At 43.5% G+C, this 72,089-nt stretch overlaps 1 protein-coding gene, 1 long non-coding RNA gene and 1 pseudogene across 2 annotated transcripts; 1 reads left to right on the forward strand and 2 right to left on the reverse strand.

Moving 5' to 3' along the window:
- Window positions 1–9,910: 9,910 nt before the first annotated feature.
- Window positions 9,911–57,729, reverse strand: MYOZ1 (myozenin 1). The gene is made up of 6 exons (XM_040437544.1): window positions 57,541–57,729; window positions 39,065–39,162; window positions 33,293–33,483; window positions 15,112–15,376; window positions 11,737–11,914; window positions 9,911–10,596 (listed from the first exon to the last, which is right to left on the reverse strand). Exons 2-6 carry the CDS (start codon window positions 39,132–39,134, stop codon window positions 10,365–10,367), a joined length of 936 nt encoding a protein of 311 aa, XP_040293478.1. The 5' UTR covers window positions 39,135–39,162; window positions 57,541–57,729; the 3' UTR covers window positions 9,911–10,364.
- Window positions 27,500–27,609, forward strand: LOC121006595 (annotated as a pseudogene).
- On the reverse strand, window positions 30,496–32,072 carry LOC121005036. Its single transcript, XR_005779856.1, has 3 exons — window positions 31,909–32,072; window positions 30,609–30,614; window positions 30,496–30,506 (listed from the first exon to the last, which is right to left on the reverse strand). It is a non-coding gene; the product is annotated as an uncharacterized LOC121005036 (long non-coding RNA).
- Window positions 57,730–72,089: the final 14,360 nt, after the last annotated feature.

The following is a 72,089-nucleotide window of genomic DNA, read 5'->3' on the forward strand; positions in this document are numbered from 1 at the left end:
TTGGCTTTTATTGCCCTAACTGATGCTTGCGGTGTTGTACCCATCTTTCCAGTATCAGTACCTCCTCTTCTCAAGCTAAATCTTACAGGAATAAATATTGGATGTACCTCCAGGAGCAGCTAGCACCTCTCTGATCATTTTCCTCACTGACTGACCAGTCTGCAGAGCACTGCTATTTATGCTCTATGTCATGTGTTTGTGTGTTCTCCATCAGCTTTTAACAGCAAAAAAAAGTTTGCATTATGCTAATTAGCTCAGTATTATGCAACTGTGATAATATCAGTGGTCAGTAGAGGTCAGTATAACACTAGTGTGGTTCCCAACACACACATTTATAATGCATCTGTACTATATATAGAGCGTCAGTGTCCATGACTGCCCATGACATCCTCACTATAGATTCCCACCATTGTCTCAATAATTACAGGGTGTCTCACCCAAAGCAGTGCACATGCATTTACCATTCCCTTGCAGGCATCAGTAGAGGCACAGTACATGGTAAATCACATGTCCTCATTAGAGATCAGCGACTTTTCAAAAGTTCAATTCGGATGACTCGCCGAATTTTACAAAAATAATTTGCTTTGTGATAAATTACTTAGTCACAAAGCGCATTATTTTGTAAATAGTGGGTGCAATGACAGGGAGCTGCAATAGTGCCGCCCCCCGTCATTGTACCCCTCAGATGCCATGTTCATACATGATCGCGGCATCTGAGTGTAAAAAGAGTGTAAAATTAGCATAAAAAAATTAAATCACATTTACCGCCTCCATTTGCTTGTGACGGGCCAGCCGCCATCTTGCTTAAAGATCTAGCGCGAAATGTCGCACGGCGCAAGATTACATCATCACGCTGGCCGACGTGGTGACGTCATACAGGATTTCAGCTGAGATCTTCAATCAAGATAGCAGCTGGCGGCCCATCGCGAACAAATGGAGGAGGTAAGTATGAATTTTTTGTTTTTCACTATTTCAGGTTAAATCGATTTGCTTACACGAAGCACAAGGAAATTCGGCTTCGAGGTGAATCGAATTTATCCTGAAATTCGGATGAAATTCCACTTTGTGGGTTTCGATTTGCTCATCTCTAGTCATAATGGCATGGCATATATCATTATAGTTGCAAGTGTACCTCCAGTTATAAATAAGTATTCAGAAATTAATAGGGTAGGTGAATATAAGAAACATTGTAAGGTATTTTATTACAAAATCATGCTTCCTCCTGGGCTTCTGAGGGTGCTTTCCTCCTCTTCCCATCACAGACCCTCTTATCTCTATATGCACCCTATCCCTGTCTTCAACCTCACACACAAAAGTCTATGGAGAGAGTGGTAGAGCCTTGTCTTACTAGATATAGTACAAAAGTGCTAAGCGTGGCAAGGCTAAAAAACTGTAGTTTGTGTCTTTTTCATGCCGCAGCCTATTCCTCTCTCCTCCTCTCTACATAGACATCAGTGTTAAAAGCATAAAAGAGCAAAGCAGTCTGATAAAAGCAGTTATCTAGCGGTAAAAGCATTTCGGTCCTTCATTGGGTAATCCGATCATTTGTACATACACAAAAATTGTCGTTTGCTGGCAGCAGATTGTGATGTGTACACACGATCTGCTGCCAGCAAACAATGAGTCAGTGTGGGGAAGAGCGATGGCATTAGCTCCATACTCTGGAGGAGGTCTCCTCCACCAGCAAGCAGCAGATTGTTGGGAAGGAACGCTTCCTTCCGGATAATCTGCTGTTTTGTCATCCCATGTAAAGGGACCTTTAGTTTGTTGTTGCTACATCACCACCATTAATCTGAGACTTCTCTGGGGGTTCACTACCAAAGTCTACCCCTAGGGTCAAGAAGCATAATCCATTAGACTCTACGGCCTGTTTTTTTAGTTTTCTTGGAGGATTCACTGCTGGGTTCAAAGTGGGGCAGATACTGCCTTAGTTTGTCTTCAGTTAGAACTGGAATTATATTACAAAATTAAATTTCTGCGGGTGGGATATATATTTCCCTTCCTTTTGGGAACTTAGTTTGCTATATCCAGTATTTAATTAATGCTTGTGTATTCAGAATGTTGCTTCTTATTCTACTATTGCTTTCCTGTAATTCTGCTAGTCTGCACTAAAGCTGGTAATCCCAAATTGTAAAAAAACTTGTTAAAGAAGTTGTCCTGGTTCAGAGCTGAACCAGGACATACTCACATTTTCACCCCTCCGGCCCCCCCCTAATATGAGCACCAGAGCATTTCATGCTCCAATGCTCTCCTTTGCCCAGTGCTGAATTGCGCAGGGAAAAGGCTTTTTTTAGGAGATCCAGTGACGTACCGGGCTCTTAATAGGGACTGTTAGGCAAAGGCTTCCGCCCAGTAGTGAGCCTGGTGCCGTCACTGACCCTAATGGGCAGGCTTTATTGCTGCCCTAGTCTGTAAAACGGCTAGGGCAGCGCTAAAGCCCGCCCATCAGAGCCGGTGACGTCACCGAATACACTGCTGGGCAGAAGCCTCCACCTAGCAATGTAAAAACATAAACAAAAAAGCCCTTCCCCTGCACAATCCAGCGCAGGGAAAGGGAGAGCATCGGAACATGAAATGCTGCAATGCTCATATCAGATGGCCTGCCTGGATGAACAAGGAAGATATGTCCGGGTTCAGCTCTAAACCCGGACAAACCTTTCAAAGGGGCTTTCCCACAAATTTAAAAGTTGTTTACTCGCTTATCTGCAGGACCTGCTCACTTTTCTAAAGTGGGGGTGGGTTCAGGAGCTGATTAAGCCCCTGAATCCCCCCAAATGCACTGCAATTTTGCTTGTGTTAACCCCTTCCTCCCCTGCATGGAAAATTGTTCTTCAAATATAGCCCAAGATATGTAGCTATGTAGGGCCCCACCATCTAGAGAGAGAGAGAGAGAGAGCTATATATTTCTATGAATTTAGAAGCATGAATAAAAGGTGTCTGGACCACATTGCCTGCATTTCTCTGAGATCACTACACCAGCACTGAAGGGATGGGAAGGGAGCAGGGAAACTACTGAGCATGTTAGTCCACCTCTGCATGCGGGGAAGGTGGACCATAAGGATGAACAGCATGGGGTACAGAACAATGTTTAAATTGTATATATATTGCAATACTTCATTTAAAATGCTTTATTGGTTGCATAGTAATTCTTTACATTGGATCACCCCTTTAACTAAACTCATTAAAGGAAGGCACTTATTATACTAATTCCTTGAATGGTTGCACCCTCTATGGGTGGAGAAAGGCAGTGCAGAAGTTTGTAACAGAAACATGAACTATGAGTATGTGTTATTGCTCATGCACACAGTAGTAATATGAATTTGTACTTCAAAGTACATATAAAATCCATGAGACAAAGATGTGGTATGTTACATATATGCTGTATTATGGACCTATTGTAGGTGATGTAGGGATAGGGCATATATATAGTATAAAGACATATTGCGGCACAGAGAGTATCCATAGTTCTATAATACATGTCATAGAGACTCTGTGTAAGGCCCCATGCACACGACCATATTTTTGTCTCATGTCCGCTCTGCATTTTTTTTACGATCGCACACGGACCCATCCATTTCTATTGGTTTAGGGAAAAAAACGGACAGCACATGTATGTCATTCGCAAATTATAGAACCTATACTATTCTTATCCATCTTGCGGACAAGCATAGGCTTTTTTTCAGTGGTTCCTGTGAAAATTGTAGGATGCACACGGACCGCATCCATATTTTGCAGATCTGTGATTTGAGGACTGCAAAACAGATATAGTCGTGTGCAGGAAGCCTAAAGCAGTACAGAAGTCATAGATTGATAAACGTTTTATTCAGGGGATTATAACTCACTACACAGCATTGACAGCAGGCTCGGACTGGCCCACAGTGGTACAGTTGAATCCCCCAATGGGCCCCTGAGCAAGGTGGGCTCCTAGTCCCCCACCCCCTGCACAAGTGGCACATAACACAGTAGACTTACTGCACTACATACATATAGTCAATGTACAGCACCTCAACCAGCCTATGTTCATATAAAAAAAAACTTGATAGGTTAGATAGCTGAGATGAATTCTAGGTATAGAGGAAAGCTAGCCAGTGTCCTTTTTTCCCCAGGACCTACCTTTTAAAAGTTGCTGCAGGGCCCCCTTTTTAAATCATCTGGTAGCATCTTGCTGCTGTGTTAACAGGTAATATTTGAATGTATCCGTACGGTGGGCCCTAGCCACCCCAGTCCAACACTGATTGACAGCATTATTCTAGTGGCAAAATAAAAATATATTTGCCCTTCAAGGGTTTCTATCACTTCGTATCACATATTTAGGTGTCAGACACTAGCGATCCGCTAGTGTCTGCTCTAACAAACCATCCTAATATGATAGGTTTTGGGGCAGCCGTTTCGCTAAAATAAGAACTTATATCTATATGCTAATGAGCCTCTAGGTGCTATGGGGGCGTCATTAGCACCTAGAGGCTCCGTCTACCTTCATAAACTGCCGCCGCCCAGCGCGTCCCTCCAGCTCGCCCATCTCCTGCTGAATGCGATCCTCCCCGTGCGCGTCTCTGTTCGGCGCATGCGCAGTGAATGTCTGACCGCTTCCCTGCACAGACATCTCCACTGCGCCTGTTCCTCGGAGCACTATGATGTCATCGGCGCAGGCGCAGTGGAGATGTCTGAGCAGGAGAGCGGTCAGACATTCACTGCGCATGCGCCGAACAGAGACGCGCACTGGGAGGATCGCATTCAGCAGGAGATGGGCGGGCTGGAGGGATGCGCTGGGCAGCGGCAGTTTATGAAGGTAGACGGAGCCTCTAGGTGCTAATGACGCCCCCATAGCACCTAGAGGATCATTAGCATATAGATATAAGTTCTTATTTTAGCGAAACGGCTTCCCCAAAACCTATCATATTAGGATGGTTTGTTAGAGCAGACACTAGCGGATCGCTAGTGTCTGACACCTAAATATGTGATACGAAGTGATAGAAACCCTTTCAGCGTTTCACTTATCTGTTGAAAAGGCGTTGGTGTTGTGTAAAAGTTGAAAAATATTTGGGCCTAATTGCCGTGCAGACAGAGAAGTGCCAGGCCCTGCACAGGGGAATGGCAGAGGCCTTAATGTTTCTGGAGCAGGCAGAGGTCGCAGCAGAGTAAGGGGGCGTGGCACCAGGGGTCGCAGCGAGAGGCCTGAGCTCCCGATGTCATCTAGCGGTCGTGTCTTGACCAGCAACCCAGCGGTTCTTGAATGGTTGACTCGGTCATCCACTTCGTCCCAAGTGACATCAGACACCCCCAGCCAAGAGTCGGTTGGTTCCTCTGACACGACGCTTAGTTGACATGGCCCGGGTGCAGGCCCTGTGCCCCCACCTTTCCTGAACCTTCCTCTGTCATTTTCAGTTCCCTCACTGCAAGAAGTATTATATGCCGTAGGCTCGGCTCCACTTTTAAGTGAGGACGGGCTACTAGAGGGCAGTCAGCAGCTACTGCCCATCCAAGATCTGGAGGAGACATTTGCTGCTTCCTCCGCTAGGCGGGCAAGTAGTGATGAGTAGAGTGGCTTGGGAGATGGTGTTGCGAGCGGTCAGGCTCCTGACCCAGAGATGCTCCTATGTAGTCAGTTGGCCGCTACCTATCTTTGCCATTGTCCATCCTCTCGCAGGTCTGACCGGGGGGGTCCTCTACGCTCACGTTCCACTTCCATGGAGGGGTGGGGTGGCAGGAGCAGTACCTGCTCCATCAGCAGCAGCCTAAGTCGCTGATGAGCAGCTTTCTTTACCCGCATAGTGAAGAAACTACTCACCAGCAGCTAGACGTAGAGCAGAATCTGAACCGGCAGGTGGTGGCATACTTGGAGTGCACCAGGCCAGCTGTCATTGAAGATCCGCTGGAATACTGGGCAGCCAAACTGGATTTGTGGCCGCAACTGGCCGAGTTTTCCCTGGAAAAGCTGTCCTGCCCAGCCAGTAATGTGGCATCAGAGCGGGTGTTTAGTGCAGCCATAGTTACCCCACGAAGAACTTGCCTGTCCACCCAAAATGTGGTGAGACTGACCTTTGTCAAGATGAATCAGTCGTGGATCATCCAGGATTTCCACCCACCAATTCCTGATGCATCAAACTAGATCATCCATGGTGCCACACCAACACTTTGACAAAAGAGACCGGTTTCTTCTGGCTACCTGCCTCGGCTACTATTCTGATGCTGCCTGATGCCACACATCTGATGCCAAGTGCTCCTTCTTTCACCCACCATCTTCAGCAGGTACTGGTATTGCCACCCACTTCCACACTGTCACCTTGCCACTCTGTGGCCACCTGATGCTGCTGCCACCACACTATGTCACCTTGCCACTCTGTGGTCTATTCATGCTGCTTCCACCTCCACACTATGTCACCCTGCCACTCTGTGGTCTCCTGATGATGCTGCTGCCACCTTCACACTGTCACCTTGCCACTCCGTGGTCTCCTCATGCTGCTGCCACCTCCACACTATGTCACCTTGTCACTCTGTAGCCTCCTGATGCTGCTGCCACCTCCACACTATGTCACCTTGCCACTCTATGGCCTCCTGATGCTGCTGCCACCTTGCCACTCTGTGGTCTCCTTATGCTGCTACCACCTCCACACTATGTCATCTTGCCACTCTGTGGTCTCCTCATGCTGCTGCCACCTCCACACTATGTCACCTTGCCACTTTGTGGCCTCCTGTTGCTGCTGCCACCACCACACTCGGTCATTGGGCCACTCTGTGGTCTCCTCATGCTGCTTCCACCTCACCGCTATGTCATAGGGCCACTCTGTGGACTTCTCATGCTGTTCCCACCCTCCCCACTTCATGACTGGGCCACTATTTAGCCTTTTTGGCTTGGCTGACATAATCATTTATTTGACCCTTCTTCTGATCTGTCAGAAGGAAGGTGAAATGAGACTCACAACGGATCCTCTCTGTGTAGCAGCTGTAAGGCCTGTATGGTCCCATCAGAATTGGCTTATGATTTGGTAGCCAAAAGCAGGAGTGGGTACAAAACACAGAAGACTTGCAAATATTCCGTTCACGTGTCATCTCTGTTTTGGATCCACTCCTGTTTTTTTTGGCATTAGCAATACTGATGGATTACTGACGAAATGCTGACCGAGTGAAGGCGGATGCTCCACAGACAGGATCCGTTTTTTGTGGGTTATTCTGACGATCAGAGGAAGAGCAAAATAATCAGTGATGTCAGCACAAACTTACTGCTGACACCGTCTTCACTCTGCTGGGGGGGCTCTACTTGTATAAGCGTTTAATAGAATAGGTTCTGTTGACATCTATGTGGAATCAGCTGACGACTGTGTAAAAGGAGTGTGCTCCTTTTTGGCGCTAACATCGACCTCTAAGGCTGAGTTCATACTTGAGTTATTTGGTTAGTTTTGGCCCCGTAACTGCCCAAATAAGTGAAGTGTGCAGTGATTTTAAGAGCGACGCCTGTCATCTGCATGTCATACTGACTCGCAGTATTATTTCACTACCAAACCAGACTCCCTATGCGTGTTACTGCAAGGCACAGTGTTCTACACCACTAGAAAGACGATGATAATGACAATGACATTATTGCTATGATCTTTCAACATGTTACAGTAAATAAGAGTACGCACTAGGTAAACTTACACACACATATGATGTATAACTTGTTAGGTTCCCTGCTCGAGACCCTCTTTATCTGCCAGAATGGAGAACTATTCATTTGATGTTATCCTTGGATGTAGCATCCACAGTTATTACTGCTGGGGTTGAGAGCAGCTGGACTTCGCAGATCAGCTGATCGTCACACTGGCTTCTTTTTTTTAAATATTTTCTCTGTTTAGATGACCCCTTTAACAATAGCAGCCAAGATGCATAATCATTGGGTGTGCAAATAGCTGAGCCCAGGTGTCAGGTGGGTGCCCTGTTACAGATTTACATTGGGGCCCATGAGTTTCAAATGATGCCTCTGGCACCAGCAGCTGCAAGGTGTTGATATAAATTGGATGACATTTGTCCCATCTGTATATGCATGGACATCTTCTATGGGTGCTAGAATGCCAGTAATGAAATGGTACAGTTTAGGAATCCAATATACATTAGGAAGTTTTTCCAGTTTATTTTTCTCATAAGACTCGTATTATGCATCTCTCCAGCTCTATCCTATCTAACAGACTCATAATTTAAAAAACTTTCATATGGCAACAAGCTTGAGATTTGGATATATGCTAGGATCAAACATATTTGAACAACATAATATTGAAAAAAATGTAAAAGAACAGACATGTTTGGCTTTGAGTCACAGTAAGCACTGGTAAGCACAGAGAAGGCAGCGCCGCTCACAGGAGCGCAGGAGCCTTGTCAAACAGGTGATCGACTCCCACCGATCAGTGTTAAAATCTCGGAAAGTCCTTTTAATGTGTTGCCTATACAAGTAGGCGGGAAACATACTTATAATTTAATTCTACAGTTATTTTCTAATAAGACATCAATTTGTTGGAACTCTCTTTTCATTTAGTGAAAAAAGGAGTTTTCTTCTTGAAACAGACGGCTTTTCTTAAAGTGTGACACATCCTGTGTAGGCGACTAGGAAAGGAAACCTTGAATAATTCCTTTTTCTTAAGCGCTAGACAGATGAAGTGTCAACTTATAAGACATAATCAAAATACATGATTTATTAGTAAGGTGAGTCTACACCAGAGTTCTAAAACTGTGAGGTGCCTCCTAGTTGTGAGGTGCCCCCTAGTAGTTAATGGGTTGAGGCAGTTTTATAGGAAGATGAATAAGTGTGAGATGACCCTCTATATAGTTACCAAAAATAAGGTCTGTGCTTGGCGTTAGGCACTGTGAATGGCCCCATACTTAAGAACTATAGAAAACACTGGCAGTGTGGCTAGCTCTGTATATGAAGACTATGGCTGTTCTGGTTTCAAAACGTATGCTTTTACCGTTCCTCATGCAAAATTCTGTTTATAGGAATATCCTGAAAAGTTCAAAAATCATTGTTTTGTATGGCGCAGAAGACAATAACAGTGTCTGTGCATGTCTTCACAGCTTGCAACTGGGAGAAAACTCAGCCTGGAGGGTCAAGGCAGAGACCAGAAGAGTAGAAGGTGGAGCTCTGGTTGAAGAAGCAGGTGAGAAAGTCTTGTGTGATGTGCTGGCCTTTTTCTCAGCAGGGGAAGTGTCACCATGGTGCCTGTTCCAGAGCAGTAAGGAACCAGGATGCTAGATATGCCATGGATAGTCCACCATGGAGCCTAAGAATGGAGGGGTTGCAGTGCTTGTTTAGTACTGAGACTTCTTAACATTTTTTAAACCACATGCCAGCACCTTTGGATACCCACTTTGCAGGGAATTACAGCACAGATGTATTCAGGATTGGAAGGATCCTAGCAATAGGACCCACACTGAGTAGAAATTAATGGCATACTCTTGCAATATGCTATCACTATCTTTGATGGGAAGCCCCCCTAAGGTCTGTCAGTGATGTGTATATAAACTATATGACACTATAGATCAGGGATGCTCAACCTGCTGACCTCCAGCTGTTGTAAAACTTCAACTCCCACCATGCCCTGCTGTAGGTTGATAGCTGTAGGCTGTTAGGGCATGCTGGGAGTTGTAGCTTTGCAACAGCTGGAGAGCCGCAGGTTGAGTGTGCCTGCTATAGATAAACCCATAATGACCTAAATGTTTTGACAAAATGCAATCAGACATAATCCACTTTCTTTTGAAGTAGGGGACTGAATAGAACCAGTTTACTAGCACACTACACATATGAGAAAGTTCTCAAGTTTCCCATTTTTACTCAGGGCCATTTGTGATGATACATGGTATCTCCATAACCAGAGACATGCCACTGATCTTATAAGTCCCTTTTTGTACCCTTTGAATGCCCTTTAAAACAAAGACTCCATGATTCTGTAGATACTGTATGTGTTTATTCAGTTACACTGATGAAAAATTGCAAATCAAGAACATGGATTTTGGATAGATAGGTTACATTTTACAGATTGTCCTTTCTGCCACAGTGCGCAAAACATTAAGCGTTCATTGCCTTCTACTAGCTGTCTTTTTACATTTTCTTAGTCCTCCATTATTAACCCCTTTAAACTTTTCTTGTTTTCCATTAAAAACAACCTTCACAGAGTGCTATAGTTAACATCAACATACATAGGGAAGCCTGGCTGCTTTAAACAGAGCACATTGGGATGCAGCATTGATGTGACCTGTGCCCTTGGCTAATAAGTGGTCACAACTCGAGTTATTGCACATTTCCTAATGAGGTTTGGTGGCCACTGGAACAGGTCATATCTGTAAATTGTCATACACCTACAGGCTACAGATTTTTTTCATGTTGGAGATCCACGACTTTACAGTTCTTCTGTTTCACCATCAGTGGGTACATTAAGTTCAATGTTGTAGTGTGTACCCTCACCAGATCCCAACCATCCAATTGGTGTCCTGTTGAATGATGGTCTGTTAATGACATTAGGATTGAAGACTGTTACAGGCTCTGGTTCTACGGGGCCAGCATCAAAATCAGGCATCTGGAAAGTCATCAGTTTTGACGCTTTCTCATACCCTCCATAAGGCATTGCTGACCTAAAATCGGTAATAACCATAAATAGTTAGATGAGACAAAGTAGACCATTTTGTTCATACCAATAACTGGGTCTATTGAAGGCATTCAGAAGAGGAACTGTTAGATCTATTCTGCTCGCGTTGAAGCAATATATACAATTAGGCTCTTTAGTATTTAACAATGAAACTCCATTTAAAGGTGACAATGTAATTCACCAAATCGGAATGATAATTCTGTATACTAGAGCTATCCCCTTTGATCACCATTAGCAGAATATACTGTATATTCAGAGTTTATAGTGCTTGTTTACTGAAATGTGACTGTTAAGTTGCAAAATTTAGCATTTTTACACCACTCACTCTAGTGCTTATCAAATGTGACTTTTAAAAGTCACAAAAACTGAATCAATCTTACTCCAGTAAAGGGATGCTGTAGAAAGTGGAGAAACATCTGAAGACACAGTTCTTAGACTAAAACGGGTTATCCGAGAGGCACCGTGATCCCGTGCAGTAGCCGCTTCTGAGATCACGTGCCATACATTGGGCACGTGATCCTAGCCTGAATCTTTTTTGGGCCTTACTACTGTATTTATTTCCTTCCAGACATGTTAAGATGTCTTTTTTTTACAGTGACCTGACAGCATGGCCTATGATATAGCCAGATGATATATTTTAGTACACAGTTCCACTATAAATGACAAATATGCCTAAAATACAATGTATTTTACAGTGTGTGTCTGAGTTAGGAAAATATTATTGTGAACCCAAGTGGGGATTGTAACTGATGTGACTGGGGGTGCGCTCTTTGTCGATCCAGGGCCTGATCCTCTTGTGATCCCATTTATTAGTTATTACTACTAATGTTTGTTGTTATACTGCCTATGGGCTTTCTGTTGGAGGTGCTTTTTAGCTGGCCCTCATTACTGCTCATATTAGTGTAGTCTTATACATCTAACAGGGATTTTTTATAGTTAAGTGGGGACTGCTTTTGCGGCATTTATGTTCCCCCTATATTAGGATCGGGCACACCCTCTATTCGGCAAATGAGCTGCTTGTCATAGCGCTTGTCTGCATTACTGCTGCTAATCTTTTTATTATTTTTATGTCTTCTGTAATGTCAATTACTTAATAAAAATTTGAGATTTTCTCATAACTACATACCTGTTAAATGATTTGTACTTGCACAAGTCAGCTTTGCTAGCAAAATCCAATAAGTTAATGTTTAAGTTTGCTGCTTGCTGTGGGTCCACTCCCAAAGCTTTGTCCCAGGGAGAAAGGTAAGTCTTAATGACAGTGATATGCTTCCCACCTTCACCTCCTGGCTGACCAGATTGTCCATCTAAAATCATACATTGAGCAAAGCAAGATAAAATGTTTTCAGTCACAAATAAAATACTTGTCATCATAACTCATTGCGTATGTGAATAGTTATTTGAGTGGCCTCCATTGACTGAGACTGCTGACGGTCAGGGGGGCTACCACATGTACAGACTGTCTGCAGTGTTAGGCAATACTAACCGCTGATGGATGGGACTAATCACATGACCCTCTATCAGTAGCCATTTTGGAACCACAATGCCCACCTGGATGTAGGAGAAACTGCTAACAAACAAGAATTGCACATATTAAACCATTGGATAGCTTTGCTGATGGTTTAATATGTAATTGTATTTACATTGTAAATGTAATGTCATAATTAATCACAGTAAATTACATCTTTCCTGGCCCTGAAAATCGCACGCCTGTGCAGCTCCTCTTAATAGTGGAGCAAGTGCAGAGGCTCTGCTTTGGGGGCAGCAACTGTTCAGATGCTACTACCTGAAAGTGTAGCGGTGCATGCGCAGTTGTTGCTCCATTGGCAGAAGCAGAGCCTCTATACTTGTGCCACTATTCCGAGCAGCTGCACACGATTATCAGGGTCATGTCAGATGTCCGACCTTGTCAATCAACAGGCAGGTAGGTGCTTCTTCACCTTTGAGGTCAGCCCCTAACAATTGAAGATCTCTTGGTAATGAGACAAATCGATTCATTACAATCTATTCACTAATCCCTACAAGTAAGTCAACCAATAGTTGGTATGAAATTAGACAAAAGTGTCTCGGCACCAGATTTATCATCCAGTCTGAGCCACTGTGATAAATCTGGGGCAGGTCTATGTTTACGCCATCTACATGGGTCTGGGGAGTGCGCCTCACCATTGAAAAACTCTTGCTAATAAGATGAATCAATTAGTTACAATTGATTCACTCATCCCTACTTACTTTGCAACAGAATTTTTACATTAGAGTTTTATTGCAATTTTAGCACAAAATGGTGCAACTTAGACCATGCCTATTCTAGCTATGCCAAGTCCCTTTTCTGTCAAAGCATACCCCGACACAGGCTAGGCACCGTGGACATTTCTAAAACTAGATGTGCTAAATTGCACTAAAAATGTGAAAATTGCTCTAAATTTTAGCGCAGTTTACAACATCTTGATGCACTCACATTATTAAATGCGGACCATTAAGCTAGCACGTTATATTGGAAGGTTTGAGCTTTAAAGAGGATTTACGGTTTGCGTCAACATCCTTTAGGCCACATTCTTTAGCCATTAAAAATGGACATACTGTCAGTTTTTCTTGGACATTTGGCATTACTCTATTTTCAACCTTTTTTTAATGGCTGCTAAAAATGGCTGAATTTCTTAACATCCCAACCACTGCAGGGCCCTTACAGTATACATAATGCCTTCCATAGTGCCCCCTGGACATCATGTGATCATGCCTGGAAGCACAAAGGTCCTTCTGCATGAAGTGAGGAGCGACTACTGTCTCTGTGCGTACAAGTGGAGGAGGTGAGTAATTTTTTTCTATTTTAACCCCTAAAAGGCCATTTTTCACTAGTGTACCTATTTTTTATGAACGTTAGACATATGCATTCCTGTCTAAACTGCAGTTAAAAACTGCCCCATCGATTTCAAAGATGGCCTTCAAAAACTGCCAAAAATAGGACAACTTTTTTTTGATGGCGCTTATCACTGGCCATTAAAAACAGCGCCTCAATTGCTTCTGAAAATGGACAGCAGTTAAAAAAATGGCCGACATTTTGTCAATGTAGCCTTAAAAATAATCACTTATGAAGGTAGCTGTAATTTTGTAATGTATTTATTTTACCTTTATTTCGCCTATCTTCCATTCTGGGCTGTGGTCACATGATCATGTTCAGGCAGCTCTCTTTTTATGCCCATGATGTTGTGCCCATGGGTGTGTCAAAGCAATAACAGGGGCAGTGATAGGGGAGTGTCTATGTGACTAGCTTGGTGGGAAGAGCTATAAACTAGCTGGCCGTTGTTAGGGACGGTGCTGGAGCTGTGGCAGGGAAGGAAGAAGTGCATCATGGGTTTGGTTGGATACAGCGACAGGAAGTGCTACATACAGGAAGTAAACCAACCAGAGTGATTTTACATGGTGAAAACGGGTCAGGAGAGTCCAAGGAACTGTAAATGCAGCTCTGAAGTATATTGTGAACTGTAACCCAAGATCTGAGCGAGGTAACTTTTACAATATAACTACAAAGTTGATTTTTATGTAGATTGATTCTATTTTGAAAATAATGTTAAGTATCTTGACTGCTTAAATATCATAACAGCATTTAATAATGCCCTGGTAATATGCCCCAGTAGCATACATCACATTCATGCGCACAATGCGAAATTGAAACGCTGGCAAATCAACCCAGCAACGTATCTGTTGGACACACATGCTGGCGAATTACCCAGTTTTGCAACCTGGAGAGGGAAAGATGGGAATAGGATGGGAGTGGTAGTTGTGTCAAGCAGTGTGTCTGCACCAAAATCTGTAGAAATATCAGCAAAATTGAATACAAATTTTGCTGCTGTGGATTTCAGCAAGATATACTGCAGGTTTCCCAGTGTGGAAAGTCCGCTGAGGACCCATAACTTATGGCCATACCCTATGGGTATGTTCACATTGTGGGTTTTTGTGATTGGTTTCAGCCTGGATTCCACACTGAAAACTGTGCGACATCCCCGCTGAAACCACCTCCCATTATTGTCAATGGGAGCTCCCGCTATTCATGTGGCTGAGGATTTTTTACATGCAGCTTTCCAGACCACACTGAGAGTACAATCACTTGGTCAGGTTTCCTTATGCAGTTTTGGAAGCCAGAATCAGGATTGGATCATAAAAGGAGAGAAAGTATAAAGGACAGATATGACTAGTTTCCAAAACTGCATCAGGAAACCTGACCGTGTGGCCATATCCTAAGAATAGACATGTTCATTCTTGGCACAGTTACCACACAAACACTCCAGAGGAAGTCTTAAGCTAAACCAAGAGCGGGATTGCAGTAATTCAAATGAAAAATCATGGCAGAAATTATGGCGGTTTCTACTATGGAATACACAGCGGATTTTGACAATGTCAAAATCCGCCATGTGGACATACCCTTAAAGAGATTTTTCTTCCATTGCAGGTCAAATGTATTCAACAATTTGTAACATACCTTTAATTCTGAAACACGTGAAATAATTACCTTTTCCTCCTGCACCATCAACACCCCCGCTGCCCAGACCTCCACTGCCACCAGTTCCTTGCTGACCTCCTGCACTACCTTTGCTCCCTGGCTTTGGTGGAGGAACTGGTGGATATTGGCCTCCATGTCCATGTTGCCCTCCAGACAGACTAGACACAAATCGTCCACTGCCTTGAAGTAATCCATAACTTCCTCCTCCAACTCCTGCTTGTCCACCGACACCTAGATGACCTCCAACAGATGGTATAAACTTCTGGAAGTGGTCCTAAAGAAGACAGAAAAAAAAATGACCATTGACTGTTCACTCTGTAAAACCTGCTTAACGCCTATCTTTCATAGATCTACTTTCACTACAATACTCAGATTGGTATGAAATGAATAAGTGTTGGTATATCACATGTAAAGAAAATGAAATAGCATTATCTCAATTATATACCTGAAGACATTTCAGCATCCATAATGTTTCCTGTAAATATGTATAATACATGATCACTGAGGTATACCATCAGATTTACTTCTAGCTATTAGCAGGGTGCTGCCAGAGCTGTCACCTCTCCTGACTCGCCAGTTTTAGTAACTACTTGCATTCCTCACATAATAACAATTCTGGAGCATCTATTCTTATGACTCTGTGTTGTACCATTCCTCTATTTTTATTCCTGGAAATCTATGAATGAATTGCTAGCAGACTGCAGTAAAGGTACAGCTGGGCGTTACCAGTTGGGCGTGTGTCCCTGCACAGTCTGAAACTGGCAGCACTGATTGAAAAGAGTCAGATGATGCAGGGACACACCCCCAACTGGCAGCTCCCAGCTGGACCTTCATTGTAGACTTTGACAATTCATTCCTAAACTTCTAGTAAAAATAACAGAGGAAAATAGTCATAAAACGCTACTAAAACACACAGGAGAGATGACAGGTCCTCTCTCAGATGGGGTGGTAAGTTTCCTCTTGAACAGACATTATTGTAAGAATGAGGTGGCCAGACAGGGTAGACAAAATGTAATCAAATGTGTACTAACAAGCTAATATTTTTAAAAGTAGAAAAAGTAGTAATGTATTCATTGAGATGAGCGATTTCAAAGATTCTAAATACTTAGGGGGCAGATTTAGCAAGTGATTTTTACCACTTTTGTGGAATAAAAAAACTCACAAATTATAGTGCACATACAGTATTTTGTATATGTAATTTGCGACTTACACTACCCTGAGGAAACATTGGCGAAACAGGACTGGCCACGTTTATTATGTGTTAAGCTAGACTATGATGCAAAGGAGAAGCAAATCTATGACTGCTCTGACTTAGAAGCAATAGAAAGTGTTTGGAGCATTTTCGTTATTATTGCATTGTATTATTTTGGACTCAAAATAATTTTTCCAATAAGACTTCATTAAAATTTTGGAGCTGCTTGTCCTCTACAGCCAGGACCTTTATACATTGTGTTGAGTGCACTGTTTCCTTTAAAGTAAAATCCGCCAGTTTCACAGCGTCTGTCTGTATTCCTTATCTCTGGTGTCCTGAGAGCTCATAAACACTTTTAAAAGTAACCTGTCACCATGAAAATGCAGTGGAATCTGCACGTTATAGAGCAGGAGGAGCTATATCGATTTTCAGCAAAACTTGTAATACATTTGTTTAAATATCTGCTCTTTCTGAGCTCAGTAGCCATGAGGGTGGTCTTACCAGTGATTGGCAGCCAGTACACTGATTAGACCTCTCACTTGGCTACTGAGCTCAGAAAGAGCAGAGATTTATTGCTTCTATCAAGTTTTGCAGAATCTTTTCCCACAAACCGGTATATATCAGTCTGCTCAGTCCCTCCTGCTCTATAACATGCTGCTTGCAGATTGCACTGCATCTTAATGGTGACAGATTATCTTTAAGCTGAATTCATATAAATTCAGCACTTCGGTTTAAAGGGATTGTCTTAATTAAAACACATATCTGACAGAGCTTAAATATATATATATATATATATATATATATATATATTTATATATATCTTTTTCCAGGTACCCTCCATTCCAGCATTGTGGCTCCAGGTGGTTTCTGTAAGACTGGCCTCCTGCAGCAGTCATGCATGCAATAATGGCATATCACTAGCAGTAGCATTCTTCCACTGTTGACCACTGAGGCCATTGATTGGCTGCAGCAGTCTCATAGCCAAGAACGGCACTGCATCTTAATGGTGACAGATTATCTTTAAGCTGAATTCATATAAATTCAGCACTTCGGTTTAAAGGGATTGTCTTAATTAAAACACATATCTGATAGAGCTTAAATATATATATATATATATATATATATATATATATATATATATATATCTTTTTCCAGGTACCCTCCATTCCAGCATTGTGGCTCCAGGTGGTTTCTGTAAGACTGGCCTCCTGCAGCAGTCATGCATGCAATAATGGCATATCACTAGCAGTAGCATTCTTCCACTGTTGACCACTGAGGCCATTGATTGGCTGCAGCAGTCTCATAGCCAAGAACGGGTCTCTCTGACTTCCATTTAGCTGGAGACAGGGACAACAGCACTGGAAAGGAGAGTGAGGGTTTTAAGATTTTTAATTACACCAGACAAAACCTTTTAGGACTGGCATACAGTTGCAAGAAAAAGTATGTGAACCCTTTGGAATTATATGGATTTCTGCACAAATTGGTCATAAAATGTAATCTGATCTTCATCTAAGTCACAACAATAGACAATCACAGTCTGCTTAAACTAATAACACACAAAGAATTTAATGTTAACATGTTTTTATTGAACACACCATGTAAACATTCACAGTGCAGGTGAAAAAAGTATGTGAACCCCCAGACTAATGACATCTCCAAGAGCTAATTGGAGTGAGATGTCAGCCAACTGGAGTCCAATCAATGAGATGAGATTGGAGGTGTTGGTTACAGCTGCCCTGCCCTATAAAAAACACACACCAGTTCTGGGTTTGCTTTACACAAGAAGCATTGCCTGATGTGAATGATGCCTCGCACAAAAGAGCTCTCAGAAGACCTACGATTAAGAATTGTTGACTTGCATAAAGCTGGAAAGGGTTATAAAAGTATCTCCAAAAGCTTTGCTGTTCATCAGTCCATGGTAAATGGAGAAAGTTCAGCACTGCTGCTACTCTCCCTAGGAGTGGCCGTCCTGTAAAGATGACTGCAAGAGCACAGCGCAGACTGCTCAATGAGGTGAAGAAGAATCCTAGAGTGTCAGCTAAAGACTTACAAAAGTCTCTGGCATATGCTAACATCCCTGTTAGCGAATCTACGATACGTAAAACACTAAACAAGAATGGATTTCATGGGAGGATACAACAGAGGAAGCCACTGCTGTCCAAAAAAACATTGCTGCATGTTTACAGTTTGCACAAGAGCACCTGGATGTTCCACAGCAGTACTGGCAAAATATTCTGTGGACAGATGAAACCAAAGTTGAGTTGTTTGGAAGAAACACACAACACTATGTGTGGAGAAAAAGAGGCACAGCACACCGGCATCAAAACCTCATCCCAACTGTGAAGTATGGTGGTGGGGGCATCATGGTTTGGGGCTGCTTTGCTGCGTCAGGGCCTGGACGAATTGCTATCATCAAAGGAAAAATGAATTCCCAAGTTCATCAAGACATTTTGCAGGAGAACTTAAGGCCATCTGTCCACCAGCCGAAGCTCAACAGAAGATGGGTGTTGCAACAGCACAACGACCCAAAGCATAGAAGTAAATCAACAATTAAGAATGGCTTAAACAGAAGAAAATACGCCTTCTGGAGTGGCCCAGTCAGAGTCCTGACCTCAACCCGATTGAGATGCTGTGGCATGAGCTCAAGAAAGCGATTCACACCAGACATCCCAAGAATATTGCTGAACTGAAACAGTTCTGTAAAGAGGAATGGTCAAGAATTACTCCTGACCGTTGTGCACGTCTGATCTGCAACTACAGGAAACGTTTGGTTGAAGTTCTTGCTGCCAAAGGAGGTTCAACCAGTTATTAAATCCAAGGGTTCACATACTTTTTCCACCTGCACTGTGAATGTTTACATGGTGTGTTCAATAAAAACATGGTAACATTTAATTATTTGTGTGTTATTAGTTTAAGCAGACTGTGATTGTCTATTGTTGTGACTTAGATGAAGATCAGATCACATTTTATGACCAATTTGTGCAGAAATCCATATCATTCCAAAGGGTTCACATACTTTTTCTTGCAACTGTACCTTAAGCTACTTTCACACCAGTTTATTTGCTGGATCCATCATGGATCAGCAAAAACGCTTCCATCATAATAATACAACCGTCTGCATCCGTTCTGCATGGATACGGTTGTATTATCTCTAAAATAGCCAAGACTGATCCGTCTCTAAAACCATTGTAAGTCAATGTGAGAACGGATCCGTTTTCTTTTGTGTCCGAGAAAACGGATCTGGCACCATTGACTTACATTGTGAGTCATGACGGGTCCGTCTCGCTCCACACCACATCGCGGACAGAAAAATGCTGCTCGCAGTGTTATTCTGTCCGCGATGGGTGCGCAGCCAAACGGAACGGAATGCATTCTGGTGCACTCCATTTCGTTCAGTTCAGTTTTGTCCCCATGGACAATGAATGGGGACATAATGGAAGCGTTTTCCCCTGTGATTGAGATCGTATGACGGATCTCAATAGCGGAAAGGGAAAGCACAGATGTGAAATTAGCCTTATATATCTTTGCATTTATGAGCTGCTCCTGCATGTTTGTCTGCTTGCATATATCTATTGTATGCAGTATTTTATACAGGGTTTATACAATGCACTGCAGTACAGTTAGATGATTGCTTTTTGTGTAATTGACCTATAAACCAGTATTTTGTCACACAGTGCATGCTCTACAGAGAAAATCTGTACACCAGCTCCTACAACAGCTGTTCGAAAGGCTAAATATAGAGAGAAATGTAAGAAGTAAAAACCAGGAGACTCACTGGGATTATATAACCCCTTATGCTTGGAGGCTTCAGCAGCAGAGCAGACCTTACCAAAACAGATAAGGAAACGTTCCCTGGGGAAATAGCACCAGCATGTAGCACCAGCAATGTTATTTAGTCTAAATGTGCCAAAACGTCTGAATATTTTGTATAATAAAACTTAATAATGTAAATAAAATAAACCAAAACAAAATGGTATCATGAGCATCACTGGCTTCAGGGTGACGTTAGAGGGGTGTTCCCCTGCACAGTCTGAGAATGTCCGCATTGACTGGATAGTGTCAGTGTGTAGAGACACCACCCCAACTGTTAACACCTAGTTGTCAATTTATGCATAAATATCTAGGGGGAATAACATAGCACAAGATAGAGTTCAAATAAAAGCTTATCCAGGATATTATTCATGAACATACAGATATTTACTGAAACCAAGTCTGGAGAGCTGATGGATCCTCCTTTTTTTTTGACTGGGGATGATTGAGGATGCCATATGTGTTTCTATTTCTACCATGCTGTTGAACTATCCCTGAAAGCATTGCTGAGGCTCTTCTAAATGTTACTGTCTCTCGGCAACAGATGCCCGTAAAGTTAGACAACCCTCAAAGTAGCACCTTGTGGTCATGGACTAAAACTTATCAAAACAAAATACCATTGCCTAAAATGATCTGTGAGTACTATCACTGCTCTGCCACATCTGAGAGCCACCAATTATTGACAATGTTTGGCTATTTTCTCAAACATGGCTGCTAGCAATCACATAGCTACATAGTTAATACGGTTGAAAAAAGTCCCTCAAGTTCAACCAAGGGATAGGTGGGGACGTGAATCCCAGAAGCAAGTGAGATTTCTACACAGCAGTTAAATTAAATGTGTTCTGAAAGGCCCATAAAAGTGCTTACAATCTTGGTTTCGTCAGACCACAGAATCTTGTTTCTTACAGTCTGAGAGTACTTTAGGTGCTTTTTTTTTTTAGGTAGGTGGACCTTCATGTATCTTTTTATTGAATAGAGGCTTTCTTCTAGCCACTTTGCCATAAAACCCAAATTGGTGGAGTGCTGCAATAATAGTTGACCTTTTGGAAGTGTCTTCCATCTGCACACAGGATATTTAGAGCTCAGCCAGAGTGGCCATTGGGTTCTTGGTCACCCCTCTTGCAAAGGCCCTTCTCCCCCTATTACTAAGTTGGGGCAGGTAGGTCTAGGAAAAGTCCAGGTTGTTCAAAACATTTTCCATTTAAGAATCATGGAGGCCACTGTGCTTTTGGGATGGTTCAGTGGAGCAAACATTTTCTTGTACCCATCTCCAGATCTGTCTCTGTCTGCTCTATAGGCAGTTCTTACCTCCTCATGGCTTGGTTTTTGCTCTGCTATATCTTCAGCCACGAAACCTTACAAAGACAGGGGCCCTGGAAATCTGTGACTGAGTTCTGCCTCGGCTCTGCAGCACTGGCGGATCCAGGGGACAGCGATACAGATGACTGTGCTGAGGCAGGGGAGGGAGAGGCATGTCCCTTTCCCTTCCTCTAATAGGCTGCAGGCACTAAGCCGGCGCAGGCGGCGCGATGACGTCATTGCGCCGCCTGAGCCGTACAGCGCCGACCACAGGCCGGAAGAGGTAAGTATAAGTGTTTATTTTTTTTGTGTACAGTACTGGTGGCTACTGGCACATAATGGAGGTCTCTGGCTACTGGCACATAATGGGGGTCTCTGGCTACTGGCACATAATGGGGGTCTCTGGCTACTGGCACATAATGGGGGTCTCTGGCCCCTGGCACATAATGGGGGCTGTCATTACTGGCACAAGGGGAGGCTGTCATTACTGGCACATGATGGGGTGGCTGTTATTACTGGCACATGATGGGGTGGCTGTTATTACTGGCACATGATGAGGGGGCTGTTATTACTGGCACATTATTGGGGGCACTATAGGGGCATCTACTGAGGCCACAAAGAAGGGGTGTTTTATATGGGGGGCTCTGTACAGTAGAATTTTATACTGGGACACATTATGGTGGGTCTATGAGGAAGGGGGGAGAGGAATACTATGGGTTCATCTACGGGGGGCACTAAGAAGGGGTATTTTATACTTGTAAATTATGGGGGACACTGAGGGCATCTACTGGGGCACTATATATGGGGCATTTTATACTGGTACATTATGGGGGCACTGGGAGGTAGGGGGAGAGGAGCACTATGGAGGCATTTACTGGGGGCACTATATAGGGGTATTTTATACTGGCACACTATGGGGGCACTATGGGGACATTAGCTCAACTGGGGGCATTACAAGGGGGTATTTTTTGCACTGTCACATTATAAAGAGAATTATTTCTACTGGGGGGCATTATGGTGGGCTTTATTACTCCCACATTGTATGACCCCCTAGTAGCAGCACTATCCTCTCCCTGCTCTGCTATTGCTCTGCCCCTTCTCCAAATCCTTATTATGAAATCTTTCTCATTAGGATAAAACACAACATCAGCTCCGCTGAACCCCCCGGCCAAGTGTTGAAGTGGTATCCGAGATCCCCAAGGGCCAAGCCAAGTAATTGTAAGTTTTCATGTGAAATATGTTTAAGTTATACACATATAGCATCCACTGTGCCACACAATATACAGTATACCGCTATACTGTTTAGTCTGTTCTATAAGCACCATTGTTTTTTGGCGGCGGACAGAAAATAATCTGGAAGTGCCTCTCCCGAGACCAGGCTCTGGATCTGCCACTGCACAGCTCATGCGTTATTATACTTTGTGATAAGGAATATGCCCCTCCCCTTCATTACATTCTCAGAAACAAGCAGAGCATGGATGTCGTCAATAAAATGATGCCCCCCCCCCCCTGGAAAAATTTCTGCGGACGCCCATGGACAGGGGTGTATCTTTCCAAATCATGTTCAATCAGCCGAATTTTCCCCAGGCGGACTCCAATCAAGTTGTAGCAACAACTCATAGATCAGGAGAAATGGAAAACAAAGGGTCTGAATACTGCAAAATTTTTGTTTTTTCTTTTTAACTATTTTTATTTTTTATTTTAGCAAAAAGATGCAACATAAAAAATTAGAAAAAAGTGAACGGGTATGAAGACTTTCCTAATGCACTGATTTTGTAGTTCTCCTTGTGTTTGTGCAGGTTTCCTACAACACCCCAAAGACATAATGATAAGGAATCTAGATTGTGAGCCCCACTGGTTATGGTGAATGACAATGTCTGTAAAGTGCTGGGGAATATGTTAGTGCTATATAAATAAGTAAAAAAAATGGTTGATGTCTGGTTACCCTTTCTTTCCAGGGCTAAAAGGCATAAAAGGCCAAATAACTCAAAAAATATATGGCAAGGCAATGTTTCCCAAAGTAGGTGCATTGGAATCCGTGGTGCAGGGTTTTCTGAAGGTTTAATGGACTCTTACCTAATAATAGCTGCAATCTATTTAAAAAGATATTTCCCTTTAAGAATCCCACTGTCAGGCAGCTCAATTACAGGACGAACAGTCTATTTCACGGATTCCCATCTCCCCATCTGAAAAATTGAGAGCTTCTTGTATAACAACATAACTTGGCCCACTCACGTACCATATCAAGATATTGATTTAGACGACAAAGGACTGGAAAAAAGTTGAGCTTAAAGGGGTTTTGTTGGGATTCAATATTGATGGCTCATCCTCATGATAAATGATCAATATCTGATCGATGGGTGGTCAGACTCACGTTACCCCTACTAAGCTGTTTTCAAGAGACCACAACCCTCTGGTGAATGCTGCAGCCGTTTCTCACCATACCAAGAACAGCACTGCACTTTGTACATCATCTGTGCTTGGCATTGCAGCCCATGCCTATTCACTTCAATAGGAATGAACTCCGTCTAGGCCATGTGACCAATATACGTGACGTCAGTGGCCTAGGAAGAGCCTGTGGTTCTGACCAGAGCAGCTGATCGGTGGACGTGCTTAGAGTGGGACCCACACCAATCAGATATTGATGATCATCAGTATTGTACTCATGGGAACCCCATGTTTAAAGGGGTTCTGCACTTTGTTTAAACTGATGATCTATCCTCTGGATAGATCATCAGCATCTGATCGGCGGGGGTCCGAAAACCGGGACCCCTGCCGATGAGCTGTTTGAGAAGGCAGCGGCGCTGCAGCAGCACCGCGGCCTTCTCACTGTTTACCGCTGGCTCAGTGACATCACGACTAGTATCAACTTGCCTGGGCGCGGCTAAGCTCTGTTTACTTGAATGGCGCTTAGCCCCGCCCAGGCAAGTTAATACTAGTCGTGACGTCACTGGGCCGGCGGTAAACAGTGAGAAGGCCGCGGCGCTGCTGGAGCACCGCTGCCTTCTCAAACAGCTGATCGACAGGGGTCCCGGGTGTCGGACCCCCGCCGATCAGATGCTGATGATCTATCCAGAGGATAGATCATCAGTTTAAACAAAGTACAGAACCCCTTTAAAACAATCTCTGGGGCTTGCCAAATTGAAGATGTTGAATAAAAGCTTGTACCAAGCTGTTCAGATGTTCTGTTTCCTGCGGCATGCAAGTGGCTGCATAAGTTTGCTCTGCTGAGGTCACTGAATTGCCTCTATTTTATACCAATTTCATTTTCTGTGATGGTGACCTATACATATTATGCAGAAAGATAGGTTAGGGTTCCTTGTGGGGTCTCTAACTGCAGTAGTAAAAATCAATAAGGATGCAGTAGTATATACTGACTTTGCATCCCTTTTGATAGCATAGTTGAAAAAATTTTGACATCTATTTGGCCTAAATTGTGTACTGAATCGTATCTGGATTTAGACTATGAAATATTTGCATGTAAGATAAAGTGGAATTATGGTACTTTACGTGAGATACAAGTCAAAGTTCTTACAAGGAAATACATCAAATTTTTGAAGAGCGGTATAAAGAAAAAAAAAAAAGGCTTTCCCAGAGACTAACCATGCTATAAAAAATAACTTATGCTCAGCCTTACCTATCCCTCTCTGCCGTTCCGGTGGTGGATGGATCCCCGCTGTGCTCCCCTTCCTGCTCCTGTCTCTTGACATAGCTGGAAATGGCTGTGAATGCCACTCTGCCAGCCTCTGCCTGCAGTGATGACCCGCCTCAGTCAGTTGGCTGTAAGTGCCGCTCAGCCAACTGGCATCAACTTTACTACAGTATCATGACAAGAGCAGGAAGTAGAGCCACAGTGGGGACACTGGCACTGTCGGAATAGCAGCAGTGAGGGATCAGTGAGGTGAGCTTGGTATTTTCTTTACAGCATGTGCAGTTCTGAGACAGCTTTTTTCTTGCTCTGGAATACCCCTTTAAAGCTCTTGTGCTTTGATGCAATGGTATAGTGTTGCTGAATATAAATCATACCACCCAACTTTTGGCCAGTCAAAGAGGGACACTTACCACTCATTGTGAAAGATTCAAACACTGACTGTGGTAGGTCATGGCTGCAGCCAGTGATTGGCTGAGCAGCATTCACAGCCATTTCCTGCCATGTTGAGACAGTAGCAAGAAGTAAGGCGCATCAAAGTCCCATTACTATCATAACTGCAACACCAGAGAATTGGTACGTTGGGTATAAGTTCTTTTTTTTTTTTTTTTTTTTTTTTTCAGTATGTGCAGGCCCTGTGCTGGAATACCCCTTTAAAAAATCATCTAATATAGACATTTTAAGGTGCAAATTTTCCCAAATAATGAAAAAATATATATAAGTTGAGGCATAATGTACAGGTAGGAACCAGACAGATTGTTTCTGGAGCAGTTTAGCAAGTTTATTAATGTACGTTTATTACCTAGGTCGAAAAGAGGGACATTTAAGTAGCAAAGAGAGACTCAGGTCAAAAAGAGGGTCATTTGGGAAGCATGTATAACTATAAGCCAGTTGTCATGTTCTAGCGAGGGTCCTTCCGACACCTAGAACATATCTTAGGCAAACACAAGGCAAGCAATAAGACAATATAGCAAGGACTAAAACAATACTTTATTTACAGAGATACAGACATGGCAGGAAACTGGACAAGCAGGTAAGGTACCGGTGGCAGGTAATACCACTGGACCAATTGCACCAGTTTGACTTGGGGCCAAACCCAAAGGGTGGAAACTCAGTGAGCCCCATTCTTCACAGAGCCCCTATTGGTGGGGATGAACTTAGCCGAGGTCTCACTGGTTGCACCTCCAGGATGGTCCTGATGCACTTGGCCACCTACCTGTAGAGACAGACATTGGTGCAGGCACCAGAGGTCCAGACAGACATGGGACAAACTGGAACCCAGGCAAACAAACAGGAACCCAGAAAAACTCAGGACAGAAAAAAACTGAAAACAAGACAGATGCCTGGACCCCATGCAGAATGGATGCATGGCATTCACAGGCAGAGCTGCACAGACAGGCAGACAAGCAGATGCCTGGACCCCATGTGGAATGGATGCATGGCGGTCACAGGCAAAGCCGGACAGACTGGCAGACAAGCAGAGGCCTGGGCCCCATGTGTAACAGATGTATGGCGGTCAGAGACAGAACAGCATACATAGATTAGATGTCCTCCCTCCGAAGATCTCAGGAGCCCTCTCCACGAAGGCATAGACTCGGACTACCAGATGCCTGTTCCCCATGCAGAGTTAGTCCATGGGCGAACAGACAGAGCTACACAACCAGACATAGATATAAATGTGAAGAAACAACAAGCAGGGACCAAGACAAGGTGACCTTGATATCTCACTAGGTGACCACAGACAGGGCAGATGGAATAATCCCAGGTCAGGTGCATAGCTCCTGCACCCTGCAAAGCTGGAGACAGACTGACCCAAACCCACAGCTCACAGGATAATAAAGATAAAGAGCAGGATAACAAGGTCATCTGACACCTAGCAGACACACCCTGACCAGACCTTTAACCCGACAAGAACCAGACAAACAGGGAGCGGAGCATAAATATACAAAGAGCAGTTCACACACAGGCTGCCACAACTACACATAGCCCATGGCAACCAGCCTCCAAGGAATCCACTGTAGCCAGTACACCATAGCTACAAACATGAGCAACACGAAAACCCGTGTCACAGTGAACCACACTGTAACACCAACACCTCATCTGCAGACAGCTGTCACCCTAAAACACCTGTCTGTGGATGAGGTACTGGCTTATTTATTATCCAAGTCATGTCTCAAGGCCTAGTTAAAGGGTTGAACATTGACTTACAGGATAGCTGCCTTACATCTGGTGGTATTAGAGGCAGAGCTTGTTAGGAGCTCATTTGCTTCCCTTTCTTCCCAGAATTCCAGAGGAGCGTGTATGGCCTATAAGCCTCCTCACGCCAATTAAGGCGCTCTCTCCAAGGAGAGATAGTACCCCCCAAATCCTGAGCTTCAGGAAATCACAGATAAGGGATTCCATGACGGGATTCAATGTAACTCAATGTAAAGACAACATTCTGTTGCTCTCGGCCTTTTGGCTAAGATCAAGTGTAGCATCTGTTCTTGTCAGTTCTGGAGGTAGGCCAGACCTCTAGAATGTAGGGCAGAGAACCACACAGCATCCATAGGGTGTACGGCTTGGGCCATTAGTGCCCTATGCTAGGTGACTAAGGGCTCTGCTGGATCTGAGCCAGGGGCTGAGATGTTTGAAAGCCTGAGGTGCAGAAGTGCCCCAGGAGTGGTGTCCCTGGGGTGACTTAACTCACTGGGGGTGGGAGCCCACTGAGTGATGGCACATTTGCACATACTTCACTTTCTCACATTTTGAGCGCACACCCCTCTACTCTTTGCCCGACCGCCAGGCCTGGCGTAAGGAGAAGGAATTTTTATAATTCCGGCTGGATGTCTGGGCTGAGCTTCAGCACTCATCCACTATTTAAGTTTTTGTTCACTGTGTGTTCACTTTCCACGTTTGTTTGTCACTAGGATTTCTTGGGTTGCGGTGCCCTTATGGGTACCCCTTTGAGGTCTAGGGGAGATGCGTGTGGCCATCCCGGTTCCCCCCCCCCCCCCCCCTGCAAAATCCCTTTGGGCTCTCCCTTCAGGGAGAGTCCAGCCTAGTAGTTGAAGCTCTGTGCCGACACCTTGGGTGGCAGCCTAGCTGGAAGCCAGAGCACAGACTTGGCATACCCTCGGCTTTGGCTGGGGGTTGCTTGTTTTGTCTCGGTCCCTTGCGGGAGCCTTCTGGCCCGGAGGAACTGAGAAAGGTTTATGGGGGGCCCTTCTCCTTTGGGAGAGGGCCTGCGATGGACCGTAACCTAGTGCACGTTTTTTGTGTGGCACACTGCACGATTTTGTTGCACAGGTGTAGAAAGCGAAAAAGCAACAACATTCTGTTGCTCTGCAAATACACAGATTACTAAGTTTTGCTGGGGGCTGAAAATTTGTAATACAGATGAAAAAGTGAAGATGATAAATGAAGATGATAAAGTGAAAAAATAATATTTAGCTCAAAATAACTACAATGCAAAACCAAAAAAATTTGCCCTGAAGATGTCCATAGCCTTTAACCATACGTCCCAGTGTTAGTCCTGCGCTAAACCTAAACAGTGAGGGACCTTTACCTATAGTAATATGATGAGTGATTCAAATCACATATGGGAGGGAGCATTCTCCACTCTGTGATGTGTCTTACATCTCCTACCAGAACAAATGGTATCTCAGGAATAATACTTTGCGGATGGCAACATGCAATCTGAACAATTAGTGTGTCATGAAAAAAGATATAAAGGATCAAAATTAGTAAAGCAATCAATAGCCATAAAAATCAGTTAGGGTCCATTCACACATCCGCAACTGTTTTGCTGTCCCGCAAAAACACGGCCACCAGTCATGTGCATTCCGCATTTTGGGGACCGCACATGGCCGGCACTATAATAGAAATGCCTTTTCTTGTCCGTGTCTCCGGACAAGAATAGGACATGTTCTATTTTTTTGCTGGGCCGCGGAATGGAAGTGCGGATGCGGACAGCACACTGTGTGCTGTCTGCATCTTTTGCGGCCCCATTGAAAATGAATGGGTCTGCACCCGTTCCGCAAAATTGCGGAATGGATGCGGACCCATTTTGCGGACATGTGAATGGACCCTTAATGTGAAACAAAAATAAAAAAGTGAATGAAAGGAAATCCCTATAAAATTATCCCTTTAGGGTCCATTCACACGTCCACATGAATGGGTCCGCATCCGTTCTGCAATTTTGCGGAACGGGTGCGGACCCATTCATTTTCAATGGGACCGGAAAAGTAATAGTAAGAATATATACATAATTCATATAACCACAGATATATAGGTGAAATTAGATAAAAATTAGAATATTGTGCAAAAGTCCATTTATTTGAGTAATGCAAATTAAAAGGAATTCTATTAATGCAGCTTAAAATTAGAATTTTGTGAAAAAGTTCAATATTCTAGGCTCAGTGTCACACTCTAGTCAGCTAATTAATCCATATCCCCTGAGCAAAGGTACCTCCAAATTGTGACTTTGGGGTTTCAGAAGCTATAAGCCATAATCATCCAAATTATAACAAATAAAGGCTTGAAATATCTCGCTTTGCATGTAATGAGTCTATCTCATATGTTAGTTTCACCTTTTACGTTGCATTACTGAAATAAATTAACTTTGCACGATATTCAAATTTTTCGAGTTTCACCTGTAAATATCTAACTAGTCTGTGCAAGCAATATAAATATATTTTAAAGCTCCTTTTATTTACAGTGTATGTCCACACTTTATAAATATAATGTATATGTATTGAATATTTATTTATAAAAGGTGCTATTGATTTTTTGATCTTTAGTGTAGAACTTCCCTAATTTGTGTCTGATAATGTAGGAATGTAATACTTAGGTACTTCCTTTATTTGTATTTTTTATTTTTTTTTGGGAGTACAGGTACAGTATGTGGTTCAAATTCAAAGGTTCAAATTCACCTTAGATCAGAGGTGTACAACATGCCACTCGGGTGCCAGATGCAGCCCGCTATGCCTTTCTATGTGGCCCCCGCCCCCAACAATCTACACACAGAAAAGCATGTTTGTGTGGCAACTCAAGTGTAGTTTCCATGTCAAAAAGAAGTTGAGTAGCCCACAGGGATAGGCAAATACTGTTGGTACACTTTGTATCCATCTTTGGGACCCCATATAATAGGGGAATGGGTCCATTGAAATAGGTATATGAATAAGAGGTGGATGTCTATGTATGTGGCTCTCACCATTGTAGTTTATAGTAATATAATAATCTAGGAGTTTTTGTTAGCAGCTCCTTAACCCCCCTGAAGAAGCCGCATCTCGCGGTGAAACATGTCGGGGGAGCTGCATCAATAGTTTTTAAATGTTTATGGCAGGGCAAAAAAAGATCACTGAACGGCGATCTGCAGACGCCGCATAGATACTTATACTATAGGGTTAGCTAATAGGTATAAGTGCGGGCGGTAGGAGCCGCTACGAGTGTTAGTTAAATATCGCACTTGGTCTAATAAAGCACTTAAGGTAGGATATCAATCCCCCCCAAACGATAGCTGCAAGGTGTCTGATGTCGGCTGACATTACAGACAAGCAACACGCATGAGATAACGTAGATCTCAGCTTACCCATAAGACAAGCAGTGGGTGTCAAGCCTACAGCCCCCTAATAATTGCCCTGCATATTGAGTTTTAAATGTATATGTTTTTTGTGGCTATATTGGTTATTAAAAGAGAAATAAAAGTTACATTTTAATAAAAATTAGAGAAAAGGCCGGAAACAGGAATTATAGTCCCAAGACTATTGAAACCGCACTCTTGACCTCCTGGGTCCAGTGGATCATTTGTAAATATTAACCCATACACATGCACGCTACTTAGGCCAGTATATTGTTGTTTTCAATTGGGAAAGGGGAATAATCCTACTTCACACAGAAACAATCGATCCTTCTTCCCTAACATCTAAGGTCAGGACATGCCTCTAACATATATTAAGTTATCAGTCTTGCATTGTTGGCAACAGTCCTAAATTTGCAGGGACTGTCTTTAGTTTTTAAAAAATAGTCCGTGCAAATTTGGGCTGTTCTGGGACAAAATGGGTAAGTCCCGACGTACTAATTACAATTTTAGTAAGTATGATTCTGCCGAAATCACCAGGTTCAGCAGTTTACATCCAGGGGCTGTCTGTCCGAAAACCCCACCAGAAAAATCCTCTGTGGGCTGCCTGAGCCAGCAATACCCTCCTCAAAGCCACCAGATGGTGGCTGAAAAGGTCTGGTTGTTGGCTCCTGAATACTGCAGTGGGGCATGGCTCCTTGCCTAACCATTCACCCTTGTAGTCCACAGGTCACTAGTCCTGAAACCTATGTGTGTATCAACAGTGCAGGCAGTCACAAAGCAACAACATCTTCATGATAACCTGTGCCGGGGCATAGGTGGCACTATGATCTCATCACGACTGCATGTGAGAGGATACAAGCATCTCAGGTCTCAGGCTGGAAGGGGCCTTTGCACCACAGATGTAGCATGGAATGGGAGTCAGGTGAATGTTAGGTTTTTCTTCTTTTCTAATCTGGACCACTTTGGGGTAACATACTACTGGGGGCATTTTAATTACTAGCCAAGGAGTTTTTGTTGAGAAGGTGGGGAGTATGACGTAAATGTAAGAAACAAAAGTTGCTTGAAGAAGCCATCATAGCAGCCTGGGCTGAATATAAAAGTTCAGGAGAGAGAGTGTCTACAATCAGATAAGACGTTACTGGATGTAATAGGTATGTAGTGCTGTATTCTCCTATATGTTTGATAGTGCAGCCTGAAAGACTAGGCAGCACAATGAGGGTAGGGCTAGCTTGGTGCTGTGGCTTGCATCTCACCTTCTCAGCCTCCTTCATCATAATTAGGCTACTTTCACACTCGTCATGGATCTTCACAAATGCTTCAGTTCAGATAATACCACCGCATTCATCCGTTCAGAACGGATCCATTTGTATTATCTGTAACATGGCCAAAATGGATCCATCTTGAACACCATTGAAAGTCAATGGGAGACGGATCCGTTTTTTATTGTGCCATATTGTGTCAGTAAAAACGGATCCGTCCCCATTGACTTACATTGTGTGTCAGGACGGATCCATTTGCCTCCGCATCTTGAGACGGACACCAAAACGCTGCAAGCAGCGTTTTAATGTCCGCCTCCAGAGTGGAATGGAGGCGGAACGGAGGCAAACTGAGCCAAACTGATGCATTCTGAGCGGATCCTTATCCATTCAGAATGCATTAAGGGCAAAACTGATCAGTTTTGGACAGCTTGTGAGAGCCCTGAATGGATCTCACAAACGGAAACCAAAACGCCAGTGTGAAAGTAGCCTTAGTGACAACTGGAGAAGGACAGAACATGATAGCTAGTGCTGGCCACCACAGAGGGGCAGTTTCTGGAGAGGTATTTTGTGGTGCTGCTTGGGTGTATTTTGTTAATCCAATAGTTTTATGCTGCATTATGGTATTGCTGACCCTTCCTACTTTTATTGGCCCTGCCTTCTGCCAGTTTGTACCCACTTACAAAACTGGCCACTTTTAGTTTTTTTCCAGGGCCACTTTAGAAATTGGATTGGGAACTTAAAGTGTATGAGGACCTTGTCAGTTTAACATCCACAGATTACTGCTTCCTGATAAAAGCAAATCAGTCTAATTTTAAATGTAGTTTTCTCTCTAACTGCAGAATATATAGCAGTACGAAAATTAATATGTAAGGCCTGTTTCACAATGGCATTAATGGTTCCAGCCGGTCAGCAGCCTGCCAGTTCCGTAACTACTGTGTGCAGCCGTGCGCTGACGGAAGTCCGTCCAGCCCCATTCACTATAATGGAGACTGGCGGAGATCCGGCAGCAGCACACAGTAGTTACGGATCCAGCAGGCTGTTCCCCTGCCGGAACCATTAACACCTGTGTGAAACAGGCCTAACAGAAAGTTCTTTCAAATGCAATATAGTCAAGGTTTTTTGAAACTGTGGAAAGTTGTGGATGTTACATGAAAGTGGATTTTTAAGTTTAGCGCTCCTTTAAACTATAAAATGAGATTTCATCCATCTGCTGGCCAGTGTTTCTTATACACTTTGTGCTCTTTACCTGGTTATTATTGAAATTTCAGCTTGAATGTGAGAATTTCCATCTGCATCTTTCTAATTCATTCCATATGTCCCAATGTAAATAGTTAAATCCAGGACAATGGTACTACAATGTGAGGATGACCAGCATGTCTGTTTTTGATAATTTAATAATTAAGTCTTCATCAACTTACCAATGAATTGTCGGTGAACACATCAGGGTTGTTCTCATAGATGAATTTTTCCACTCGCTTTTGACGAAGTTTAAACATCTTGGAGCCTTTATTGCTTAATAAAGATAGCTCCTCCAGCATAATATCTCTTGGAACGCTGATCTTCGTCCCTAAATTTAGTCTGGAGATATCCCGCTCTCCTTCTCCTGATGCTAAAACAATAACAGTAATATGTTAAATACGTATTGCCTTGTTCCATTAATGCTACCTCCTCTTTGTGCTGTACTATATAATGCCCTAATAATGGATCATACAGTGCTGCAAGGTGTCCACATTTTACTGCCTAATTAATAAACTAGGTAAGAGTGGAAGAGGGTGCAAACTCTGGATCTCATGCCGAAGCCATTATGAGCCAGTGCACAAATATTAAATCCCTAAGGCCTGCCCTAAATGGACCATTATTAATGGATTATAATAGTTTAATGAGGCTTTAACAAAGCTAAACTGCTGGCATCAGTAGGTAAGGGCTTGGGAAAGTAGTACAAACATGCATCTTGTGGTGCTTTTTTTAATCAGGAGTGGTGTGAATATGAAGTTTTATTCTGCCAGATTCTGTTCTTGTAAGTGCCCAGATGAGGCTTCACTGTGAAGTGCTCTCTGCATAGAGTTGCCCAGGAGACCACTACAGCTGTCGCTCAAAGGAGAGACTGTGAAGGAGGTCAGTATAGAGAGCACTTCACAGGGATGCTCCCTCTCCAGTACACTAGCTAGAGCAGAATCTGGCCAAATAAATCTTCATCTTCACACTACTACTGATAACGTAAGCTCCAAAAAGGTATGTTTGTACTGCTCTCCCCTACCCCTACCTAGTGTTGTGAGTAGTTTAGCATGGTCAACAATGCTGACAGAACCCTTTCAAGAATCAAACCATGATATGCTTTTCTCAGCAGTTTTCTTGAGATAGATAAATAGATACTAGCAAAGCAGGGTCCCACTCCATATAAGCATTGCTAAAATATATCCTCAACCAGAAAAAACTAGCTCCTTTTTGGAAGCTGAGCATGTGTTGCAGTTGCTGCCCGAACCTGGAAAGCTATATGTCTGAAGCAGCTGTCTACCTGACAGCAATAAGTCGATTAGATGAGAACCCAATTTTATTTTGCTTTATGTAGAAGACATGATGTCTTGCATAGAATCAACTCAAATGGGATAGGAACTTGTTTACAAGTCATGTTTAAAGAACAGATTTAAAATAATCAAGGCGGATTTAAAATATATTTGCAGCATATATAGATGTTTGTGAAGCAGATGATATCTGTGCTTTAATTTCTGTTTACTGTTCCATAATAGGATAAGAAAAATGAATATAAGGATAGTGGTGTATACTTCATATGGCAGACACCTATGGCACCCAATATACTGCATTTACTACCTTGGGTTCTAGTTGGATTTCTGTTATGGTGTCTCGGAATCTGCAACGGAACCTCCGATACAGATTTGAAAAAAAAATATGCCATCTAATAGAATTAATCATGATAAAACAGTGAGAGAGGTTTATCATGACTGGTGTTCCCATATGCCAGTCTTGATCCCCTGTGCGCTGGACTGTGCCAAGTATGACTCATCATAATTTAGGTGCATCTCTGGCCCTCTGTGCACCAGAAACTGAAATCTACTTGAGCTATTACTTATACCAGTTTCCGGTCTAATCAGTGCTTTTCAAAGTGTGTAATGTTAACCAGCTGATTATATTAGGTTATTTACAATTGTTAGAACGGGCAGGTTTTTTCACCATTGTCAAGGGGAGGAGTTTAAAAGGAGCGGCATTGACCCTGGTACTACTGCTCCCTGTAAAACAGCAGTGCAACACTACATTCAAGTACTTAGTGAGGGTCCCAACATCGCACCCCTACCAATCTCACATTTATCACTTACAGGTTATAAATATAAAGGAAGAGAATATTGGATCATTTAATGATACCTTATAAATATACACTGTTAAAGGGGCTTTCTGGTCTTTAGACGACATATGACGTAATAGTACGTCATGGCGGCAAGTGACTTGCCTCATTTTTAAGTACTATTACGTCATGGTCATCGGACGGGCACCGGAGCAGTGCGCGCCCGATCACTGCAGGAGCCCGGCAGTCCCTGATAGCCGGGCCCCTGCTGTAACCGCCGGCATCGGCTTTTACAGCGATTAACCCCTTATATGCCGCAGTCGGCGCTGAACGCGGCATAGAAGGTGCATGCAGCGGGTGAGGGAGCTCATCAGGTCCCCATGCTGCTGTGGCGGGGGACCCGATGGGTGACAAGGCAGCCTGATGCATTGCACAGGCTGCCCAATGCCTTGCACAGCATCGGGATCTGCCTTCTACGGGCGCCCAGGGCTCCTAGGCAACCTGTTAGTGTATTACTCAGTATAATACACTAACAGGCAATGCATTACAATTAGTATTGTATTGTATTGTATTGTAATGCATTGCAGAGGGGATCAGACCCCTAAAAGTTGAAGTCCCAGAGTGGGACAGAAATAAAGTTAAAAAAAAGAAAAAAGTGTTTTTAATAAAAAAAAATTAAGTTTCAAGTAAAAAAAGAAAAAACGCCCCTCTCCCCTGATTTTATAATAAAAAATAGAAAAAAAAGAAAAAACACACATATTAGGTATCACCGCATCCGTAACGACCGGCTTTATAAATATATCACATTATCCACCCTGTCCAATCAACAACATAAAAATAATAATAAAAACGGTGTAAAAAAAAAGCCATTTTTGTCACCTTACATCATAAAAAGTGCAACACCAAGTGATCAAAAAGGTTTATGTCCCACAAAATAATACCAATAAAACCATCACCTCATCCCGCAAAAAATGAGCCCCTACATAAGAAAATTGCTCAAAAAATATTTAAAAATATAGCTCATTAACCATTATTTGTTTTAAAAATGCTATTATTGTGTTAAAGTTAAATAAATTTTAAAAAGTACACATTAGGTTTCGCTGCATCCGTGACAGCCATCTATATAAAAATATCATATCACATGACCTAAACCCTCAGCTGAACACCTTACATCACAGAAATCGCAACACCAAGCGATCGAAAAGGCATATGCTCCCCAAAATAGTACCAATCAAACCATCACCTCATCCCGCAAAAAAAGAGATCCTACCTAAGACAATTGGTTAAAAAATTAAAAAGCAATGGCTCTCAGACTATGGAGACACTAAAACATAATTTTTCTGGTTTCAAAAAGGCTATTATTGTGTAAAACTTAAATAAATAAGAAAAAGTAAACATAACGTCTATAACTATTTGCTTTATAAAAATGTCACATGACCTAACCCCTCAGGTGAACGCTATAAAAATAAATAAATAAAAACTGTGCTAAAACAACCAATTTTTGGGTCACCTTGCCCCATAAAGTGTAATAATGGATGATCAAAAAATCATATGTACCCAAAAATGGTACCAATAAAAACTAGCCCCTGTACAAGACAATCGGCAGAAAAATAAAAAAAAATATGGTGTTCAGAAAATGGAGACACAAAAACATAATATTTTTTAAATATTATGTAAAACTGAAACAAACAAACAAAGAAAGTAGACATATTTGATATCATTGCATCCGTAACAATCTGCTCTTTAAAAATAGCACATGATCTACCCCTTCAGAGGAATGTTGTAAAAAATAAAAATGGTGCCAAAACAGCATTTTTTGGGGTATCTTGCCTCACAAAAAATGTAATATAGAGCAATTAAAAATCATATATTCCCCCAAAAAACACTAAAGCTGGCACCTTATACCCTAGTTTCCAAAATGGGTCACTTTTTGGGAGTTTCTACCCGAGGGTGCATCTGGGGGGCTTCAAATGGAACATGGCATCTAAAAACCAGTCCAGCAAAATCTGCCCCTTCTAACGTCCTAAAAAAATAAAATGACATTTACAAAATGATGCTAAGTAATAAATATTGTATGAGGTATCACTTTCTGTTTTAAAAGGAGAGGAATTTAAATTTTGAAAATTGCGAATGTTTCAAAATTTTTGGCAAATTTGTGATTTTTTTCATAAATAAAGGTGAAATATATTGACTCAAATTTATGACTATCATGAAGTACAATGTGTCACAAGAAAACAATCTCAGAATGGCTTGGATAAGTAAAAGTGTTCCAAAGTTCCAAAGTTATTACCACATAAAGTGACACATGTCAGATCTGCAAAAAATGGCCTGGGCAGGAGGGCGAAAACTGTCCCAGGGTAGAAGGGGTTAATGATCTATGCTCAGGATACTCCATCGTTGACAGATTAATAGGAGACTGACACGTGACAGCCCCACCAACTAGCTGTGCTAGAAACTACACAGTGGACGGAGCTGAAAGCCAAAGGATCCATTCACTGTGTATTAGACATGCCGACATATTGCAGCTCAGCTTTCATTCATTTGAATGGGAGCTGAGCTGCGGCGCTCTGGCACAACCACTACATAGCGGATGGAGCCTTTGGCTACCTGCGCATGTTGCAGATTACACATAGTTTTTCTGTGGATTCTCATGCGGGAAAACTTTAGCATAAGGCCTCATGCACACGACAGTTGTTTTTTGCGTCCGCCCAAAAAAACTGATGCGGCATCTGTTTTTTTGGGAGGATACGTTTTTTTTCCCACAGATCCCTTGTAATAAATGCCTATCCTTGTCCGCAAATGTGAAAAAAGTAGGACATGCACTATTTTTTTTTGCTGAAGGGAAACACTGACAACGGACGCGGAACACAAACGGATGAACTATCAGCATTTTTTTTGCTGACCCATTGAAATGAATGGGTCCCCTAATACAGTACCTGTAAAAAGTATGAGATTTCACAAATTTCTGTGCACTTAGTTTTTTTCGTTCAGGGTGGAAATTGATCTGCCATGCAGATTTACCTTTTTCACTGCAAGGGCAAGATCTGTGGCAAAACCGCATCAAATCTGCATCAAAAACCCAAGCACAGAAATTCACATGGAAAATGGTGTGGAATTTCTGCAAGACAGCCTACAGCCGTATGCAGGAAACCTTAAAGGGGTTTTCCTCATCATGTGCCGGGCACCCCACATGGAATATTCTTACCCCGGTCCCCACTCCCGGCGCTCCTGGTCCCCGCACCGCCGGGGTTTAGCAGCCAATGGTGGGCGATGCTAGGGAGGCTCGTCCCTGCCTGCCATTGGCTGCTCCCTCCTGACACCGGATGTTTTCATCGGTGTGCAGGGAAAAGCAGCAGGGGCGGGGACCAGGAGCGGCGCAGGGAGTGGGAACGGGGTAAGTATATTCCATGTGTGGTGCCCGGCACATGAGGGGACATTTTATACTCTTGAAAAACCCCTTTACGCTTTCAGTTCCATCCCCTGTGTTGTTCCCGAGCTGGTTGCCGCCGAAAACAGCTTCTTGGTGGGGGTGTTGGGTGTCAGACCAATCTTATGTTGATGAGCTGGCCTGAAGATAGGCCATCAGTATCTAAAGACTGGGAATTCCCTTTAAGGTAAAGATATTAAATAGAAATTACAATGGATAGAGTTAAAACAATTAGATTTTTTGATTGTGCCCTTTGTCGGTCATTACATACCGCTTTGGTGAGTGCACATTTTCTATATTTTTGCTTGTTACCTACATTTCTCTGTGCAAGTATGGTAGTGGTAACAATTATGGAAGTTAGAGTTATAGCTGCTCAGAGGTGCCTGGGTCAACAATTTCTGATGAGTTTAGATGATGCATCAGCAAAATAATTGGCTATTTTTTAAACCTAAAGTATCTACTCACAGGTTAGCTCCATGATGATTTTTGTCGCCTTTTTCCTCTTATTTGGGGCTGGAGTTCCAGACAAAGGCATTGTAGCAGATACTTTTTTCTGTGTTTTTCTGTAAATAGAAAGTCGTTTATTATTCACTGCAATAAAAAACAACAACTCAGCAATGCATTTGATAGTTATACTACATTTTCTTAAACTGTTCAGACAACTTTGGAACTCCTGAAGGACAAGACAAGTTTAACCTTTTATTGGTTGACTGGTATCTTCCAAAACAGTGCTACACCTGCCCAGGCATTTTTTCGGGGTACATGTAAATTAACCATTTACACTGAAATATTAGATTGGCAGAAAGAATAAAACATATTCTATGCACCATAAAGGGGGTTTCCCTAGGATAATCCATCAATTTCAGATTAGTGTGTGCCCGTGTCATGGGCAGTGAGTGTGGAACCATTGTGCCAACCAAATGGTTTGACTTTGGGCTAGACCTAAGGATGTTATCGTGGCAGTCTCCTGGTTTTCAGCCTTCAACCCCTATACAGAGATCTGGACTTTGCTGCAGGGGAGCCACCAGGCCACTATCTTTTGGAATAGTCCCGATGTGGTTGGCAACTCAGATATCACCGGTGCTCCCATACAGCTCCCATGCGCATGAATGAATTCCCGCTCCATCAGAACAGGGGAATGGGACCCCCATTCTTGTGATTGTGGGGGTCCCAGTGGTCAGACCTCCAGCGATAAGCTAGTTATCTTAAAAACTTTGCCAACCCCATTGAATGGGACTAATCTGCACATGGTTCATGTGACTGATTAACGTGATGTCACTGGCCTCTTCAAACAGCAGAGCGGTCGGGGTGCCAGGTGTGGTACCCCTTCAGGAAGACATTGTTGTAATTTTATGTAATATTGTCAGTGCAGAACATGTTAAACAACAATCACAGCTATTCTTCATCAGGTTATCTTTTAGTGTAGAACTTCGCCTTGTATAGATATGTCTGGCTCTGGAACTGACCTGTTCCCGTGACGTACATGATACTGCGAGAAGGGTAAAAGCAGACACCATGAATTATTTTCTTGTATGATATACCACTATTTTTGATAAATGAAAGAGATTGTACAGAATTTAATTAACTTTCTTTAAATTGGGTTAATGCCACTTTTGTTCATGGAAACCAAACACCACAGAAATAGTATATGTATACATAAAGTGTAATCTCTATAAAAGGAGAAAGCGCTGACGGACCTGGCATGTTTGTCTTAGAAATTACTTGTATTCCCCATGTAGTAACAATTCTAGAGCATATATTCTTATGACTCTGTGCAGTGCCATTCCTATATTACTCCTGCTAGAAGTTTACAAATAAATTGCCAGCAGTCTGCAGTAAGGGTACTGCTGGGTGTTACCAGTAGCAGGTGTGTCTGTCCAAGCATTGCTGCCAGTGTCAGACTGTGCACGGACACCCCCCGACTGGTAACACCCATCTGTACCTTTTCTGCTGACAATTCATTCATAAACTTCTAGTAGAAATAACAGGGGGATGGCATAACATAGAGCCATAAGAATAGATGCTCCAGAATTGTTATTACACAGGGAATACAAATAGTTAGAAAACCAGACATGTCTGAAGAGGTGACCGGTCCTCTTTAACATGGAAAATCAATATAGAAAAGTCTCACCACTCAAATTTCAATGCTGGGGTTCGCAATAGTTCAAAAATGGGAACAATCCTACCTGTCAGAGAGGTTTTTACTCCACGTAGAGTGGGTAGATGATGGTCCATATCGCCTGTGATACCACAACGACATTAATACAGTTTGCATGATCCACTCTTTAAATTTAATAGGCCCAATAGTTCCATCTGTGGGATTTGGTTGTAAAGAATGGAAGAGTGTATCACACAATCAGTAGCAATATCATTGCAGTATTGCAGGCAATATGGACCATCATATACCTACTGTAGGTGGAATGAAAAAGCTTCTCTGAACAGGTGGGATTGATTCGGTTGCAACCCTCAGATTGACATTTAGAGTGGTGAGACTTCTTCCTATATTTATTCTTGTTCATAGACTGTGTCTCGTATTGCAGCTCTGTCCTGTTGAAGTGGAAATAAAATATCCCAGGTTTCATTTGTAAAATAGTTTAGCACTTCATGCCTAAGGATGGGTTTACATGCTGTGGTCAAACATGGTCAAAACCCTACGCACCCATGGAAGCTAATGGTAAAACTCGGGTATATAATATTCAGGATATTCTTGCTCTAACAGTAGTCATACACTGACCTCCTGATGGGTATATCAGTATATTCAACAACTGATCTGAAAAAAGTAGAGCTGACGTTTCAAAAAGTGATGGCTGTGAGTCGCCACTGTCAGGTTAAGCTTACCAGGCGGTCCAAACTTGCCTCCTGCTCCCATCTTCCGGGTGGGTCTTCTCTATCACCCCACACAGGCTGAGGTCAGCTTGCCGGCAAAGCCCCCCTACCTCTGCCCGTAGAACATGTTCACTCCCTCTGAGTCTTAAAGGAAGAGCCACCGCGCACCCTAATCTTCACCAGCCAATGGCTAGCAGTCCTGGGATACTTAAGACACCTTTGGGAAGGTACGTGAGCATTAAGGTTCCTTAGTGTGCTAAGCCCTCTGCAAAGGTATTCTGTTCTACTGTCTTCCCGTGTACTGAACTCTGCCCGTATACCAATATTGACCCTTTGCTGTGTCTGTTACTAGTATTGATCCTACACTGCCTGCCCTTACCATGGACATATTACCATATTCTGCCAGCTCTGACCTTTGCCTGTCCCTACACTTTTGGCTGACCCCCCAGTGATCTGCTCCAGTGACTCTGACCCCATGGATCAGCTGTTAACCACACAGAGACAACTCCAGGATGTACCAACCGAGTGTCTTTCCTGCTGCAAAGTCTAGATCCCTGAACAGGGGTTTAAAGGTGAATACCAGGGAACTGCCAGGAAAATTCCCCATAGTATTAGCCCAAAGCCAAATCTGTTGTTTAACACAGTTGTTCCACACCCACTGCTGTAACAGTACCCATGCAGCCAACACAGAAGAAAACACATTTTGTAAATAAATGTAAAAACTGCAGCGCTCACCTGTAAGACTTCTCAGGTAGCACGGACAAAAGACCCAGACGCGGTCATACGAAAGTTTCCAAAAAATTATTGTTGAGTCCAGCTTCCTATAAAAGAAGTTCTTTATTAATTAGGAATCAAATCCAGACATCAATTATATAATTGATGTCTGGATTTTATTCCTAAATAATAAAGAACTTCTTTTAAGGGAAGCTGGACTCAACAATTATGTTTTTGAAGAAAACACATGTACACATATAAGTGGCAGATGAGGTTTAATACTGACAAATGTAAAGTTATGCACATGGGAAGAAATAATGCAAGTCACCCGTACATACTAAATGGTAAAACACTCGGTAACACTGACATGGAAAAGGATCTAGGAATTTTAATAAACAGCAAACTAGGCTGCAAAAAACAGTGTCAGGCAGCTGCTGCCAAGGCCAATAAGATAATGGGTTGCATCAAAAGGGGCATAGATGCCCGTGATAAGAACATAGTCCTACCACTTTACAAATCACTAGTCAGACCACACATGGAGTACTGTAACGGGGCGCCGAAGGCGCACTCGGTCTCCCATCAGCCGCAGACCTGCTGCTTAGCTTCGGGAGCGAGGATCTGTGTTTGGCCTCGTTCTAAGGGTGGCTTTGCTAGTTGGGAGGCTCCCTGCTCCTAGGTCTGCCTTGAGCGCCGAGCTGATCACTCGGTGCTCGACTTGTCTGTCTGTTGGTCATGTGATGCTGGCCACGTCACATGACCCTCACTCCCCACTATAAATACAGGCGGCCAGCTGGCTACAGGTTGCCTGTGATTTTCGTCCTATAGGCTGTGTACTTTATTGTTATTAAGCTACCTCTGGAATTGAACCTCGATGCGCCTCTTGACACCTCTTCTGCCTGCTCCCTGTACCTTGACGCTACCTCTCGGATTTTGACCTCGGCTTGTTTACGGATTTGTCTTTGCCTCTTCCCTTGTTCTGACGTGACCTCCTGGACTGACTTTGGCTAGTTGACCCTCCTCGCCTTCCGTTTTTGTTCTACCTCTTGTCCGCTTATTGTAACTTCTCAGTGGCTGTCCTCTTCCCTGCTGTCTCTTTCTCTCTGCTTGCACTTAGTAGGTTAGGGACTGTCGCCCAGTTGCGCTCCGTCACCTAGGGTGGGTGGTGCAAGTAGGCAGGGACAGGGGACCAGGTGGCAGCTCAGGGGGTGCACCTCCGCTCTATTTTGATTCTCGTGACTCTACCCGTGACAGAGTACTGTGTACAGTTCTGGTCTCCTGTGAACAAGGCAGACATAGCAGAGCTGGAGAGGGTCCAGAGGAGGGCAACTAAAGTAATAACTGGAATGGGGCAACTACAGTACCCTGAAAGATTATCAAAATTAGGGTTATTCACTTTAGAAAAAATATGGGGGAGATCTAATTACTATGTATAAATATATCAGGGGTCAGTACAGAGATTTATCCCATCATCTATTTATCCCCAGGACTGTGACGAGGGGACATCCTCTGCGTCTGGAGGAAAGAAGGTTTGTACACAAACATAGAAGAGGATTCTTTATGGTAAGAGCAGTGAGACTATGGAACTCTCTGCCTGAGGAGGTGGTGATGGTGAGTACAATAAAGGAATATAAGAGGGGCCTGGATGTATAGCTACTAGAGAGGGGTCGTTGATCCAGGGAGTTATTCTGATTGCCTGATTGGAGTCGGGAAGGAATTTTTTATTCCCCTAAAGTGGGGAAAATTGGCTTCTACCTCATAGGTGTTTTTTTTTTGCCTTCCTCTGGATCAACTTGCAGGATGACAGGCCGAACTGGATGGACAAATGTCTTTTTTCGGCCTTATGTACTATGTTACTATTTTACATTGTCCATAGAACTGCACACATGTTTAATATGACTATTGGAATGCATTGTTATGCATAGGAAATCATGTAAAGATCAAGAATTCTAAACACTTCTACCTGAACACAAACATAAGTAATAAAAACTCATTCGAGAATCACTGCCTCCTTAGAGAAAGCACAAACCCAAGAAGATTTTTAATTTTTTTTTACCAGCCCTGTGCATAACTGCAAGTACACTATATGTAGTGATGTAACAGCATAGAATTATTTCCCACAACAATAAAATATAGGGTATACAGAGTGGAAAAGAAGTATTGATAAGGCTTGTTCTGTATTAGAAAAATATGGCTGCTTTCTTCTAATAACAGTGTGGTACTGTAATTCATCTCCACTGAAGTGCATGGGACTGTTGCAGGCACTACTAATAGGACCCCATACTGTTTTTACCTAACGCCAGAGTTTACAGAGCGGGCTGTTTGCTGGTACAGCTGTAGCATTATTACTTTTTTCCATTTGTGGCAGAAGAATACCGTGGGATTAGAACGAACAAATCAGTTCATAATGAATCAGGTTTATTGTGAACTTCCCAAACATTTGTCTGCAAGACCAACTCGAAGCTTTTCAGGTTCACTTCTGACAACATCCAGTATGTTGGTGGTAAAAAGCATGAGGGAATTAAAAGAAGGATGCTCACATGACCCTGAGCGGAAGTGGGGGGGATGGCTTGCCCTAATTGGCTCATCAAGGCTGTCTGTCAGCTTGGGAGCCAATCAGTGCTGCAGCAGGCAGAGAGGTGCCCTTGCAGAAGCAGAATGTCATTCTGTGAATGAGGGTGAATGGGTCTATGCAGCATCTGACAGAAAACGATCTTAGAGACAGTGTACAGTCACAATCAAGCTTCTAATCTAGACTCAGGGACAGTTTAGGGAAAGGCTAAAAATAAGAAGTCTTGTGTAGAATAGGGAAGGCAGGGAAAGCCTCCAGTGAAGATCTGAGCCTGGGTGTGCCAGGCAGTGCCTTCTAGCTGCAGTCACTACCTTATAACACAGCCGCAGCAGAACCACAAAAGCAGCTACCTGTAAAAACATTTTATTTTTAATTTGAACAGAAATACAGCTTTTATTTCCAAACCTGAGTTCAATCTAGAGGGTAGCATTTTAAAACTCGGTTAAAAGACCTGAAATAATAGTCCAAAATATTGGACAGGGCATCTGCAGACAGTTCAAGGGTTTTCTTTTCAGCAAAAATAGCAATACAAATGTACAATGCAGAGGGTAGCTTTTCTAATCTTGGTGAAAACAGCTTAAATAGTAGGCCCGAAGTATTTTACAGGGCATCTCCAGACAGTTCAAGTGTTTTTTTGTTTTGCAAAAATAGCAATATAAGTGTACAATGTGTGTTTTACAACCTAGAGGGTAATGTTTTAAATCTTTCTGTGAAAACACCCGAAATACTGTAGTAGGCTGAAGTGGTTTTTTTAACAGAGCATCTCCAGGCTCCTATCTGTAAGTAGTACTCATGGTCCTTTGATTATTTTGTAATGTATTTATACTACCATTTCATCAATAGTATTAAAGTAGGGTGTGTTGTAGTTAGTGGGTGTCTTGAGTTTTGGTTGTCCATTACGCATCCATGTGTATTTTAAACATATTGCATTATTATGGTGCCATATTAGATGAAGGTGATTGGTGGGGTTAGTATATCGTATAGGTAAGCATCTATTACTGAGCAGCAGTGTTGTGGGATTTAAGTAATAATAGGGGCACCGTGGATTCGTGGAAGACTTATTGATGGATTTTATGATGGAGATTGTAACAGACATGTTTGTTGGCATTTGTTCTAGAGTGGAAGACATCCATAGGATGTGATGTACTGTACATTTGGAAGATCTGTTGCTGTGAAATGGATATCTGGTTTTATCTCCTGCCTTATGGACAACAGTTCTGTGTATGGCAAACTGGATCGATTATACTTGGGCCCTGTGTTAGAATTTGAATACAAGAAGTTTTAGGGTACTTTCACACTTGCAAGCAGAGGATTCTGGCAGGCAGTTCCGTCACCGGAATCCGGACGCAAACAGATGACATTTGTCAGAAGGATCCGGATGCGGATCCGTCTGACAAATGCATTGAAATACCGGATCTCCGGTGTCATCCGGTATTTATTTTGTTTTGCACTAATACATTTCAATGGATATCGGCAAGTGTCCAGGATTTTTGGCCGGAGAGAAAACAACAGCATGCTGCAGTATTTTCTCCGTCCAAAAAACATAAGAGGGACTGAACTGATGCATCCTGATGCATACTGAACGGAATGCTCTCCATTCAGAATGCATTAGGATAAAACTGATCGGTTTTTTTTCCGGTATTGAGCTCCTGTGACTGAACTCAACACCGGAAAAGAAAAACGCTAGTGTTAAAGTACCCTTAGAATATTGGCATTACCTACTATATCATACTTTATTACACTTATATTTAATATTATTTGGTCACCTTCATTCATCATGGTTTCAGTATATGTATATGCTTGTGTTTTATATTAGGGAACTTTGCTAAAAAAAAATCCCAAATTTTTTTCACACATTTTCATATTGCTACATTCATGTTTCACTTTTTTTTTAATACAGTTGATATAAAAAGACTACACACCCCTGGTAAAATGTCAGGTTTCTGTGTATGTAAAAAAAATGAGACAAAGATAAATCTTTTCAGAACTTTTTCCACCTTTAATGTGACCTACAAACTGTACAACTCAATTGAAAAGCAAACTGAAATCTTATAGGTAGATGGAAGAAAAAATATAAAAATAAAATATGGTTGCATAAGTAATACTTTGTTGAAGTACCTTTTGATTTTATTATAGCACTCAGTCTTTTTGGGTATGTGTATGAGGGTATCAGCATGGCACATTTTGACTTAGCAAGATTTGCCCACTCTTCGCAAAAACACTCCACATCTGTCAGATTGTGAGGGCATCTCCTGTGCACAGCCATCTTCAGATCACCCCCACAGATTTTCAATTGGATTCAGGTCTGGGCTCTGGGTGGGCCATTCCAAAACTTTAATCTTCTTCCGGTGAAGCCATTCCTTTGTTGATTTGGATGTATGCTTTGGGTCGTTGTCATGCTGAAAGATGAAGTTCTTCTTCATGTTCAGCTTTCTAGCAGAAGCCTGAAGGTTTTGTGCCAATATTGACTGGTATGTGGAACTGTTCATAATTCCCTCTAGCTTAACTAAAGCCCCAGTTCCAGCTGAAGAAAAACAGCCCCAAAGCATGATGCTGCCACCACCATGCTTCACTGTGGGTATGGTGTTCTTTTGGTGATGTGCAGTGTTGTTTTTTCTCCTACCATATCTTTTGGAATTATGGCCAAAAAGTTCAATTGGTTTCATCAGACCATAACACCTTTTCTCACATGTTTTTGGGAGACTTCAGATGTGTTTTTGCAAAATGTAGCCTGGCTTGGATGTTTTTCTTTGTAAGAAAAGGCTTTCGTCTTGCCACTCTACCCCATAGCCCAGACATATGAAGAACACGGGAGATTGTTGTCAAATGTACCACACAGCCAATACTTGCCAGATATTCCTGCGGCTCCATTAATGTTGCTGTAGGCCTCTTAGTAGCCTCCCAAACCAGTTTTCTTATCGTCTTTTCATCAATTTTGGAGGGACGTCCAGTTCTTGGTAATGTCACTGTTGTGCCATATTTTCTCCACTTGATGATGACTGTCTTCACTGTGTTCCATGGTATATCTAATGCCTTGGAAATTCTTTTGTACCCTTCTCCTGACTGATACCTTTTAACAATGAGATCCTTCTGATGCTTTGGAAGCTCTCTGTGGACCATGGCTTTTGCTGTGGATGCGACTAAGAAAATTTCAGGAAAGACCAACTAGAGCAGCTGAACCTTATTTGAGGTTAATCAGAGGCACTTTAAATGATGGCAGGTGTATGCTGACTCCTATTTAAAATGATTTTGAATGTGATTGCTTAATTCTGAACACAGTTACATCCCCAGTTATAAGAGGATGTGCACACTTATGCAACCACATTATTTTTTTTTTATTTTTGTTTTCTTCCCTCCACCTATAAGATTTCAGTTTTGTTTTTCAATTGAGTGGTACAGTTTATAGGTCACATTAAAGGTTGAAAAAGTTCTGATATGATTTATCTTTGTCTCATTTTTTTTTACATCACAGAAACCTGACATTTTAACAGGGGTTTGTAGACTTTTTATATCCACTGTATATTGGGTCTGCACACATACACAGGGCTCACAGCGGATAGGTTTGGTAGTGGGATCTGCCAGTCGACACCCTTCCGACAAAGGTATGCCCTTTCACCTGAGGTGATCGCAGGTGAGGCCTGCTCTAATCAAGGAGTAATGTTGATCGCAAATTTTTATCGCGAATATTGGAACTTCGAGAATTTGCGAATATATAGAATATAGTGCTATATCTTCATAATCGCGAATATTCTAGATTTTTTTTCATCAGTACCCATGATCCCTCACTGCTTCTTGCTTGTGGACCAATTCAGAATGCTGCAATATCTTTGACTTTAGGAGTAGTGTTGATTGCAAATTTTCGTATCGCGAATTGTTATTGCGAATTTTCCGATTGCCGATTTTTGCAATCAATAAAATAATGACTGGAGATCACGAATTCTCGAATATATGACGAATATTCACCCAAATATTCGCAAAATATCGCAAATTCAAATATTGCACCTGCCGCTCATCACTGTCAAGGAGGCATTAAACCAACCCTCTGTGTGTTAGTCAGGGGGAAGGAAAGGCTGAGGAGGCCTGTGAGTGAGAGAGAAAGGCTGAGGTTGGTGGACCAAGAGACGCCTGTGGAGAGAGGGTCGCATGGCCAGAGTCGGGCGGACTTCTGGGCCACAATCCCCCAAAGGTACTGATGTTGTGGTAGTCACAGCCTGGAAGCTGCTGGACTATTTGGGCTGAGAAAGCCGCATCTGATCACGTGTGTGAACTGTGTTCTTTAGAAGTGAGTCAGGGAATGAATTCTGTATTAGGTAGTGCCTAGACAGGCAGGAGTTATTTTGGTTGCTGTATTGTGCTAAAGTGCTAGAAAATAAAGCATCGTTTGGACTTCAATCAGGTTGTCTGCGAGAAATCTGTGATTGAGACCCCCTGAGAGAGAGCGATCCCTTACAGCATGCACACAGGGGTCTAGAATGTACACTTGTATGTGACTGTGAATATAATGCCAATGACATGCTTCCCAATCAGAACATTGGGATATATTTACAGTATATAAAAAATGTATTATACATACCATTTTGATGGTATTTCTCTTTAATAGCTAAGGCAAAATGGCCAAAACCAGTGGCCGCTTAAATATGGCCATCGAGATTTTACCTTGATGGCTACGATATAATGGCTGCCCCATAAGACCACATTTATATGGCTTCTGTTTGTTAGTGCCTCATTCCATGTGCAACTGCAGGACATGCGCAGAGGCTGGTGGGAGATGCCGCTTCCTGCCCACATCATCGGATTGTCAATGGTGCTCTTTGGTGTTGTGGGGGCTGTGGTTTTCTCCTACCTGGTTATCGGCATTCATGCTCTGCATCCACCATGCTTAGGGGATTATACAGGCACTTGGTAATTATTTACATCCACACCAGATATTTATTACACTGATACCTTGCTCTATAAGAACCCTCCATTCCCGTGACCCCATCCTCCATAGATATATGGACAATTCAGGTCGACATATATAATTTATGTATCAATTTTTAAAGTATGAGAGTTTTTGTAAGATTGAGTACATATATTAGCTTTAAAGGGAGTCTTTCACCTAAAATCACCATTATAGAACACTAACATCAGGATCTCCATTACATTCCCCAAATTAGAATGCTAACTTCCATATTGCCGTCCATCGCCGATTTTCTCAGAAAAACACTTGTATTCAATATGTTGCGTTCATGCAGCCGTTGCCCAGGCCCCTGGGCGCTTTTCATACGAAACCCCTCCCCTTTCACCCCTCTGGCCCTCCCTAGGTTCTTCTGATTACATCCCCCTCTTAGTGATAAATCCAGCGCCAGCGCTGTTCAACAGATTTGCAGCGCCTGCGCACTTCATTCCCCATTATGGGCAGAGGCACAAGAGCGTTTAATGCGCATGTTCCGGCCTGTACATCTTAATCTAGCCGTAGTAGTAGGCCACAGTTCCCCCTGGCTTCGGAAATATGCATCATTATCATTGAGGAGAAAGAGGATGAGATTGTGGATTGGATGGCTCACTCCTCCTCTGTCACAGCAAGATGATGTGGAGGTGACTTCTAAATATGACACCGATTTAGAGCCAGGGGTCAAAGCATTCCTCCTGTTCCTCCTCCTTGCAGACTCAGAAAAGCCTTTCAGTGCTGTCCTGTCTTCACTGCCCCTTCCTATTGGTGGCGCTTTCTTTTTTCCTAAGATGAGACAACAAAACCCCACCATGCCCTATGGCAGATAGTCAAGAGAGTCTCCCTGTTGACGACTTGTGTGAGAATAGTCAGCGTTTGACTGCCCTGAGGAGGAAGTTGACAGGGGAGCCCAGGAATAGCTGTGGTGGTAACAGTGTCACCCATAGCCACGGCATTTGTGGTAGGGGCAGTGGCAGTCAGGGCAAATGCAGGACAAGGAATTGGGAGGGGAGCCAAGGAGCCCACCATGATATATCACAGTCTTATAAAAGTGGCAGGGAGGTTGAGGACTCCGATGATGATTGTGTGTTTGACAAAACCTGGGAGTCAGATCGGGGTTAGGAGGAGGGTGGTTGCAACGGCAGCAATAAAGAACAGAGGCAATGTACAGCCAGAACCTCCAAAAAGAACTACCAGGGCCATATCTGCTTCAGGAACTGGTGATGTTGCTGACACTGTTGGGTGCATTAGACCCAAAACTTGCCAGAGCTAAATCAAGTTCGGATGGCTTTAGCTCTGCACAATTATCTCCCGTCTGGCAGTTTTTCTTCATGCTGTCTGAAGACAGATGCGTTGCCTTGTGCACGCACAGCAAGAGTTAAATAAGCCATGGACAGTCAAACACAAACATAGCTACCACAGCTATATTAAACCACATGAAATGGCATCACCCCGTCCCGTCGCCAAACAGAGGTGGCAGCCAGGTACCACAAGAAGAATTTCCTACTCCTCCTGGTATCTCTTGCGGCAGCCATGCCTCATCCAGAGGCAGTACACTGTCTTTCACATCATCGTTATCTCTTTCTGCTTCTCTTGCTGCTTTCCTTGCTCAGACTCCTCCTCCTTCTCTGTTCCATTGTCAGCTATCAATAAAGGGGAGCGTGGCCAGGAAATAACTTTACATACCCACAAATCCACTGCTGCACAAGCTTAATTCCCACATGGTAAAATTCCTGGTGGTGCAGTTACTACCATTTAGTGGAGTCCAAAAAATCCATCTTGGCTCTGTACTCTCACATGGTGGATAACATGGGCCACTCCTTGCAATTGTCACATGTGCGGCAAGGTACATGCCATGGTGGACACCTGGATCAGTTGTTACAGGAAAGGACAGTACGAGGGGTGTTCAATAAGTTATCTACCTGAATATGAAAACAACATTTTCGGAGAAAATTGAATTTACTACTTTGTAATCCCTACTTGTAATCCCCCTTGAACTCAGCGCACTTATTCCACTTCGCTTCCAGTGATTGGATGCCCTCAGAATAGAAGTAGGCTTCTTGTTGCTACTGGAACCCTGTAACCACCTTTGACTGCATTATCATCAGGAAAGCATTACCATGCAGAAATTTCTTCAGGTCTGGCCTGTAGGGTGGATGGTTAAAGGGGTTGTCCGGGTTCAGAGCTGAACCCGGACATCCCTCCATTTTCACCCCGGCAGTCCCCCTGACATGAGCATCGGAGCAGTTGATGCTCCGATGCTCTCCTTTGCCCTGCGCTAAATTGCGCAGGGCAAAGGCATTTTTAGGAGTTCCGGTGACGTACCGGGGCTCTCCATGGGGCTGACAGGAACCCCGGTGACGTCACCGGCACTTATGGGCGGGATTTAGCTCTGCCCTAGCCAGTAAAACGGCCGGTGACATCACCGAATACACTGCCGGGCGGAAGTTACCGCCCGGCAGTGTGTTATTGAAAACAAAAAAAGCCCATGCCCTGGGCACGGGAGCGCATTGGAGCATGAGATGGGTGAAAAAAAGGGTATGTCCGGGTTCAGCTCTGAACCCGGACAACCCCTTTAAGCTCTATGCAGCCACATTCCCTGATAGCAGCTTGTGTTTTGAAAGACTCATGAACTGGGACATTGTTGTGAAGCAGCAACACACCTGCCGGCAACTTCCTACAGGTTTTCTCTTTGATTGCCTGAAGTAATGCCTTCATTGTTGAAGGTGCCTCCAGTCTTGTGTGGCATGAATTCTAGTAATAAAACACCTTCTGTATCCCAAAAAAACATGATCTTTCTAGCTGACTGCTGCACACAAAATATCTTTGGAGTTGGTGACCCCTTGTGCTTCTATTGCATGGACTCTTGTTTGGTCTCAATATCATGGTGGTGGAGCCATGTATCATTCCCCATAATAATTCCAGAATAGAAGTCTCCTGGATTTTTTCTAAGAATGTCTGAATTATCTTGGCTAAATTGCTGGCGACAAGTTTTTTTGCTCAGGAGTCAAAATTCATAGAACCCACTGAGAACTGACCTTTTACATCATCAAAACATCATGAATGATACTGGAAACGGCAACTAAAAGAATTAATTCATGAGCTATAACATAGACCCGATAATTCATCACGGCCTCTACTTTACAGCACATTTCCTCTGAAGATGCTTTGAAAAGGTTGCCCTGAACGGAGGTCATCTTCAATTGATTCCATACCCTATTTTAACTGCTTAGCCCAAAACTTTACTTTACCATATACAGCAATCATTCTTTTATGGATTTCTTTATGCTTCTTTTCTTGCCAGCCTGTCACTTCCAGTGCTTTCATCAGACTGAACTCTACTGTGTGTGTTGTGTGTCCAGATCTGTCTCAACCTGCTCAGACAAGCTCAGCTCTCTAACACTGACAGAACATGCTGGGGTAGATAACTTATTGAACACCCTTCGGACATGTATTTCATGGTCCACCGGGTGTTTTTGTAGTACATCAAGCAGCAAAAATCCTGCTGGCTGTCACCCCATCAACTCCAACTGGGCAAGGTAGTCAGTGACAATGGCCGCAGCATAGTGGCCACGCTGAACCTGGGGGAAATAGCACATTCAGACCCCTTTAGACCTCCATGTTAGACCCCCTCATCAGACCTCAGATCAGACCCAAAATAAATTAATTCACTTACCTCTCCTGCTCCACTGGCACTCTCCCGGTCCGGCAGCATCTCTCCTGCAGCCACTCTCCCTGATGTTCTCCAGGCCCGCACTGCACTGTGACCTGTCTGCGTACAACGTCAGGTCATAGTGTGCACTACGTTGTTTTGCTGATAAAAGAAAGACTTCAGTCTTCAGAAAGACTTCAGTCTCGGATACTCTTTAAAGCAGGCATCTCAAACTCGCGGCCCTCCAGCTGTTGTAAAACTACAACTCCCACAATGCCCTGCTGTAGGCTGATACCTGTAGGCTGTCCGGGCATGCTGTCAGTTGTTGTTTTGCAACAGCTGGAGGGCCGCGAGTTTGAGATGCCTGCTTTAAAGAGAGACTACAAATACCAATTTAAGGATGGTAAGTTTATTAAGTCCATAATAATAATCAGGCAAATGTATGTCCTTCTTTTGCAAGTTAAATATATGCAAAGAATAAAGAACTTACATCACTGATTAAGTAAACTTCATCTGTCAGCGACATTTCAGCTGGGAAGCCCATTCAATGAAAGCAGTCAAAGGCTCGATTGGGTTATTTACGAACTAATATATGCCAGTTTTCTGGCATATATCTGTAGCAGATTGTGGCACAAAGGTTATTTGCACTGCAATCTGTGATATATTTTTTTTTTTCCTGCTCACGCCAGGTCTGAAAAACAGTGCGTGGTGTGGGCTGGCCACCAGGCCCGTCTCATCTATCATTTTCTACGCCTGTTTAGGAAGCAGGCATAGATTTAGACCAGTGGTAGCTGCACAGAGGTTATGTAGAGGCCGGCGCCTCTACATAACTTTGGCAGAGCCACAGCCAGTGCCGGGATTATTAAGACCGGCGTCTAAAATGATGACCCCCTAGGTCCCTACGCAAGGCGTCCCCTCGTAGGAGGAGCTTCTGACTTCCCCCAAAGAGTTACTGCTTTTATATAGATTTAAAAAAAGAATTTCACTCTCTAGTGGAATGAAGCCAACACATGCACACTACAAGGGTCACTGTCTATATCCTGTTCATCCATTATTATTCCAGACCCTGGAATGGCCAATTTCCGGATCTGAAATAAATCAAAATTCTTAAAACAACTATGAGCAGACCAGGTATAACTCTGGATTCTCAAAACAACCAGGAGCTTCTCCAAACAACCTGGAGTTTCACAGGCTAGAAACAAAATCCAAATGATCAGAAACAAAATTTTCACACTTTATAAGTCCTGACGCTGTACGCAGTCAGTACAGTGCAGTGCAGAACTGGAGACCCGGAGAAGACTAGGGAGGGTGAGTGCAGTGCTTCACTCCTAACACCTCCTGCGTACTAGTGAGCGCTTCTATAATAGAATCGCTCACTAGTATTCGAGTTATAAGACACACTGCATCTTATAAAGTGAAAAGTACAGTAATTGCTGGTGCGCCACTGACAAGAGGGCCCTGTGTGCCCCCCTGGCTTTAGAGCCCGGTCGTATTTGTGACCCCCTATAGCTACGCCACTGTGTTATATACCAATTTCCAGAGCAACTGGAGTCAGTTTGGTTTGGGACAAAGCAATTCAGGTCCAAACTGAACTTTTTAAAAAATTTGGCGAACCAGAACTGAACCGTATCTCAAAAGGTTTGCTGATCTCTACATGGGATGTAGGGAAGCGTTTGTTAGTCTCTGAAAAGTGGAATCCAAAGAGCCAGGCGCACAGAGGAAGATGTTTTAGATCCTTTGAAAAGAGGATTCCCATCCCTAGTGGGACCCATCACATTTTCTCGGTAACAAGAACCTGTGAAAAAGAAAACTCTCTAGATGAGCTATAAAAGTGCTGGTAAACTGGCCCAATGGTAATGGAAGTGTGTGGAAAAACACTATTTTCTTTTGTCATCGGTGCCTAAACAGAAAACCATTTGATCTTTGTCATGCGCCCTTTCCTTTATGTACACCACTGGTTGGGGGATTCCAACTTTTGAAGTGATGAAACCTGCATAGGAGCCACTGAAACTTACAGTTAGTGAAGTCTTAGCAGATTATAATGGACATAATTAAAGAGTTATATAAAAACTCCTGTAAACAGCCTAAAATAACAAATGAATGTATACCCACCAATTTTTCTCCTTTCTTTCTTCCTGCGCTTTACTGTGGTCCTCACCACTGCTATTTGTTTTTCTGGCTGCAGCAGTGATGTTCTGTGCACACAGGTCACTCCAACAACCCCCTTAAATAGACTAAAATGCATGTGTCCAAGAATAAATCACTTCAAATATGAGCTAGAAAAGAGCCAGTGTTGGATAACAGTGTAGGTAGAATTGCAACAGATATTCAATTTATTTGCAATAGGCAACCCATTTCCATAATTATACGTCATATAAGATAAAAGCTTTACTTGTTTTTCTTCATCTTTAGTAGAACACTTTCTATCACTCACTATCAAAGTGAAGCTGTACCTTTTGGATACATTTACCCCAAAACATTTAGTAATATGCATTGGTTTCTTATGGCTGGCACCTGGAGCCCTCCTAGATTTGGGATTGACATGGTAAAAAATGTTTGATCTCAGTTGGTTAAGGGCATTCCGTATTAAAATACTACTGTCAGATTCCCACCCCTGAGATCAAGCTGAAAACCAGTGGGAAGGAGTGGCGCAGGGTAATCATTGGTTGCAGGGGCGTAGCTAAAAGCTCATGGGCCCTGGTGCAAGACTTCAGGTTGGGCCCCCCTACCCTCAATGCTTTCTGGCCAGGGACCGGGAAGCACATAGTCTTTGTGCTGCCTGAGGCAAAAATTGAAACCGCACCCCCCCCCTGCAGTTTAAAGCCGTGTCACGAAGGGTCCTCTATAACATGGTAAGTGATAACTAATAGATCGGTGGGGATCCTATGGTTGGGACCCCTACCAATCATGAGAACAGAGACCCGTGCCCCATCGGGTTCCCCCGAATTGAACAGAGTGGCCAGTCGGGCATGCACTGAGCTATCTCTAGAACTCTGATAGAAATTAATGGACCGGCTGAGCATGCTTGACAGGCTGCTCAGTTCATTTCAGGGGGCCTCATGGGAGTCCCCATTCTCGTGATCAGTGGGGTCCCAGTGGTAGGACCCCCACCGATCTAATAGTTATCCCCTATCCTATGTATAGGGGATAACTTAATATAACCAGAGTACCCTTTTAAATGACTACACATTCTGCCATAGTAGACTAACAGAAACGTTTAAAAAGTATTTTTGGACTAATGTGCATAGTAAATGTAATACAAACTGTCTATATAGCAAAATTGTTTGGAAAATAACATACCGTTATATGGAGTAAATGAGGAACATCACATTTGTATCAACATACTATAACTATACCAAATAAATCACAATAAAACTAATGGAATAGAAGGAATATATTGAATAAAATGAATCACTTATTATTTAAAATGCAAATATATGTATATTTTATTAACTCTGTGACAAGAAAGTGTGAGGGGTTTCTTGACCAATACCTAACACTTACTGCCCTGCCAAGACCTTAAGGGAAGCCAGTAACTTTATCCTGCCTAAATGTCATCTGTATGGCCATAAAAAGACTCATGTTAAATGTTACATTGTTACTTATGTAGAGTCAGGCCAATTGGCCTATGATAAAAGTAAAATAATTAACAAATCCGATAATTATCTAGTACCACAGTAATAGACATGAGAAAACCAGGCCTTTAGCATGAAAAAGAACAGCATATATACAAGTACACTTTTTTTGGTAGAGGGGGGAAAACTATTAAGTATTGTATATTGATTTATTATCCTTGACAATATAACTTCTAATTTAGCTAGATATATGCATATTATCCACACAACCCAGGGTATAAATTTAAAGATTCTTGTGTTGCAATTTTTGGTATCAAGTCTAAACTGTGGAGGTACAAGAAGTAAGTCTGTCTCAACAGCTAAAAGGTCTAAGGTACAGAGGAGGGAGCCAGCCTAGTAAAAATCTCAGAAGGGTTCTTACGTTACCCAAAGAGCATTTGGCTGAGGTCTATATTCATCTCATTCTCGGGAGGTTAGCCTTGCTGCCTCAGCAAGATTCCCTTGCAGACAGCTTCAATTACAGAACAAACATATCATGACTTATAAAAATAAAAGTGATTATATGCATACTGCATATAGTGTAGAAAAAATATATTACAATTTTTGTTATTTTATAGAATTTCTTTAGTTTGCCATCACAGTTGACATCATCATAACAGTCATAACAATACATACCTTGGATGAGAAATTGATGGTCAATGTAATGGCCTCTCTTCTTCTATAGCTGACGTAATCTGAATGTCGCTCACTCTTTCACTTGGTTTCTTGGGGTTCACTATGGCAGAGAGCAGCAGGAGAAGAAGAAGGACGTGTGCACTGGGGGGTCTGCACAGCACAAAGTGCTGATGCAAAGTGCAGTATATTTGACTCTTGGATGTTGCTTGCAGTGGCATCCTGGAGTTTATTAATAGTAAAAGGAGTAAGGAGGATCTCAGATGGCAAGAGCATAGAAGAGGGAAGGAAAAAAGGTGGATCTCAGCAGTCCTGAAGTCTCAATTCATACTGTGATGTAAATCAGCTTTTAAAATGTTATTCTCTACCAGATAAATAGTAGTACGTAAATTAGCAATGAAGAAAATCTGATGGCAGTATATACTGGATATAACTACAGGGAGTGCAGAATTATTAGGCAAGTTGTATTTTTGAGGATTAATTTTATTATTGAACAACAACCATGTTCTCAATGAACCCAAAAAACTCATTAATATCAAAGCTGAATATTTTTGGAAGTAGTTTTTAGTTTGTTTTTAGTTTTAGCTATTTTAGGGGGATATCTGTGTGTGCAGGTGACTATTACTGTGCATAATTATTAGGCAACTTAACAAAAAACAAATATATACCCATTTCAATTATTTATTTTTACCAGTGAAACCAATATAACATCTCAACATTCACAAATATACATTTCTGACATTCAAAAACAAAACAAAAACAAATCAGTGACCAATATAGCCACCTTTCTTTGCAAGGACACTCAAAAGCCTGCCATCCATGGATTCTGTCAGTGTTTTGATCTGTTCACTATCAACATTGCGTGCAGCAGCAACCACAGCCTCCCAGACACTGTTCAGAGAGGTGTACTGTTTTCCCTCCTTGTAAATCTCACATTTGATGATGGACTACAGGTTCTCAATGGGGTTCAGATCAGGTGAACAAGGAGGCCATGTCATTAGATTTTCTTCTTTTATACCCTTTCTTGCCAGCCACGCTGTGGAGTACTTGGACGCGTGTGATGAAGCATTGTCCTGCATGAAAATCATGATATTTCTTGGCCCAGTCTTGACGTTTCAGCTTGTGTGTCTTGTTCAGTGGTGGTCGTCTTTCAGCCTTTCTTACCTTGGCCATGTCTCTGAGTATTGCACACCTTGTGCTTTTGGGCACTCCAGTGATGTTGCAGCTCTGAAATATGGCCAAACTGGTGGCAAGTGGCATCTTGGCAGCTGCACGCTTAACTTTTCTCAGTTCATCAGCAGTTATTTTGCGCCTTGGTTTTTCCACACGCTTCTTGCGACCCTGTTGACTATTTTGAATGAAACGCTTGATTGTACGATGATCACGCTTCAGAAGCTTTGCAATTTTAAGAGTGCTGCATCCCTCTGCAAGATATCTCACTATTTTTGACTTTTCTGAGCCCGTCAAGTCTTTCTTTTGACCCATTTTGCCAAAGGAAAGGAAGTTGCCTAATAATTATGCACACCTAATATAGGGTGTTGATGTCATTAGACCACACCCCTTCTCATTACAGAGATGCACATCACCTAATATGCTTAATTGGTAGTAGGCTTTCGAGCCTATACAGCTTGGAGTAAGACAACATGCATAAAGAGGATGATGTGGTCAAAATACTAATTTGCCTAATAATTCTGCACACAGTGTATGCCAGTGTAACAGAGATAATTCACATGTCCACTTGTCCAGATTGTGAGGAGTTGATCTTAAAAACTAACGTTCTGTTGTTATACATAATACTTTGTTGATCCTATCTCTTGGTCACGTGAAGAAGCAGTTGAACAATAATGTTCATCTGCACCACATTTCCCTAAAGTGGTTGTACCATTTCGTAATGCTTGTCCATAATACCTATTAGGGTACGGCCACAAAGTCAAGTTTCTTGCATGCAATTTTGGAAGCCAAAATCAGGAGTGGATCATAAAAGGAGAGAAAGTATAATTGGCAGATAAAACTTCTCCAATTTTTTAATTCACTTTTGGTTTTGGCTTCCAAAACTGCATCAAGAAACATGACTGTGTGGCCATACCCTTAGAGTAAATAGAGATCTTATATGGAGCTCCACCGCTGTAGACCACAAAATGCAGCTCTATCAGTTGTAGTAAACAGAGCTGGTAACTATACAGGGAGTGCAGAATTATTAGGCAAGTTGTATTTTTGAGGATTAATTTTATTATTGAACAACAACCATGTTCTCAATGAACCCAAAAAACTCATTAATATCAAAGCTGAATATTTTTGGAAGTAGTCTTTAGTTTGTTTTTAGTTTTAGCTATTTTAGGGGGATATCTGTGTGTGCAGGTGACTATTACTGTGCATAATTATTAGGCAACTTAACAAAAGACAAATATATACCCATTTCAATTATTTATTTTTACCAGTGAAACCAATATAACATCTCAACATTCACAAATATACATTTCTGACATTCAAAAACAAAACAAAAACAAATCAGTGACCAATATAGCCACCTTTCTTTGCAAGGACACTCAAAAGCCTGCCATCCATGGATTCTGTCAGTGTTTTGATCTGTTCACCATCAACATTGCGTGCAGCAGCAACCACAGCCTCCCAGACACTGTTCAGAGAGGTGTACTGTTTTCCCTCCTTGTAAATCTCACATTTGATGATGGACCACAGGTTCTCAATGGGGTTCAGATCAGGTGAACAAGGAGGCCATGTCATTAGATTTTCTTATTTTATACCCTTTCTTGCCAGCCACGCTGTGGAGTACTTGGACGCGTGTGATGGAGCATTGTCCTGCATGAAAATCATGTTTTTCTTGAAGGATGCAGACTTCTTCCTGTACCACTGCTTGAAGAAGGTGTCTTCCAGAAAATGGCAGTAGGACTGGGAGTTGAGCTTGACTCCATCCTCAACCCGAAAAGGCCCCACAAGCTCATCTTTGATGATACCAGCCCAAACCAGTACTCCACCTCCACCTTGCTGGCGTCTGAGTCGGACTAGAGCTCTCTGCCCTTTACCAATCCAGCCACGGGCCCATCCATCTGGCCCATCAAGACCCACTCTCATTTCATCAGTACATAAAACCTTAGAAAAATCAGTCTTGAGATATTTCTTGGCCCAGTCTTGACGTTTCAGCTTGTGTGTCTTGTTCAGTGGTGGTCGTCTTTCAGCCTTTCTTACCCTGGCCATGTCTCTGAGTATTGCACACCTTGTGCATTTGGGCACTCCAGTGATGTTGCAGCTCTGAAATATGGCCAAACTGGTGGCAAGTGGCATCTTGGCAGCTGCACGCTTGACTTTTCTCAGTTCATGGGCAGTTATTTTGCGCCTTGGTTTTTCCACACGCTTCTTGCGACCCTGTTGACTATTTTGAATGAAACGCTTGATTGTTCGATGATCACGCTTCAGAAGCTTTGCAATTTTAAGAGTGCTGCATCCCTCTGCAAGATATCTCACTATTTTTGACTTTTCTGAGCCTGTCAAGTCCTTCTTTTGACCCATTTTGCCAAAGGAAAGGAAGTTGCCTAATAATTATGCACACCTAATATAGGGTGTTGATATCATTAGACCACACCCCTTCTCATTACAGAGGTGCACATCACCTAATATGCTTAATTGGTAGTAGGCTTTCGAGCCTATACAGCTTGGAGTAAGACAACATGCATAAAGAGGATGATGTGGTCAAAATACTCATTTGCCTAATAATTCTGCACGCAGTGTAGAGCTGGTCCCATTGAAGTAAACTTTTTATATTTCTCTCTACAGAGCTGTGTAAGAGTTATTTTTCACAGTGCGACAATAGTTTTTATTGATACCTTTACAGGGTATATATGACTTTATCAATCTTTATTAAATTTTTTAGAAGGCAAAGCGACCAAAAACAGTCATTCAGGCATTTTTATTTTGTTTTTCATTACACCGATCAACTTATGGGATAAATACTTTCATATTTTAATTGTTTAGGGATTATCAGATGTGATACCACAGTTTTTTTGTGTATTTATATTTGTAAATGTGGTAAGGGGTGATTTTTTATTTTTTTTTGCTTTATATTTATCCCTTCCTAGGAGACTCAAACATCCAATCATTAAATCTCTATCATAGACTGCAATTATTTACTTTTGCAGCCAATAGTAAAATTGATAGCACTACCACAGAACCAAGTGCACCAGCAGACCAGAGGAACCCATACAAACTCAGGACATGGAACAGATGACAAACGGGAACCAACACACAAACAGATGCCTGGACCCCAAGCGGAATGGAAGCATGGCGGTCTCAGGCAGAGGTGCACACAGACTAGAGATCCTCCCTCCGGAGAATGCAGAAGCCCTCTCACGAAGGCAGAACATGCACAGGACAGAAGCAGTAAGGCACTGCAGGCAAGATATGACACAGACTGGATCAGAAGCAGAAGGCACTGCCAGGCTGGACATAGAACAGACAAGATCAGAGGCAGTTAGCACTGCCAAACTATCAGATGCAGTTAGAGCACTGCTAGGCTAAACATGGAACAGAGTCAGAGGCGGCTCTTCCATTAGGCCACTTAGGCCGCCGCCTAAGGCCTCGCTCTGGTGGGTGCCTCACCAGTGGCGTTGTGAGGGGGGTGCGGCGGGTAACAGTGGCAGCGGCGGCAGGGCACAGGGAGAAGCGTTCATCTCCATAGTCATCTGTATTGCCGTCCTCAGGACGGCGATACAGATGACTGTGTGTGGTGGGGCAGCGGAGGGAGAGGCGTCTTTCTTCCCTGTTCCTCTGATAGGCTGCGGGCCTTGTGGCGGCAGCCTTTCAGAGGCTGGTTCAGGTGGCACGATGACGTCATCTCGCCGCCTGAGCCGTACATCGCGGGACACAGGCCGGAAGAGGCCTGCATCGCATCTCTGCCATAAGGAGGTAAGTATAGAGGGGGAAGAGAGGCACTTGTTACTGGCACATGATTTGGGGGGAGAGGCACTTGTTACTGGCACATTATTTGGGGGGGGGGAGGCACTTGTTACTGGCACATGATTTGGGGGGGAGAGGTACTTGTTACTGGCACATGATGGGGGGCATCTATGTGGGCACTTTTTACTGGCACATTATTGGGGGCACTTTTTACTGGCACATTAGGGGGGGCACTATGGAGAAGGGGGGAAGGATCACAATGGGGCATCTACTGGGGGCCCTAAATCAAATATTATGGGGGTCACTATGGGGGCTTCTACTAGGGGCCCTATATACTGGCACACATTATGGGGGGCACTATAGAGAAGTGTGGGGGAAATGAGCACTATGGGGGCATCTACTGGGGGTCCTATATACTGGCATGCATTATGAGGGGGCACTATGGAGAAGTGGGTGAGAAGAGCACTATGGGGGCATTATATAGGGGCATTTAATACTGGCACCCATTTTGGTGCCACTATGTGGAAGGGGGGAGAGAAGCATTATGGGGGCATCTATGTGGGGCAGTCTATAGGGGCATTTTATACTGGCACATTATGAAGGGCCCTATGGGGACGGGGAGGAGCACTATGGGGGTATCTTCTGGGGGCACAATATAGGAGTATTTTATACTGGCGCAAATTATAGGGGCACTACGGGCACCTTAGCTCAACTGGGGGCACTAACAGTTTTTTGTAGTGGCACACAGTACGGGTCATTTGATCACTTGAGGGCACTCTGGGGACATTGGCTCTACTGGGGCACTAAGACGAAGTTGTTGTTTTTACTGCCACACAACAGGGCATTTTTTTGTACTGGCGCACATTATAAAGGGGCTTTATTACAACTGGGGGACTATGGGAACATTATTAATTCTGGGACACAATTACTGTTGGGGGCACTGTAGGAGCACTATTACTACTAAGTGCACTCTGACACAGAATTATTACTATTGCTGGGATTTTGAGGAGCACTATTACTGTGAGGGCACCCTGGCACAGTATCAACTTAGCACAGTTATTTTTGGGGAACATTATGGTTACACTATTAGTGTCAGGGGCACTATTTGATGGTGCAGTTATTTTTTAGAGCTTTGTGTTCCAATAATTATTGAAGGGGGCACTATCTGTGTGTAACTAGTATTTTAAGGGGGTTTATCTGTTTCTACAGTATAGTTTTGGGGGGCACAGCGTCTCAGTATTGGGGGTGCATGATGGGATGTTGAGAAGGTGGGAGGAAAAGTAGGAAACTAAGATGTCTGTCTGTCAAACTCTGCAGAGATGAGAGATGGCTGAAAGAAATCATCATGGCGGTCTGGTCTGAATGGAGAAGATGAAGAAAGAGAACATCTATATCAAAGGAGACAACACTGGATGTAAGAGGTATGTGGCTCTGTATTAGGCTGCCTTCACATATGCGTTAGTGATTCTGTCAGGCTGTTCCAGTTGAGAACAGCCTACTGGAATTTACTGCATCTGGCACTGCTTTAACTTTGATTTCTTTCAACATATTTTTTGTTATATGGCTATATGGCTTCGGGGGGAAATAGGGGGGGCTTCGGGGGCTGGGGGGGGTGATTAAGGATACTATACCAAGTGTTTTTGTTTATAGTTGATCTTTATTATCGCTTGCATATCGTGTTCGTGGGGGCATCATGTTCGAGTTTCGGCTAAGGCCTCACAAAGCCTAGAGCCGCCTCTGAACAGAGTGGATCAAGACACAGAACAGGTACAGAAGATCAGACAAGGCAATAACATCAATGCTTTACCCGGCGACACCACACAGAAGAGCAGATGGCTCACAGATAGAGCCAGCTCACAGATAGATATAGCTGGATTAACAAGGGCACCTGATAAGCCAAACCCAGGCACAGATCAGGAAATGTTAACCTCATCAGAACCAGGAGTACCAGAAGCACAGAACACACAATCACAAGTGCCAGTTCACACCAGTCACAGAATTCTTTAACCAGCACACCCCAAACGACAATCAGCATACACAGGATAACTGTAGCCTACGAGTACGAGGTTACAGGCAGCCAGTCTACACAAGAACAAGGAGTGACAGAATCACACTGTGATACAAACAGAAATGCATTCATACTCAGTGTAACGGTCACTTACACACACACACAGGGGAGAGGACAGTGACCACTGCGCTCCACCCTCACCCCTGGCCCTGCCTACTTGCCTCACGAGTCCTGATGACAGGGGACAACTGGACGGCAGTCCCTAACTTAGGATACGTGCGGGAAGGACAGACAAGACAAATAACGGATAGTGAACGGACCGGGTCAAAACCAAGAGGACAACGCAGTACAAAGGGATAAGCAAAGAATGGTCAGGAGAAGCCGGGGTCATAAATACCAGGAGAGTCAAGAAGTACCAAAGGAGTCCGCAAAGAATAGTCAGGTGGAATCCAAGGTCAAAATACCAGGAGGGATGCGCAGTACAGGAGGAGCAGGCAAAGGATCGTCAGGGAACAGGATCAGGTAGGTATACAGGTATCCAATAAACGCCAGGAAACTAAATTAACAGGCAACCTGTGGCCAGCAGGCTGCCTGTATTTATAGTGGGGAGTGAGGGTCATGTGACGTGGCCAGCGTCACATGACCGACAGACCGACCAGTCGAGCACCGAGTGATCAGCTCGGCGCTCAAGGCAGACCTAGGAGCAGGGAGCCTCCCAGCTAGCCACCCTGGGAACGAGGCCAAACACAGATCCTCGCTCCCGAGGTAAGCAGCAGGTCTGCGGCTGATGGGAGACTGTGTGCGCCTTTGGCACCCCGTTACAGCACCCCCCCTTTTACGAGGGGCCACCGGACACAAGACATCAGGCGATGGCCTTTCAGGGTGTTCTAAATGAAATTTTCGAACAAGTCTAGGAGCATGTGCAATGAGCAGGACACTGGGTCAGTGGGGATGCTATGCAGTGGGTCAGTTTATATGTGTATAAGTTCGTGACGCCAGTTGCAGCTTGCGCAGGTACTGTAGCAGGGCCCTTTAAGATGTTATGAGCTCACGTACCAGGTGAGGAATGCCAGAGGGGGATATTGTCTCTGTATAGCAGATATAGTAGTGTCAACGGTGTCTCCTACCTGTGGTACGGCTGGACTCCTGTATCCCGGCTCACATGCAACAAATTGAGAGTTGTTAATAGGAGTAATTGAGGAATGATGGAAATCCACACAGATAATAGGGTCCAACTTGTCTTTACTTGGTAATATGCAGCTTTGATCCATACAGTGTACAGAAATAGTCTAGGGTCCCAGCAGGTTTTGGCAATATGTGGCAGGAATTTATAAGTATTCTGCATCTAATCATATGCCTAGAGAATCTGGCAGGTATCTATCTTCTGCTCTGTCTTTAGTCTGCTTGGTTTGGGTCTGACTAGCTGATGAGGTATTTATCTTCTCTTTGTCTTTGGATCTTTACTTACAGGACTGCTCGCAGGGTATGATGGTTTCTTCCTGGAGATCTGATAGTTCTGTGTATGGCTGCTTTCTTGTCAACCAGCTGAGGTAAGGGACTCAGGCTGGGAAGGTTGATCTTGGGCTTTAGCCGAGGCTTGGATCCTTGGTTGGGGTCCCTGGTTCTGGGAGATCCTACTAACACAACTGTTAAACAAAACAAGCAATGCAACAGCACACTGCAAATCAAATGAGGTACAAAATTGCATCATAATAGCAAATGCTGAACTAATAAGTTAGAGATACTTGGCAAATCATTTTGTACAAAATTATTTGAGCCCGTCTGCCGAACGTCAAGGCAATCTCTAGTTAGACGGGTTCCTAACACTAAATATACTTGTTATGTGCCATCTAACTAGAGATTGCCTTGACGTTCAGCAGACGGGCTCAAATAATGTTGTACAAAACGATTTGCCAAGTATCTCTAACTTATTAGTTCAGCATTTGCTATTATGATGCAATTTTGTACCTCATTTGATTTGCAGTGAGCTGTTGCATTGCTTGTTTTTTTTAACAGTCTTGTTCTCAGCCATAGCAACGTGCCCCTGCGCTTTGGGATGTGCTGACTGACCCCCTTTTTCTTTGCAGTTTGTACTGGAGGTGTGGCTGCCTCCCCAGTCGTGCACTCCTTCCAGCTCGTCTGTCCCACAGGTTGATTTTAATTAGTGTTAGTATTTAGCTTGGCCTGCTCCCCCCCCACTCACTGAAGCCATCTGGCACCAGGAGAGAGATAGTGTGTGGACTCTCATTGCAGTCCTTGGTGACCATGTGGCGCCAGGGGTGGTGTGGAGTGGGCCCGGCGTGCATGCTGGTAACTGCTTTCCCTGGATATAATGGAGGCCATTTTGGCACCGAAAATGACGGAAATTCAGGCGGATCCAGCCTGTAAGTGGAACCTACACTTTCTGAATTTTATTATAGCCGCTATGGCACATAACAGGTATATTTAGTGTTAGGAACCCGTCCTACTAACACAGCCTACCCCAGCAGGGGGGTGGCTCACTCTGCCTAGAACTTTCCTTCCTCCCCCTGAAGTAGGATGTGGGAACATTCCACTCCTCCTCAGAAAGGGGGGAGCTAGCCTGGAATGGTCTATTCCAGTCTAGGTATATTAACTAACCATGGTCTGCTTACATATTGCTGCCACCTGCTGGTGTACATTGAGAATTACAGCAAATATACAATCCAACAGGCCTGGAAAATGCACATTATGGAGAGAATGATGCAAACTTATACCAGATGACAATATACATACACTTAACATTATGAAGCAGGGGAACAGAAGTTTAGTGACATACTTCAGGATGTTACATACCCCGTTACTTTAAATGAAGCCGTCCTCGGCGCATGGTAGATGGTGAGGAATAAGCTCTGGGTACCCAATACAATACAAAGTTTCACATATAAAGACATAGACAAAACATTTAATGGTTTCCTCGAGGTTCCTGCCCGCTAGAGTAAGGTGTCCAACACACAGTTTCCTTCTCTTGGTATAACCAGTGAACCTATAACTGCACAAAGCAAACATCACTGACTTTGTATGTTCTGGCCCTAAAACATCAAAGAAAGCATGGGGGTGTATTTACTCCGTAATCCCACTATTATGTAATGCAAAGCCCGCAAATAGAAGGGTGGCTTTATCCTGTATTCCCTTCCCTGCATCATAGCCTGAAGAAATTTGGCTTATAGCACGATCACTATGATGTCTATGAGGAAGCTAGAATATATGGCTCTAAGGCTTGAGGTACCATACCTTAGGCAAACGCTCAGAAGGGGAGGTATTTATTGTCTCCATGTCTTCTGGCAAGTCACAGGAGGAGGGCATTATGTTCCCGTGGATCTCCTGGAAATGAGACACCTCCGGATGGGAACAATCCGGAACATTAAACAAGTGGGAAGGAGCAGCCTAGGGCTTCTAACGATTCCCGAAGCAGCAGGGGTACCTGTGAAGTAATTAGACCTGTCAGGACTTACCACTTGGTCCTACCCTGGGTACCTATGGGTATATATCACCGGGTGTAGGCCATTAGTATTCAGCGTCCCTATGATGACAGTCCGTATGAAGGGGGAAGAGAACAAGCGCTGTAAAAGGCACACTTTAAGTAAATTGCGACATTTTGGTTACGTGCAATCATTAGAAACAGTGCATAAATTCACATTGTGGCATCTGGATGGATACTACACACAATGGGCAGGATACTTAAACGTTACATAACAGTAAATTAGTTATAATAGTGAAAAATGATCACAGTATAAGATCACAAAGAGCTCAGGTATCATGTTTGAGTCTTTTCTTTGGCACAAAGAGCTCAGGTATTACGTATAATTTGTAGAATCCTCTGGAAACTGATAAAAGTTCTTTGCAATCCACAGGGCAAAAGAGTTAATTGTAATCCAAAGGGTTAAAATGTCTAATAGCAGCAACAGGCTATCAAGTAACCTGAGAAAGGGGATAAAACGGTTAACTTGGACATGAGGGGGTTAGGTGCTGATGGGGGGAGTCCTAACTGGCATGACCATCTGGATGAGGACAAACAATGGCAACCTGGAACAAAAGGTTAAAACACATAACATGCCAAACAGGTCCTCACCCGTCAGGTAGCAGTCCACGGAGTGGCTCCCAAACAATGTCACTTGTTATATTTTTCTTTGGTAGGGGACACCTTACAGGTAGGTGTCCAGCTCTTTATCACTGCTAGAGCTGCTAAAATGCATAAGAGGGTGCTCTAGCCTCTGCTGGTAGCTGAGGGTAGTGTTGGTAGTGGTGCGCCACTGCCCTCTACCGGTGGCTGTAGGGGTTGGCTGTGCAGACAGCCTGGAAAACGCTGCAGTAGCTTGCTGCAACCCGGAATCCACAGCCGGTGCAGGAAGAGGCAGAACTTCTGGCTGCATGGGTGCAGGGAGAGCTGGAGCAGCTTGCTGGGGTTGCTTCCAAGGCAGCATGTAGGGGGGCATGAAACATGGCTGGACCTTGGGATTAAAGGTTAATACGCTATTATTAATCTGTCTCACTCTCAGGGTTGGTGGTGGCGACAGGTCTGGAATGAGGGGCGCAGGTGCAGGTGGTGACCTCTCTTTAAATTGGAGACGGCCATCCGGAGCTTCTTGTAGGCAACGGGTCCTGCCCATAGAGCCTGGATCCTCCTGCCAGGTCTCTGGGGTGATGGCAGGAGAAAGTGGCTTATCAAGGAGAGTGACTCCGGCAGCAAAAAGTCCTTGCATGGACCGCATCGGGGTGTATTCTATTTGATCACCAGAATATAAGTTGTGCCGGGCCTGGGGCAAGTAGTGCCTCTTGACGGACCTACGTCCCACAAACAGTTCTGTGCCGGAGTGGCTATCCTGCACAAAACCGACACTGCGTTCAACAGAGAACCACAGGACGGTTCCGGTTCTCCTGGTAAGCTTGGGGTCTCCGGCCTGGGGGTTGTCTATTACCTGCTTAACCCACTCTTCAACTGCGGATTTATATTCCCATGCGGTCTGGGCGAATGCAGTGATCTCGTGGGGTACTTCAGGGTTAAGGCTGCGGAGCTTCTCATAGCTGGGCGGCAGAGTGGAATCTCCAGCTGCCTCCGCCGCACCAGTAGGCGGTAGTCGCGTGGTAGGCCTAAGGCTGATGGCCGGTGCTGGGGTTTCGGGACGTGGCAGATGGTTGGACACGGACCGGGCCGGGGCCTCAGGGAGCGCGTCTGCTCCTACCTGATGTCGCGGCCGGTTCCGGTGCCTTCTGGGTGCCATCTGGAGAGGTCATCTTCATCTGCGCCGCAGACTGGTTGCTGACTAGAGTGGCGACGTAGACGACGTCCTCCGCGGGAACAGGTACGAAGTTCACTTCCATCTTCATGGGTGCGTCGCCTTCCGCTGGAGCACTTGACAGAGCGGAGGGATCCATGGCCTCCGGGAACTCGATCAGGTCTGAGTTCTTGGCAGCAGGAGCCGGGACTTCAGCAGCGGTCTCCTCCGGAATGCTGGGCAAGGTGAGCGGTGCTTCTGTCTTGGCCAGGGAGGAATCCACAGCCTCCAACCTGGTAGCGAATACCGAGGGCCCACTTTTCCTCAGGATCTGGGAGATGTGGATCTCCGGTGGATGCTCCTCATAGACGGCTTCCCCACAAATCGCCATCTGGTTCCACCGAGGCTGGGGAAACGCCATCTTGGCCTCTTCTTCCTTCTGGCAAATAGCAGGTTCTAAGGGTGCAGCCCAGGGGGTGGAGACTTTATTACCTCGGTCCACAATAGAAAGTTCATGGTGGGCAGTCTCGATTTTTCCCACTCCTGAAGGGGCGTATTCGACATCTTCGCGCCTTTCTTGAAGCTCCTACTAACACAGCCTACCCCAGCAGGGGGGTGGCTCACTCTGCCTAGAACTTTCCTTCCTCCCCTGAAGTAGGATGTGGGAACATTCCACTCCTCCTCAGAAAGGGGGGAGCTAGCCTGGAATGGTCTATTCCAGTCTAGGTATATTAACTAACCATGGTCTGCTTACATATTGCTGCCACCTGCTGGTGTACATTGAGAATTACAGCAAATATACAATCCAACAGGCCTGGAAAATGCACATTATGGAGAGAATGATGCAAACTTATACCAGATGACAATATACATACACTTAACATTATGAAGCAGGGGAACAGAAGTTTAGTGACATACTTCAGGATGTTACACATGAACCTCCCTGGCAGGTACCCAAGATCTCTCTTCAGGTCCATACCCCTTCCAGTGAATCAGGTACTGCAAGGAATTACGCACCTTCCTGACATCCACTATTTTAGACACCACATACTTGACAGCATCATTAACAAGAACCGGCAGAGGCGAGGCTTTCAATGGTACTACCGGTTCAAAATATTTTTTAAGTAGAGATTTATGAAACACATTATGAATGTGGAATGACTTGGGCAGCTCCAACCTAAATGATACCGGGTAAATCACCTCCGTGATCTTATATGGTCCAATAAACTGAGGAGCAAACTTTTTAGAATCTACCTTAAGAGAGAGATTCTTGGAGGACAATCATACCTTATCCCCAACCTGAAAATTCACCCCCCCCTTGAACGTCTCCTATCGGCCTTGAGTTTCTGAGAACTTTGAGCCTTTTCTAAGTTCGATTGAACCCGGGCCCAAACTGTGCACAGTTCAGAGGAGAGCCTATCCGCCTCAGGGTTAAAGGAGGAGACGGATGACCCAGAATGAAAACGGGGATGGAAACCATGGTTACAAAAGAAAGGTGAAACCCCAGCAGAAGAATTAACATGGTTATTCAAAGTAAATTCAGCCAGTGGAAGAAATTTAACCTATAAGTACTGGTCATCAGTAACATACAACCTCAAGAATTGTTCTACAGACTGATTAAGGCGTTCAGTCTGCCCATTACTGTAAGGGTGGTAGGCAGAGGAAAAAGACAATGAAATTTGACAGTTTTGACAGAAGGCCCTCCAGAATTTGGACACAAACTGCACACCCCTGTCAGAAACAATATTTTCCGGGATACCATGCAATCGAACAATTTCTTTAACAAAAATAGACTCCAGGGTTTTGGCATTCGGGAGTTTAGACAGGGGAATGAAATGAACCATCTTGCTAAACCTATCGACCACTACCCAAACCACAGTCTTACCCTCCGCCGGCGGTAGATCAGTTATAAAGTCCATCGAGATATGAGACCAGGGTCTACTGGGAATGGGTAGAGGTCATAGGTTACCAGCAGGGCGAGTCCTAGGTGTCTTGGACCTGGCACAAACCTCACAGGCTGACACGTAGGACTTGACATCCCTAGTTAGAGTGGGTCACCAATAAGATCTAGAAACCAGATCCTTAGTGCCCTCAACACCCGGATGTCCACAAAAGGCAGAATCGTGACACTCACCCAACAGCTGGAGACTAAATTGTACGGGAACAAACAACTTATCTGTTGGGGTGGATACTGGTGCCAGATGTTGTTCAGACCTAATGCGAACCGAGATATCCTAGGTTAGAGCTGCTATGAAGATTTTTGCTGGTAGGATGGATTCAGGTGGTACCTCAGTAGGTTGAAAAGCATGGAAGCTCCGAGATAATGCGTCCGCTTTCACATTTTTACTTCCCGGCCTGAACGTAATGGAAAAATCAAAACGAGTAAAAAACAGAGCCCATCT

Source organism: Bufo bufo, chromosome 6 (assembly GCF_905171765.1).
Source record: "Bufo bufo chromosome 6, aBufBuf1.1, whole genome shotgun sequence".
Lineage (NCBI taxonomy): Eukaryota > Metazoa > Chordata > Amphibia > Anura > Bufonidae > Bufo > Bufo bufo.

Excerpts from the sequence above, each read along its gene's own strand:
- MYOZ1 (XM_040437544.1), bottom strand. The coding sequence starts at position 39,134 with ATGCCTTTGTCTGGAACTCCAGCCCCAAATAAGAGGAAAAAGGCGACA. Across the intron at positions 33,484-39,064 it reads AATCATCATGGAGCTAACCT|CATCAGGAGAAGGAGAGCGG; the intron begins GTGAGTAGATAC and ends TTATTGTTTTAG. Across the intron at positions 15,377-33,292 it reads TGTTCACCGACAATTCATTG|GACCACTTCCAGAAGTTTAT; the intron begins GTAAGTTGATGA and ends TGTCTTCTTTAG.